The sequence below is a fragment of the Macaca mulatta genome, chromosome 11, assembly GCF_049350105.2.
Source record: "Macaca mulatta isolate MMU2019108-1 chromosome 11, T2T-MMU8v2.0, whole genome shotgun sequence".
Lineage (NCBI taxonomy): Eukaryota > Metazoa > Chordata > Mammalia > Primates > Cercopithecidae > Macaca > Macaca mulatta.
In genome coordinates this window covers 62,568,191-62,640,279 of record NC_133416.1, presented here as the reverse complement: position 1 = coordinate 62,640,279, position 72,089 = coordinate 62,568,191, and the positions used below count along the sequence as shown (strand labels likewise).

Below are 72,089 nucleotides of genomic sequence, written 5' to 3'. Positions count from 1 at the left end.
GGAGAATTGCACAAATTAATTGAGAAAAACTTTCCAAATCTTAGAAATAAAGCAGGAGAATGACATCTTATTTTTACAATGCTATTATTATGATTTTTTATTATACTTTAAGTTCTAGGGTACATGTGCACAACATGCAGGTTTTCTACATATGTATACATGTGCCATGTTGGTGTGCAGCACCCATTAACTCATCATTTACATTAGGTATATCTCCTAATGTTATCCCCCCCTCCTCCCCCAACCCCATGACAGGCTGTGGTGTGTGATGTGCCCCTTCCTGTGTCCAGGTGTTCTCATTGTTCAATTCCCACCTATGAGTGAGAGCATGTGGTGTTTGGTTTTTTGTCCTTGTGACAGTTTGTTGAGAATGATGGTTTCCAGCTTCATCCATGTCTCTACAAAGCACATGAACTCATCCTTTTTTAAGGCTGCATAGTATTCCATGGTGTATATGTGCCACATTTTCTTTTTTTTTAAATTAATTAATTTATTTTTTATTATTATTATACTTTAAGTTCTAGGGTACATGTGCATAACATGCAGGTTTGTTACATATGTATACTTGTGCCATGTTGCTGTGCTGCACCCATCAACTCGTCAGCACCCATCAACTCGTCATTTACATCAGGTATAACTCCCAATGCAATCCCTCCCCCCTCCCCCCTCCCCATGATAGGCCCCTGTGTATGATATTCCCCTTCCCGAGTCCAAGTGATCTCATTGTTCAGTTCCCACCTATGAGTGAGAATATGCGGTGTTTGGTTTTCTGTTCTTGTGATAGTTTACTAAGAATGATGGTTTCCAGCTGCATCCATGTCCCTACAAAGGGCACAAACTCATCCTTTTTTATGGCTTCATAGTGTTCCATGGTGTATATGTGCCACATTTTCTTAATCCAGTCTGTCACTGATGGACATTTGGGTTGATTCCAAGTCTTTGCTATTGTGAATAGTGCCGCAATAAACATACGTGTGCATGTGTCTTTATAGCAGCATGATTTATAATCCTTTGGGTATATACCCAGTAATGGGATGGCTGGGTCATATGGTACATCTAGTTCTAGATCCTTGAGGAATCGCCATACTGTTTTCCATAATGGTTGAACTAGTTTACAATCCCACCAACAGTGTAAAAGTGTTCCTATTTCTCCACATCCTCTCCAGCACCTGTTGTTTCCTGACTTTTTAATGATCGCCATTCTAACTGGTGTGAGATGGTATCTCATTGTGGTTTTGATTTGCATTTCTGTGATGGCCAGTGATGATGAGCATTTTTTCATGTGTCTGTTGGCTGTATGAATGTCTTCTTTTGAGAAATGTCTGTTCATATCCTTTGCCCACTTTTTGATGGGGTTGTTTGTTTTTTTCTTGTAAATTTGTTTGAGTTCTTTGTAGGTTCTGGATATTAGCCCTTTGTCAGATGAGTAGATTGCAAAAATTTTCTCCCATTCTGTAGGTTGCCTGTTCACTCTGATGGTAGTTTCTTTTGCTGTGCAGAAGCTCTTTAGTTTAATGAGATCCTATTTGTCAATTTTGGCTTTTGCTGCCGTTGCTTTTGGTGTTTTAGACATGAAGTCTTTGCCCATGCCTATGTCCTGAATGGTACTACCTAGGTTTTCCTCTAGGGTTTTTATGGTATTAGGTCTAACATTTAAGTCTCTAATCCACCTTGAATTAATTTTCGTATAAGGAGTAAGGAAAGGATCCAGTTTCAGCTTTCTACTTCTGGCTAGCCAATTTTCCCAGCACCATTTATTAAATAGGGAATCCTTTCCCCATTTCTTGTTTCTCTCAGGTTTGTCAAAGATCAGATGGCTGTAGATGTGTGGTATTATTTCTGAGGACTCTGTTCTGTTCCATTGGTGTATATCTCTGTTTTGGTACCAGTACCATGCTGTTTTGGTTACTGTAGCCTTGTAGTATAGTTTGAAGTCAGGTAGTGTGATGCCTCCAGCTTTGTTCTTTTGACTTAGGATTGTCTTGGAGATGCGGGCTCTTTTTTGGTTCCATATGAACTTTAAAGCAGTTTTTTCCAATTCTGTGAAGAAACTCATTGGTAGCTTGATGGGGATGGCATTGAATCTATAAATAACCTTGGGCAGTAAGGCCATTTTCATGATATTGATTCTTCCTATCCATGAGCATGGTATGTTCTTCCATTTGTTTGTGTCCTCTTTGATTTCACTGAGCAGTGGTTTGTAGTTCTCCTTGAAGAGGTCCTTTACATCCCTTGTAAGTTGGATTCCTAGGTATTTTATTCTCTTTGAAGCAATTGCGAATGGAAGTTCATTCATGATTTGGCTCTCTGTTTGTCTGTTACTGGTGTATAAGAATGCTTGTGATTTTTGCACATTGATTTTGTATCCTGAGACTTTGCTGAAGTTTCTTATCAGCTTAAGGAGATTTTGGGCTGAGACAATAGAGTTTTCTAAATATACAATCATGTCATCTGCAAACAGGGACAATTTGACTTCTTTTCCTAACTGAATACCCTTGATTTCTTTCTCTTGCCTGATTGCCCTAGCCAGAACTTCCAACACTATGTTGAATAGGAGTGGTGAGAGAGGGCATCCCTGTCTTGTGCCGGTTTTCAAAGGGAATTTTTCCAGTTTTTGCCCATTCAGGATGATATTGGCTGTGTGTTTGTCATAAATAGCTCTTATTATTTTGAGATACATTCCATCAATACCGAATTTGTTGAGCGTTTTTAGCATGAAGCGCTGTTGAATTTTGTCAAAAGCCTTTTCTGCATCTATTGAGATAATCATGTGGTTCTTGTCTTTGGTTCTGTTTATATGCTGGATTATGTTTATTGATTTGCGAATGTTGAACCAGCCTTGCATCCCAGGGATGAAGCCCACTTGATCATGGTGGATAAGCTTTTTGATGTACTGCTGAATCCGGTTTCCAGTATTTTATTGAGGATTTTTGCATCAATGTTCATCAGGCATATTGGTCTAAAATTCTCTTTTTTTGTTGTGTCTCTGCCAGGCTTTGGTATCAGGATGATGTTGGCCTCATAAAATGAGTTAGGGAGGATTCCCTCTTTTTCTATTGATTGGAATAGTTTCAGAAGGAATGGTACCAGCTCCTCCTTGTACCTCTGGTAGAATTCAGCTGTGAATCCATCTGGTCCTGGACTTTTTTTGGTTGGAAGGCTATTAATTATTGCCTCAATTTCAGAGCCTGCTATTGGTCTATTCAGGGATTCAACTTCTTCCTGGTTTAGTCTTGGAAGACTGTAAGTGTCCAGGAAATTATCCATTTCTTCTAGATTTTCCAGTTTCTTTGCGTAGAGGTGTTTATAGTATTCTCTGATGGTAGTTTGTATTTCTGTGGGGTCGGTGTTGATATCCCCTTTATCATTTTTTATTGTGTCTATTTGATTCTTCTCTCTTTTCTTCTTTATTAGTCTTGCTAGCAGTCTGTCAATTTTGTTGATCTTTTCAAAAAACCAACTCCTGGATTCATTGATTTTTTGGAGGGTTTTTTGTGTCTCCTTCTCCTTCAGTTCTGCTCTGATCTTAGTTATTTCTTGCCTTCTGCTAGCTTTTGAATGTGTTTGCTCTTGCTTCTCTAGTTCTTTTAATTGTGATGTTAGAGTGTCAATTTTAGATCTTTCCTGCTTTCTCTTGTGGGCATTTAGTGCTATAAATTTCCCTCTACACACTGCTTTAAATGTGTCCCAGAGATTCTGGTATGTTGTATCTTTGTTCTCATTGGTTTCAAAGAACATCTTTATTTCTGCCTTCATTTCGTTATGTACCCAGTAGTCATTCAGGAGCAGGTTGTTCAGTTTCCATGTAGTTGAGCGGTTTTGATTGAGTTTCTTAGTCCTGAGTTCTAGTTTGATTTCACTGTGGTCTGAGAGACAGTTTGTTATAATTTCTGTTCTTGTGCATTTGTTGAGGAGTGCTTTACTTCCAATTATGTGGTCAATTTTGGAATAAGTGCGATGTGGTGCTGAGAAGAATGTATATTCTGTTGATTTGGGGTGGAGAGTTCTCTAGATGTCTATTAGGTCTGCTTGCTGCAGAGATGAGTTCAATTCCTGGATATCCTTGTTAACTTTCTGTCTCGTTGATCTGTCTAATGTTGACAGTGGAGTGTTGAAGTCTCCCATTATTATTGTATGGGAGTCTAAGTCTCTCTGTAAGTCTCTAAGGACTTGCTTTATGAATCTGGGTGCTCCTGTATTGGGTGCATATATATTTAGGATAGTTAGCTCTTCCTGTTGAATTGATCCTTTTACCATTATGTAATGGCCTTCTTTGTCTCTTTTGATCTTTGATGGTTTAAAGTCTGTTGTATCAGAGACTAGTATTGCAACCCCTGCTTTTTTTTGTTCTCCATTTGCTTGGTAAATCTTCCTCCATCCCTTTATTTTGAGCCTATGTATGTCTCTGCGTGTGAGATGGGTCTCCTGAATACAGTAGACTGATGGGTCTTGACTCTTTATCCAGTTTGCCAGTCTGTGTCTTTTAATTGGAGCATTTAGTCCATTTACATTTAAGGTTAAGATTGTTATGTATGAACTTGATCCTGCCATTATGATATTAACTGGTTATTTTGCTCATTAGTTGATGCAGTTTCTTCCTAGCCTTGATGGTCTTTACATTTTGGCATGGTTTTGCAATGGCTGGTACCGGTTGTTCCTTTCCATGTTGAGTGCTTCCTTCAGGGTTTCTTGTAAGGCAGGCCTAGTGGTGAAAAATCTCTAAGCATTTGCTTATCTGTAAAGGATTTTATTTCTCCTTCACTTATGAAACTTAGTTTGGCTGGATATGAAATTCTGGGTTTAAAATTCTTTTCTTTAAGAATGTTGAATATTGCCCCCACTCTCTTCTGGCTTGTAGAGTTTCTGCCAAGAGATCTGCTGTTAGTCTGATGGGCTTCCCTTTGTGGGTAACCCGACCTTTCTCTCTGGCTGCCCTTAAGATTTTTTCCTTCATTTCAACTTTGGTGAATCTGGCAATTATGTGTCTTGGAGTTGCTCTTCTCGAGGAGTATCTTTGTGGCGTTCTCTGTATTTCCTGGATTTGAATGTTGGCCTGCCCTACTAGGTTGGGGAAGTTCTCCTGGATGATATCCTGAAGAGTGTTTTCCAACTTGGTTCCATTTTCCCCCTCACTTTCAGGCACCCCAATCAGACGTAGATTTGGTCTTTTTACATAATCCCATACTTCTTGCAGGCTTTGTTCATTTCTTTTTCTTCTTTTTTCTTTTAGTTTCTCTTCTGGCTTCATTTCGTTCATTTGATCTTCAATCGCTGATACTCTTTCTTCCAGTTGATCGAGTCGGTTACTGAAGCTTGTGCATTTGTCACGTATTTCTCGTGTCATGGTTTTCATCTCTTTCATTTCGTTTATGACCTTCTCTGCATTAATTACTCTAGCCATCAATTCTTCCACTTTTTTTTCAAGATTTTTAGTTTCTTTGCACTGGGTACGTAATTCCTCCTTTAGCTCTGAGAAGTTTGATGGACTGAAGCCTTCTTCTCTCATCTCGTCAAAGTCATTCTCCGTCAAGCTTTGATCCGTTGCTGGCGGTGAGCTGCGCTCCTTTGCCGGGGGAGATGCGCTCTTATTTTTTGAATTTCCAGCTTTTCTGCCCTGCTTTTTCCCCATCTTTGTGGTTTTATCTGCCTCTGGTCTTTGATGATGATGGTGACGTACTGATGGGGATTTGGTGTAGGTGTCCTTCCTGTTTGATAGTTTTCCTTCTAACAGTCAGGACCCTCAGCTGCAGGTCTGTTGGAGATTGCTTGAGGTCCACTCCAGACCCTGTTTGCCTGGGTGTCAGCAGCAGAGGCTGCAGAAGATAGAATATTGCTTAACAGTGAGTGTACCTGTCTGATTCTTGCTTTGGAGGCTTCCTCTCAGGGGTGTACTCCACCTTGTGAGGTGTGGGGTGTCAGACTGCCCCTAGTGGGGGATGTCTCCCAGTTAGGCTACTCAGGGGTCAGGGACCCACTTGAGCAGGCATTCTGTCCCTTCTCAGATCTCAACCTCTGTGTTGGGAGATCCACTCCTCTCTTCAAAGCTGTCAGACAGAGTCGTTTGTGTCTGCAGAGGTTTCTGCTGCTTTTGTGGTTGTTTACTGTGCCCTGTCCCCAGAGGTGGAGTCTACAGAGACAGGCAGGTTTCCTTGAGCTGCTGTGAGCTCCACCCAGTTCGAGCTTCCCAGCAGCTTTGTTTACCTACTTAAGCCTCAGCAATGGCAGGTGCCCCTCCCCCAGCCACGCTGCTGCCTTGCCGCGAGATCGCAGACTGCTGTGCTAGCAATGAGGGAGGCTCTGTGGGCGTGGGACCCTCCCAGCCAGGTGTGGGATATAATCTCCTGGTGTGCCTGTTTGCTTAAAGCGCAGTATTGGGGTGGGAGTTACCCAATTTTCCAGGTGTTGTGTGTCTCAGTTCCCCTTTCTAGGAAAAGGGATTCCCTTTCCCCTTGCGCTTCCCAGGTGAGGCGATGCCTCGCCCTGCTTCAGCTCTCGCTGGTCTGGTAGGGCTGCAGCAGCTGACCAGCACCGATTGTCCGGCACTCCCTAGTGAGATGAACCCAGTACCTCAGTTGAAAATGCAGAAATCACCGGTCTTCTGTGTCGCTCGCGCTGGGAGTTGGAGACTGGAGCTGTTCCTATTCGGCCATCTTGCTCTAGATCTGTGCCACATTTTCTTAGTCCAGTCTATTATTGATGGACATTTGGGTTGGTTCCAAGTCTTTGCTATTGTGAATAGTGCCACAATAAACATACGTGTGCATGTGTCTTTATAGCAGCATGATTTATAATCCTTTGGGAATATACCCTGTAATGGGATGGCTGGGTCAAATGGTATTTCTAGTTCTAGATCCTTGAGGAATTGCCACACAGTCTTCCACAATGGTTGAACTAGTTTACAGTCCCACCAACAGTGTAAAAGTGTTCCTATTTCTCCACATCCTCTCCAGCACCTGTTGTTTCTTAACTTTTTAATGATCGCCATTCTAACTGGTGTGAGATGGTATCTCATTTTGTTTTGATTTGCATTTCTCGAATGGTCAGTGATGATGAGCATTTTTTCATGTGTCTGTTGGCTGCATAAATGTCTTCTTTTGAGAAGTGTCTGTTCATATCCTTTGCCCAATTTTTGATGGGATTGTTTAGTTTTTTTCTTGTAAATTTGTTTGGGTTCTTTGTAGATTCTGGATATTAGCCCTTTGTCAGATGAGTAGATTGCCAAATTTTTCTCCCATTCTGTAGGTTGCCTGTTCACTCTGATGGTTGTTTCTTTTGCTGTGCAGAAGCTCTTTAGTTTAATTAGATCCCATTTGTCAATTTTGGCTTTGTTGCCATTGCTTTTGGTGTTTTAGACATGAAGTCCTTGCCCATGCCTATGTCCTGAAAGGTATTGCCTACGTTTTCTTCTAGGGGTTTTATGGTTTTAGATCTAACATTTAAGTTTTTAATCCATCTTGAATTAATTTTTGTATAAGGTTTAAGGAAGGGATCCAGTGTCAGCTTTCTACATGTGGCTAGCCAGTTTTCCCAGCACCATTTATTAAATAGGGAATCCTTTCCCATTTCTTGTTTTTGTTCACAAAGCAATTTTGACACTCCTTCCAAGAAGTGGAGTCTAAGTTTCCTTTCTTTGAATTTGGGTGAAAATAAGCTCAATCTACTAGAGTATGGAAGAAAAGATGTCTTGTGATTTCAAAGTTAGGTAATAAAGATGTTATAGCTGCTTTCTAGATCCCTATGTTTTGGGACACTTACCTTTGGAATTCAACCATCATGCTGTGAAAAAGCCCAAACCGGCTCTAAGGAGAGACCATGCAGAGAGGAGCATATGAAAAATAACTGAGGCCTCAAACAGCCGGATGCCAACTACCAAACGTGTGAGGGAAGGTGATTTCAGCTCTTCCTCATATGGAAGACTGGAACATTTTCTGCTTATTATCATGACTGGAGGAATAGCAGCTTAAAAAAAGTAACACTCTTAATATATGAAAATCAATGTCCAACTGAATGATGTACTTTGTTTTTCTCATAAGATTACAACTTACCAAGAAATTGTAATGACCATCTTCTTATTTGCATGCTTGCAAATATTTCCACAAATGATATCAATTTGCTTCAGTTTCTCACAAAATTCATTTTTGTTGCTTTGTTCAAAGTCTAGGTCCACTCATGGAACCGCATTGCATGTGGAAACACTATTGAGCACTTGGTATAGAATTCAGCATTAAATGTCTTGGGTATATTGAGTAATTTTAAAAAGGACACGATGTCAACTAAAGGGACTCCAGCTAAACAAATCTGGAAGAAATTTAGAGTCATATAATAAAGAAAGCAACACATTATAACTCATAGAATAAAATTAAAACCTATACTATATGTACTTATATAGAATAAATAAAGAAAAAAAAGCTCTTTCATATAGTCAAATGGTGAGTAAGAAGTATAGAAAAAAATTGAGTTATAAAATGTTAAAAGATGTCAAGATAGTCAGTGAGCATTTAATGAGAAAAGTATATATATATATTCTCAAGTTATTACTTAACTATAAAGGAAAAGAGTAACTTTACAGTGGCAAGACCTGACAGATACCTCCTGAATGAAGTAATCCAAATTAGCCTTAGCACTAAAATAATGACAAAATATTTAGTTAAATAAGTCAACAGAAACAAAACAAGAATGTATTTAATTAAAACTAAATTAGGTAAGAAAGGAAAGCAATGGAAAATAAAAGATGTGGGATAAATTTAAATGATGGTAGGAGAAAAGACATAAAGTAAACCACAGTAAATACAATACCAATAGACTTAATACCCAGTGAAAGATTTTCAGGTTACAAGGGAAAAATAGCTTATTTACATGCTGGTTAACAAAAACATACCTTAGGTACAAAGACACAAGTGGGTTCAAGGTTTTTAAAAGGATAGAAAAAGAAAGCCTGCACAAATTAATTTTTTTGTCCCTTCTACATGCACTCTACTATACTGTCCAACAGAGTCACTTAAAACTGTAATTTTGGTAATAATTTACTCTGCATTTTCTCTTGGCATACTTTTCTATGGAATTTAATTCTCTCTCAAAAGTCCAGTTTTGAAAGAATTGATTTACTGAAAAGTGTAACATTTTTCATTTCATTAAAATCCCCAGCTAGGGTTGTGGATTTGCATGTGCTTCTTCTTTTCCCTGTTGATCTTTGCCTAGTATCTGTTGGTGTTATCATTAGGAATATACGTGCATAAGATTTGTTTGTCAAAGTTTAATTGACCCTTTCATCATTATGAAATTTTACTTTTCATCTTCATCAATATTTTTTGCCTTAAAATTTCATTTGTTTGATATTAATATAGCCATACCACTTTGTTTGCCCTTTAAAATTTTATTTTAGTTTTCCCCTGAATACCTTTTAATTCCAGCTTCTCACTTTCAATTGCTCTGTGCCCTTATATTTGAAATTTTCTCTTGTAATAATAAAAATTTAAAATTGGTTCTGATAATGCTTATCTTTTCATTATAATGTTAAGTCTAGTAACTTTATATATATATGTATATATACATATATATATTATTATACTTTAAGTTCTAGGCTACATGCGCACAACATGCAGATTTGTTACATGGGTATACATGTGCCATGTAGGTTTGCTGCACCCATCAACTCATCATTTACATTAGGTATTTCTCTTAATGTTATTGCTACCCCAGCCCCCACCCCACAACAGGCCCTGGTGTGCAATGTTCCCTGCCCTGTATCCAAGTGTTCTCATTGTTCAATTCCTACCTATGAGTGGGAACATGCAGTGTTTGGTTTTCTGACCTTGTGATAGTTTGCGTTGAATGATGGTTTCCAGCTTCATCTATGTCCTTGCAAAGGACATGAACTCATCCTTTTTTATGGCTGCATATTATTCCATAGTGTATACGTGCCACATTTTCTTAATACAGTCTATCATTGATGGATGTTTGGGTTGGTACCAAGACTTTGCTATTATGAATAGTGCTGCAATAAACATATGTGTGCATGTGTCTTTATAGTAGCATGATTTGTAATCCTTTGGGTATATACCCAGTAATGGGATTGCTGGGTCAACCGGTATTTCTAGTTCTAGATCCTTGAGGAATTGCCACACTGTCTTCCACAATGGTTGAACTAATTTATACTCCCACCAACAGTGTAAAAGCATTCCTATTTCTCCACATTCTCTCCAGCATCTGCTGTTTTCTGACTTTTTAATGATCGCCATTCTCACTGGTGTGAGATGGTATCCTATTGTGGTTTTGATTAACATTTCTCTGATGACCAGTGGTGATGAGCATTTTTTATGTGTCTGTTGGCTGCATAAATGTCTTCTTTTGAGAAGTGTCTATTCATATCCTTTGACCATTTTTTTGATGAGGCTGTTTGTTTTTTTCTTGTAAATTTGTTTAAGTTCTCTGTAGATTCTGGATATTAGCCCTTTGTCAGATGGGTAGATGGCAAGAATTTTCTCCCATTCTGTAGGTAGCCTGTTCACTCTGATGGTAGTTTCTTTTGCCATGCAGAAGCTCTTTAGTTTAATTAGATCTCGTTTGTCTATTTTGGCTTTTGTTATCATTGCTTTTAGTGTTTTAAGTCATGAAGTCTTTGCCCATGCCTGTGTCCTGAATGGTATTGCCTAGGTTTTCTTCTAGGGTTTTTATGGTTTTAGGTCTAACATTTAAGTCTCTAATCTATCTTGAATTAATTTTTGTATAAGGTGTAAGGAAGGGATCCAGTTCCAGCTTTCTACATATGGCTAGCCAGTTTTCCCAGCACCATTTACTAAATAGAGAATCCTTTCCCCATTTCTTGTTTTCGTCAGGTCTGTCAAAGATTAGATTGTTGTAGATCTGTGGTGTTATTTCTGAGGCCACTGTTCTGTTCCATTGGTCTATATCTCTGTTTGGGTTACTGCAGCCTTGTAGTATAGTTTGAAGTCAGGTAGTGTGATGCCTCTAGCATTGTTCTTTTGGCTTAGGATTGTCTCAGCAATGCAGGCTCTTTTGTTGGTTCCATGTGAACTTTAAAGCAGTTTTTTCCAATTCTGAGAAGAAAGTCATTGGTAGTTTGATGGGGATGGCATTGAATCTATAAATTACCTCGGGCAGTATGGCCATTTTCATAATATTGATTCTTCCTATCCGTGAGCATGGAATGTCCTTCCATTTGTTTGTATCCTCTTTTATTTAATTGAGCAGTGGTTTTTAGTTCTCCTTGAAGAGGTCCTTTATATCCCTTGTAAGTTGGATTCCTAGGTATTTTATTTTCTTTGTAGCAATAGTGAATAGGAGTTCACTCATAATTTGACTCTGTATTTGTCTCTTATTGCTGTATAGGAATGCTTGTGATTTTTTGCACACTGATTTCGTACCTGAGACTTTGCTGAAGTTGTTTATCAGCATAAGGAGATTTTGGGCTGAGATGATGGGGTTTTCTAAATATACAATCATGTCATCTGCAAACAGGGACAGTTTGACTTCCTCTTTTCCTAATGGAATATCCTTTATTTCTTTCTCTTACCTGATTGCCCTGGCCAGAACTTCCAACACTATGTTGAATAAGAGTGGTGAGAGAGGGCATCCCTGTCTTGTGCCAGTTTTCAAAGGGAATTTTTCCATTTTTTGGCCATTCAGTATGATAATGGCTGTGGGTTTGTCATAAATAGCTCTTATTATTTTGAGATACGTCCCATCAACACCTAGTTTGTTGAGAGTTTTTAGCATGAAGAGCTGTTGAATTTTGTTAAAGGCCTTTTCTGCATTTATTGAGATAATCATGTGGTTTTTGTCTTTGGTTCTGTTTATGTGATGGATTATATTTATCAATTTGTGTATGTTGAACCAGGCTTGCATCCCAGGGAGGAAGCCCACTTGATCATGGTGGATAAGCTTTTTGTTGTGCTTCTGGATTCAGTTTGCCAGTATTTTACTAAGGATTTTCACATTGATGTTCATCAGGGATATTGGTCTAAAATTCTCTTTTTTTGTCGTGTCTGTCAGGCTTTGATATCAGGATGATGCTGGCCTCATAAAATGAGTTAGGGAGGATTCCCTTTGCCTATTGATTGGAGTAGTTTCAGAAGGAATGGTACCAGCTCCTCTTTGTACCTCTGGTACAATTTGGCTATAAATCTGTCTGTTCCTGGACTTTTTTTGGTTGGTAGGCTATTAATTATTGCCTCCATTTCAGAGCCTGTTATTTGTCTATTCAGAGATTCAACTTCTTGGTTTAGTCTTGGGAGGGTATATGTGTCCAGGAATTTATCCATTTCTTCTAGATTTTCTAGTTTATTTGCATAGAGTTGTTTATAGTATTCCCCGATGGTAGTTTGTATTTCCTTGGGATCAGTGATGATATCCCCTTTATCATTTTTAATTGCGTCTGTTTGATTCTTCTCTGTTTTCTTCTTTATTAGTCTTGCTAGCGGTCTATCAATTTTGTTGATCTTCTCAAAAAACCAGCTCCTGGATTCATTGATTTTTTTGAAGGGTTTTTTGTGTCTTTATCTCCTTCAGTTCTGCTCTGATCTTAGTTATTTCTTGCTTTCTGCTAGCTTTTGAATTTGTTTGCTCTTGCTTCTTTAGTTATTTTAATTTTGATGTTAGGGTGTCAATTTTAGATCTTTCCTACTTTCTCTTGAGGGCATTTAGTGCTATAAATTTCCCTCTACACAGCGCTTTAAATGTGTCTCAGAGATTCTGGTACATTGTGTCTTTATTCTCATTGGTTTCAAAGAACATCTTTATTTCTGCCTTCATTGCGTTGTTTACCCAGTAGTCATTCAGGAGTAAGTTGTTTAGTTTCCATGTAGTTGTGTGGTTTTGAGTGATTTTCTTAATCCTGAGTTCTAATTTGATTGCACTGTGTTCTGAGAGACATTCTGTTGTGATTTCTATTCTTTTACATTTGCTGAGGAGTGCTTTACTTCCAACTATGTGGTCAATTTTTGAATAAGTGCGATGTGGTGCTGAAAAAATGTATATTTTGTTGATTTGTGGTGCAGAGTTCTGTAGATGTCTATTAGGTCCACTTGGTGCAGAGCTGTGTTCAAGTCCTGGATATCCTTGTTAACCTTCTGTCTCATTGATCTGTCTAATATCGACAGTGGGGTGTTAAATTCTCCCATTATTATTGTGTGGGAGTCTAAGTCTCCTTGTAGGTCTCTAAAGGCTTGCTTTATGAATCTGGGTGCTCCTGTATTGGGTGCATATATATTTAGGATAATTAGCTCTTCTTGTTGTATTGATCCCTTTACCATTATGTAATGGCCTTCTTTGTGTCTTTTGATCTTTGATGGTTTAAAGTCTTTTTTTTTTTTAAATCAGAGACTAGGATTGCAACCCCCACTTATTTTGTTTTCCATTTACTTGGTACATCTTCCTCCATCCCTTTATTTTGAACCTATATGTGTCTCTGCATGTGAGATGGGTCTCCTGAATAGAGCTCACTGATGGGTCTTGACTCTTTATTCAATTTGCCAGTCTGTGTCTTTTAATTGGGGCATTTAGCCCATTTACATTTAAGGTTAATATTGTTATGTGTAAATTTGATCCTGTCATTATTATGTTAGTTGTTTATTTTGCCCGTTAATTGATGGAGTTTCTTCCTAGCATCGATGGTCTTTACAATTTGGCATGTTTTTGCAGTGGCTGGAACTGCTTGTTCCTTTCCATGTTTAGTGCTTCTTTCAGTAGCTCTTTTGAGACAGGCCTGGTGATGACAAACTCTCTCAGCATTTGCTTGTCTGTAAAGGATTTTATTTCTCCTTCACTTATGAAGCTTAGTTTGGCTGGATATGAAATTCTGGGTTGAAAATTCTTTTCTTTACGAACGTTGAATATGGGCCCTCACTCTCTTCTGCCTTTGTAGGGTTTCTGCCAAGAGATCTGCTGTTAGTCTGATGGGCTTCCCTTTGTGGGTAACAAAACCTTTCTCTCTGGCTGCCCTTAACAGTTTTTCCTTCATTTCAACCTTGTTGAATCTGACAATTATGTGTCTGGGGATTGCTTTTTTCTGGGAATATCTTTGTGGTATTCTCTGTATTCAAATTCAGGAAATTTGAAGTTGGCCTGCCTTGCTAGGTTAGGGGGAAGTTCTCCTGGATAATATCCTGAAAAGTGTTTTCCAACTTTGTTCCATTCTCTCTTTCCCTTTCAGGTACACCAAACAAATGTAGATATGGTCTTTTCATGTAGTCCCGTATGTGTTGTATGCTTTGTTCATGTCTTTTTATTCTTTTTCTCTAAACTTGTCTTCTCACTTTATTTCATTAATTTGATCATCAATCACTGATACCCTTTCTTCCACTTGCTCGAATCAGCTATTGAAGCTTGTGCATGTGTCAGGAAATTCTTGTGCCATGGTTTTCAGCTACATCAGGTCATTTAAGGTGTTCTCTACACTGTTTATTCTAGTTAGCCATTCATCTAATCTTTTTTCAAGGTTTTTAGCTTTCTTTAGATGGGTTAGAACATGCTTCTTTAGCTAGGAGAATTTTGTTATTATTGACCTTCTGAAGTCTACTTCTGTCAACTCTTCAAAGTCATTCTCTGTCCAGCTTTGTTCTATTGCTGGCGAGGAGCTGTGATCCTTTGGAGGAGAAGAGGTGCTCTGATTTTTAGAATTTTCAGCTTTTCTGCTCTAGTTTATCCCCATTTTGGGGTTTTATCTACATTTGGTCTTTGATGATTGTGACCTACCAATGGGGTTTTGGTGTGGATGTCGTTTTTGTTGATATTGATGCTATTCCCTTCTGTTTGTTAGTTTTCCTTTTAACAGTCAGGTCCCTCAGCTGCAGGTCTGTTGGTGTTTGCTGGAGGTACACTCCAGACCCTGTTTCCCTAGGTATCACCAGCAGAGGCTGCAGAACAGCAAATATTGCTGCCTGATTCTTCCTCTGAAAGCTTCATCCCAGAGGGGCACCTGCCTGTATGAGGTGTCTGTTGGCCCCTACTGGGAGGCGTCTCCCAGTTAGGCTACATGGGGGTCAGGGACCCACTTGAGGAGGTAGTCCGTCCGTTCTCAGAGCTCAAACACCTTGCTGGGAGAACCACTGCTCTCTTCAGAGCTGTCAGACAGGGACGTTTAAGTCTGCAGAAGTTTCTGCTGCCTTTTGTTCAGCTATGCTCTGCCCACACAGGTGGAGTCTATAGAGGCAGTAGACCTTGCTGAGCTGCAGTGGACTCCACCCAGTTTGAGCTTCCAGGTCAGTTTGTTTACCTACTCAAGCCTCTGCAATGGTGGATAACCCTCCCCAGCCCAGCTACAGCCTCGCAGGTCAATCCCAGACTGCTGCTCTAGCAGTGAGCAAGGCTCTGTGGGCATGGGGCCTACCAAGACAGGCACGGGAGAGAATCTCCTGGTCTGCTGGAAATTCTCCATGGGAAAAGCACAGGATTTGGGCAAGAATGTCATATTTTTCCAGGTACAGTCAGTCACGGCTTCCCTTGGCTGGGAAAGGAAAATCCCCTGAGCCCTTGTGCTTCCCAGGTGAGGCAATGCCCTGCCCTGCTTCAGCTCGCCCTCTGTGGACTGCACCCACTGCCCAACCTGTCCCAATAAGATGATCCAGGTACCTCTGTTGGAAATGCAGAAATCCCCCGTCTTCTGTGTCAATCATGCTGGGAGCTGCAGACCTAAGCTCTTCCTATTTGGCCATCTTGGAACGGACCTCACATTTTTATATTTATCAGCAATTACAAAGTATTTACTCTAACAATTATAATGAGTTTTATGTCTACTATCTTGCTAGTTTTTTTCTGTTCACCTCATGTTCTTCATTCTTATTAATACATTCATAAAATCATTTAGATTAAGCATTTTTTATTGTTCAATTTTTTTATCTATTAACTTTTTAGTTTTTTCATTTTGTAATATTCTTTTCATGATTTCAGTAATGAGTACAACATTTATTATTTGACTTTTTACTGCTTAGTTAGTATTTTTAACCACAACCTGAACAACATAAGATTTACAGGAACGACTTAAAATAGTCTATCTTTATGTAGATTTTTTTTGCACTTTGTGCAATTATTATCATGTTTCATACTTGTATGCATATTTTAAACTCAGCAAAACATATTTTAAAATTTTTGTTTTGTAGTCTTTTACATTTACCTTTTTTCACTCTTCATGTCTTTGTCAGTTGCATGCATCTTCTTTTTTTTTAACTGTAATGTTTGGTTTGTATTTTTCTGAAGGTTTGTTACATAGGTAAACATGTGTCATGGGTTGGGGGTTTGTTGTACATATTATTAATATTTCCTCACCCAGGTATTAAGCCCAGTACCCAATAGTTATCTTTTCTTCTCCTCTACCTCCACCCACCCTCCCTTCTCAAGTAGACTGCAGTGTCCGTTGTTTCCTTCTTTGTGTTCATAAGTTCTTATCATTTAGCTCCCACTTATGAGTGAGAACATCTGGTATTTGGGTTTTCTATTTGTCAGTTAGTTTGTTAAGGATAATAGCCTCCAGCTCCATCCATGTTCCCACAAAAGACATGATCTCATTCTTTTTTTATGGAAGTATAGTATTCCATGGTATATATATATTTTTTGTTTTGTTTTTATTTATTTATTTATTTATTTATTATTATTATTATACTTTAAGTTCTAGGGTACATGTGCATAACGTGCAGGTTTGTTACATATGTATACTTGTGCCATGTTGCTGTGCTGCACTCATCAACTCGTCAGCACCCATCAACTCGTCATTTACATCAGGTATAACTCCCAATGCAATCCCTCCCCCCTCCCCCCTCCCCATGATAGGCCCCGGTGTGTGATGTTCCCCTTCCTGAGTCCAGGTGATCACATTGTTCAGTTCCCACCTATGAGTGAGAACATGTGGTGTTTGGTTTTCTGTTCTTGTGATAGTTTGCTGAGAATGATGGTTTCCAGCTGCATCCATGTCCCTACAAAGGACACAAACTCATCCTTTTTTATGGCTGCATAGTATTCCATGGTGTATATGTGCCACATTTTCTTAATCCAGTCTGTCACTGATGGACATTTGGGTTGATTCCAAGTCTTTGCTATTGTGAATAGTGCCGCGAGAAACATATGTGTGCATGTGTCTTTATAGCAGCATGATTTATAATCCTTTGGGTATATACCCAGTAATGAGATGGCTGGGTCATATGGTACATCTAGTTCTAGATCCTTGAGGAATCGCCATATTGTTTTCCATAATGGTTGAACTAGTTTACAATCCCACCAGCAGTGTAAAAGTGTTCCTATTTCTCCACATCCTTTCTAGCACCTGTTGTTTCCTGACTTTTTAATGATCGCCATTCTAACTGGTGTGAGATGGTATCTCATTGTGGTTTTGATTTGCATTTCTGTGATGGCCAGTGATGATGAGCATTTTTTCATGTGTCTGTTGACTGTATTCCATGGTATATATGTACCACATTTTCTTTATGCAACCTGTTATTGATGAGCATTTAGGTTGATTCTATGTCTTTGCTATTGTGAATAGTGCCATGAACATTTGTGTGCATGTGTCTTTATGGTAGAATGATTTATATTCCTAAAATTATTTCTATTCCTCTGGATGTATACACAGTAATGGAATTGCTGGTTTGAATGATAGTTCTGCTTTTAGCTATTTGAGGAATTACCGCACTGCTTTCCACAATGGCTGAACTAATTTACACTTCCACCAACAGTGTATAAGTGTTCCATTTTCTATTTGGAATCATTTTCCGTCAACTATAACAACTTTCTGCAGTGTTTCTTACTATGAAGTTATGCTGCCAATAACATTTAACTGCTTTTGTTTACTTTGCCTTTATTTTCCTTAGTATACAGCTCTGAAATGGAAGCTTTTTTCTTCAGCACTTTGGAGGTACTATTCTGTTATCCTTTGGCTTCCACTTTCTACTAAAACCATTAATTGTTTGTCTGATTGTGCACAATAATGTGCCTGCTTTTTCTGAGGACTTTTAAAATTTCTGATTGAGCTTCTTATGGTTTGATATATGGTACACAGTTATGGTTTTCTTTGGCTCTTAGTGAGGTTTTCTGAGTTTCCCAAATCAGTTAATAGATATCTTTAGTAAGTTTTGGAAATTCTTTGGTCATTATGTCTTCAAACATTGATTCTGCCATGTTCTTTCTCACCATTTGTGGGACATAAACATATTTTGGAAATTTTGTTTGTTTCATATGTCTCTGAACTTCTGTTTGAGTCTTGTCTTTTCTGATGTCTCTGAATTTGAGAGTGTGGATATTTCTGACTGACTTGCCTTTGAGTACAACAAATTTATCATCTCCTGTTTCCCACTGTTTTACTCACCCCCAACTTTTAATTTCAAATATGACATTTTCTACTTTTAGAATTTTCATTTGATTTCTACATGTAGATTTCAGGCTCATTTTTAATTGTTCATGTTTTCTCTATTTTGTTTACCCTCTTACTACATCTTTCAAATATTTATAATAGTTATTTTAAAGTGTGTACCAACAGGCTTCAACATCTGAGTCACCTGTGGACTGTTTTCGCTGTTTTTGCACCCAACTTATGGTCACTTCTTTAATAATTTATTTAATTTTTCATTAGATGCCAGACATTGTGGTTAAAATGTAATAATCTTATAATGGTTACATTTCAGAACTCTCATGCATTAATGATATTTTCTCATTGTTTACTCAGAGTTTTTTTTTATTTTCTCTCTCTTTTTTTTTTATACTTTTAAGTTCTAGGGTACATGTGCACAATGTGCAGGTTTGTTGCATATGTATATTTGTGCCATGTTGGTGTGCTGCACCCATCAACTCGTCAGCACCCATCAACTCATCATTTACATCAGGTATAACTCCCAATGCAATCCCTCCCCCCTCCCCCGTCCCCATAATAGGCCCTGGTGTGTGATATTCCCCTTCCAGAGTCCGAGTGATCTCATTGTTCAATTCCCACCTATGAGCGAGAACATGCGGTGTTTGGTTTTCTGTTCTTGCGATAGTTTGCTGAGAATGATGGTTTCCAGCTGCATCCACGTCCCTACAAAGGACACGAACTCATCCTTTTTTATGGCTGCATAGTATTCCATGGTGTATATGTGCCACATTTTCTTAATCCAGTCTGTCACTGATGGACATTTGGGTTGATTCCAAGTCTTTGCTATTGTGAATAGTGCCGCGAGAAACATATGTGTGCATGTGTCTTTATAGCAGCATGATTTATAATCCTTTGGGTATATACCCAGTAATGGGATGGCTGGGTCATATGGTATTTCTAGTTCTAGATCCTTGAGGAATTGCCATACTGTTTTCCACCATGGTTGAACCAGATTACAATCCACCAACAGTGTAAATGTGTTCCTATTTCTCCACATCCTCTCTAGCACCTGTTGTTTCCTTTTTAATGATTGCTATTCTAATTGGTGTGAGATGGTATCTCATTGTGGTTTTGATTTGCATTTCTCTGATGGCCAGTGATGATGAGCATTTTCTCATGTGCCTGTTGGCTGTATGCATGTCTTCTTTTGAGAAATGTCTATTCATATCCTTTGCCCACTTTTTGATGGGGTTGTTTGTTTTTTCTCGTAAATTTGTTTGAGTTCTTTGTAGGTTCTGGATATTAGCCCTTTGTCAGATGAGTAGATTGCAAAAATTTTCTCCCATTCTGTAGGTTGCCTGTTCACTCTGACGGTAGTTTCTTTTGCTGTGCAGAAGCTCTTTAGTTTAATGAGATCCCATTTGTCAATTATGGCTTTTGTTGCCATTGCTTTTGGTATTTTAGACATGAAGTCCTTGCCTGTGCCTATGTCCTGAATGGTATTACCTAGGTTTTCTTCTAGGGTTTTTATGGTTCAGAGTGTTGTTTTTAGATTAAATGAATATTGAAACTGTAGGGCAGTCAATAACAAGGTACAAAATAGTATATCAATTTTAAATTATCTGCACTTTTAGTTCAGGGAGAAGACTAAAAGTGGATAGATCTATCATCTGTTCATTTTGTATCTAGTATGGGAATAATTGAAGTATCTTATTTAATAAATCTGTCAGAATAAACACAGTGCCTCATAAAAAATGACACATTAGTGGCCATATGGATTTTAAGCTTTCTAAATATTCCCTGGCAACAGGAAACCATTGTTTGCTCTGTTTTTTAGTTGATAATTCACAGTTTTCATCAGTGCAAAGAAATGCATAAGAAACTTAATCACAATTTCATTTGCCCCAAATTTTAGATAACTGTACCAATGTTTTTTTCCGGGATAATATTGCCTGAAAAATATTTATCTTAATGCTTTCTTTAGGCCACATGTGGTGGCTCACACCTGTAATCCCAGCACTTTAGGAGCTTGAGGTGGGCTGATTACTTGAGGCCAGAAGTTTGAGACCAGCCTGGCCAACATGGCAAAACCTATCTCTACGAAAAATACAAACAAGTTAGCTGGGCATGGTGGCACTCACCTGTAATGCCAGGTACTAGGGAGGCTGAGGCATGAGAATCCCTTGAATGTTAGAGGCAGAGGTTGCAGTAAGCTGAGATTGCACCACTGCACTCCAGCCTTGACTGAGAAAAATAAAAACAAAAAAACTTTCTTTAAAGAAAATTATGTTATAATTTTATAGTTGAATGTGAACATCTGAAGGTTTACAGAAAGTTTATAAGTACAAGGCAGCCCAATACTATGTGGATATATTAGGGTAAAAGAAGAACTGTTTTCTTTTTTTTTTTAATTAATTTATTATTATTATTATACTTTAAGTTCTAGGGTACATGTGCATAACGTGCAGGTTTGTTACATATGTATACTTGTGCCATGTTGCTGTGCTGCACCCATCAACTCATCAGCACCCATCAACTCGTCATTTACATCAGGTATAACTCCCAATGCAAACCCTCCCACCCGCCCATGATAGGCCCCGGTGTGTGATGTTCCCCTTCCCGAGTCCAAGTGATCTCATTGTTCAGTTCCCACCTATGAGTGAGAACATGCGGTGTTTGGTTTTCTGTTCTTGTGATAGTTTGCTAAGAATGATGGTTTCCAGCTGCATCCATGTCCCTACAAAGGACACAAACTCATCCTTTTTTATGGCTGCATAGTATTCCATGGTGTATATGTGCCACATTTTCTTAATCCAGTCTGTCACTGATGGACATTTGGGTTGATTCCAAGTCTTTGCTATTGTGAATAGTGCCGCAATAAACATACGTGTGCATGTGTCTTTATAGCAGCATGATTTATAATCCTTTGGGTATATACCCAGTAATGGGATGGCTGGGTCATATGGTACATCTAGTTCTAGATCCTTGAGGAATCGCCATACTGTTTTCCGTAATGGTTGAACTAGTTTACAATCCCACCAACAGTGTAAAAGTGATCCTATTTCTCCACATCCTCTCCAGCACCTGTTGTTTCCTGACTTTTTAATGATCGCCATTCTAACTGGTGTGAGATGGTATCTCATTGTGGTTTTGATTTGCATTTCTGTGATGGCCAGTGATGATGAGCATTTTTTCATGTGTCTGTTGGCTGTATGAATGTCAAGAAGAACTGTTTTCAAATGGTCAGTCTAAATAGGGGAGACTGGTCTAATTAAGTATTTTTAACAGAGGACTGGGGAATTATTGCCATGGTTAGGGAGATGTGAGCTGGGGTTCTAAAAATTTAACTACTTTTGTCACAGTTCCTTTACCACAGGGCCAGCTCCTTAGACCCTGTCACATGCTTGGACAAAATGATGATAGCATAGTTAGTGGCTTCCTCACTATCCAAGACTGCTTTCTATATGACATCACTCTTAACCTAGGTGAAGTGATTAGGTTCATGCACCTCAGAGGTTCTCTGTACCTCACAGTTTAATACTGCAGGCTAGAATTTCACTGACTTCATCTAGGTGTATTTGCATGTCCTTATTTATTTATTTATGACACAGAGTGTCATTCTCTCACTCAGCTGGAATGCAGTGGCACAATCATAGCTCGCTGTAGTCTTTAACTCCTGGGCTCAAGTGATCCTCCCGCTTCAGCCTCAAAAGTAGCTGGGTCTACAGGCATGAGCCATTGTGTCTGGCTGATTTTAAAAATATTTCTGGAGACAGGGTCTCTCTATGTTGTCCAAGGCTGGTCTCCAACTCCTGGGCTCAAATGATTCTCCCACCTGACTCTCCCAAAGTGTTGGGATTGTAGGTATGAGTCGCCACACTTGGCCTGTATTTGGATTTCTGTGTGCACCAAGATTCCTCTATCTTCTGCTTAGACTTTTAGGGAGCACCAAACAGATATCTGGAGTGGTGATCTTGTTTTACTAAAGCTCAGAACAGAGCTTTGGACTGAGCTAGAATATTGATCTACAGAGCGGTGATGTTCTATCTAAAATCCATTTTACCTGGAACACACTTATGTTAAGATTGAGCAGTGATTTGATTGGAAACCTTGGTTAAAAGCTTCTGAAATCAGATTTTTTTTTTAAAAAAATTAAAGACACGTGGGTTTAATAGGATGCCAATAATCAGAACATATAAATAATTTCAAAGCCGTGCTCCCAATTCTGAGAATTTACTTTAGGAGCCAGAATGTCAGAATATAAGCATGAGAGCTGATTAAATAAGTGCTATGGTATACATCAGTCTGATAAAATAAGCATATTTTAATCTTATTTGAAGCAACTGCTCAGTATCAGTGACTTTCATTCTTTCCTTTTAAACTATTGTATTTCTCACCTTATACTCACAAGGCCAAAGAATACTATTTTTCACTCTGAGTGAAATTTCAAAGCTTCTGATATGAATTACTAAATATCATTTTTTTCCTTAGTGAAGATTAACACTTAGGACTAACATCTAAAGAAGATGGGAACAATGCTACCTGGCTTAGTTTCTTTGCTTCTCCTCTATCTGTTTCAATTTGCGTATTGTTGTCCTGAATTGTTTTTGTTTTACCTAATATATTTTATAATACATTATCCAACAAAGCTGGAGGCATCACGCTACCTGACTTCAAACTATACTACAAGGCTACAGTAACCAAAACAGCATGGTACTGGTACCAAAACAGAGATATACACCAATGGAACAGAACAGAGCCCTCAGAAATAATACCACACATCTACAGCCATCTGATCTTTGACAAACCTGAGAAAAACAAGAAATGGGGAAAGGATTCCCTATTTAATAAATGGTGCTGGGAAAATTGGCTAGCCATAAGTAGAATGCTGAAACTGGATCCTTTCCTTACTCTTTATACGAAAATTAATTCAAGATGGATTAGAGACTTAAATATTAGACCTAAAACCATAAAAACCCTAGAAGAAAACCTAGGTAATACCATTCAGGACATAGGCACAGGCAAGGACTTCATGTCTAAAGCACCAAAAGCAACGGCAACAAAAGCCAAAATTGACAAATGGGATCTAATTAAACTAAAGAGCTTCTGCACAGCAAAAGAAACTACCATCAGAGTGAACAGGCAACCTACAGAATGGGAGAAAATTTTTGCAATCTACTCATCTGACAAAGTGCTAATATGCAGAACCTACAAAGAACTCAATCAAATTTACAAGAAAACAAACAACCCCATCAAAAAGTGGGCAAAGGATATGAACAGATACTTCTCAAAAGAAGACATGCATACAGCCAACAGACACATGAAGAAATGCTCATCATCACTGGCCATCAGAGAAATGCAAATCAAAACCACAATGAGATACCATCGCACACCAGTTAGAATAGCAATCATTAAAAAGTCAGGAAACAACAGGTGCTAGAGAGGATGTGGAGAAATAGGAACACATTTACACTGTTGGTGGGATTGTAAATTAGTTTGACCATTATGGAAAACAGTATGGCAATTCCTCAAGGATCTAGAACTAGAAATACCATAAGACCCAGCCATCCCATTACTGGGTATATACCCAAAGGATTATAAATCATGCTGCTATAAAGACACATGCACACATATGTTTCTTGCAGCACTATTCACAATAGCAAAGACTTGGAATCAACCCAAATGTCCATCAGTGACAGACTGGATTAAGAAAATATGGCACATACACACCATGGAATACTATGCAGCCATAAAAAAGGATGAGTTCGTGTCCTTTGTAGGGACGTGGATGCAGCTGGAAACCATCATTCTCAGCAAACTATCGCAAGAACAGAAAACCAAACACCGCATGTTCTCGCTCATAGGTGGGAATTGAACAATGAGATCACTCGGACTCTGGAAGGGGAATATCGCACTCTGGGGCCTATTATGGGAAGGAGGGAGGGGGGAGGGATTGCATTGGGAGTTATACCTGATGTAAATGACGAGTTGATGGGTGCTGATGAGTTGATGGGTGCAGCACACCAACATGGCACAAGTATACATATGTAACAAACCTGCACGTTATGCACATGTACCCTAGAACTTAAAGTATAATTAAAAAAAAGAGTTAATTTAAAAAATCTAGTCCTGCTTTGCAAATATATAATATATAATAGTTACATTCACTTTGGTTTAGATTATGAATATTTTAGAGAGTCTTTTGTGCAGGTTTCTTAATTTAGATATTTCTTATGTAATACAATATGTAAGAAATGAGATACATAAGATATTTCAGTACACCAGAGCTCTGAGGTGAATGCTTCCTGAAGTCATGTTGATAATAAATATGCTTCAATATTGGCAGGGAGATGATTGCTTCAATTTTATGCCATCTACTTTCTCCTTATCAAAACATAAAATCTTACTTAAACTAGAATAGGACAGATTATGGTATATAAAATCTGTCTGTAATTGTAAAATCCATAAATTGTAAAATTTTAATTTTTTTCTTTAAAGTCAATAAAGCCATTTAAAAAATAGAAGTAGACACATTGATAAACTAACATTGTAATTTTATATAAAGAAAGAGCAAGGGAGAGAGAGAAAGAGAGCTGTGTGAGCTCATATACTTCCAGTTAGAGCATCTTTTCTCATTCTGCTCCCACCTCAAAGGAAAAGTCATACAGTGGATTGAACACGATTTTAAATCAGAAATCAGGCTCCATCATTTCCTACCTATGATATATTGGCCAGTATACACAATCTTTTTATTTCTATATTTTGATGCACTTAAAATGTATTTACAAGATGTGTAAAGACATTAATTATGACATTTACAAAGAGTTTGACATGGTTCAAAAGTGGCAGTTATTTTCAAAATTATGTCAATAGAAATAATTTGAAGAAATGTTTTATTGCTATGTCAAAGCCCACTTTTGATATTTAAAATAAATAATCACTGAGTTTATAATTCAATATGAGGTATTTTTTTCAACTTTCTTATAATAATTTAATCTTCATCCTTTTCAGCCTGTGGAAGTAATTATTTCTTTCAGCTCTAACCATTTTAACTTTTGAATATTTTCCTCTATTTTCCGCTTGATCATAATTCTATTTTTTTTTTTTACATTTTTAGTTTCTTCTTTTTTCTGTATAAAAAAGAATATTGGTTGGATATTCTCCATATCTTCTTAACCCTTTAATTACCTTTATGTTGTGGTAAATAGTTATCTTGTTTAATAAGCACTTAAATTTCAGTGTTTCAATTTGCTCTTATGCATTCATTCTGATTTTGTAACCCAAAATAAGTGATTTTATGTTTACATTTGTTTTAAATTAAATGTATGCTTTTTGCATGAGTTTCCTCTCATGTAATATAAAGCAATAGCTAATACGTCTTACCAGAGATTTTGAAGGTGTTTCCATTTCTTCAAATCGGATTAATTTTAACTCCTGTTGATGTCTTCTTTCCTGGTTATCCTAATAGGGCTGGAATACCTTATTTGATTTAATTTATTTTTAATATATGTCTCTTGTTGTTTTCTATTTTTTGTTTTGATTCTTGGATTTATAATATTTTGATAATTTTGTATTAGAGAAAGAATTTTTTATTACTACATAAATTAACTTGTAGATAATGTATACACTGATAATTATTCTTTATTTTCTCTTCCCTAGAGGAATGAAGAAAAGACTAGATCAGAAGTGGAAGAAACCTTGATTTTTGGAAAAGTAATTTTTAGTTTCACAATGAGGGAAAATACAATTTATGACCTTGGTTTGAAATAATAAGGATTTTGATAAAGATGGGATTAGGATACAATATTAAATGTCATTGAGAAGGTTCACATGACTAAACTGTAGTCAGGAAGCAATGAAATAAGTTAAAAGCCATAGGATGACATTTAGGGAGCATTCTTCGTCCACTTTACACTAATTCATCACAACTTCTACTTCTTTGAGAGAAATGTAATCCTCTTTACAGAGTCACTGAAAGCTTGTTTCACTTGCTCGTTCCTCAAGGTGTAAATGAAGGGGTTCAACAAGGGTGCAACAGAAGTAGTAAGAACTGAAACTCCTTTATTTATGGCCACTTCATCTTTTGCAGAGGGCTTGATATAGACGAAGATGCAGCTTCCATAGGCAATGGAAACCACAATCATGTGGGATGAACAGGTAGAAAAGGCCTTTTTCCTTTGCTGAACAGAAGGGAACCTCAGAATTGTTCTGACTATGTGCAAGTAGGACAGAATCACACAAACTAGGGTGATAATGAGTGCAAATACAGCCATAAGTATAACTATCTGTTCTATTACCCATGTATCTGAGCATGAGATCTTTAGGAGAGGACCTGCATCACAGCTAAAATGATCAATGGCATTGGAACCACAGAATTCGAGCTGGAGGCCTAAGCTCAGTGGTGGAACAATGATCATCAAGCCAGCCACCCAACTGCAGAGGACTAATAAGGTACACACCCTGTTGTTCATGATGACCATATAATGAAGGGGTTTACAGATGGCCACATAGCGGTCATAAGACATGGCTGCCAGGAGAAAAAATTGTGTTGCTCCAAAGAGAATAACAAAGAATATTTGACTGGCACAAGCATTGTAGGTAATGGTATTGTCCCCCATTGATATACTGTACAAGAATCTAGGAATACAGACTGTAGTAAATGAGACTTCTAAGAAGGAAAAATTTCTGAGAAAGAAGTACATAGGAGTTTGAAGGTGGTGGTCCACCAATGTGAGGGTGATAATAGTCAGGTTCCCTGTTACACTCAACATGTAGGTGAGAAATAGAAAGATAAAAAGCAAAACTTGCAGGTGTGGGTCATCTGTCAGTCCCAGCAGGATAAAAGTTCTTATTACTGTGCAGTTTTTCATCACTGTTCTTTGATATCTACCCAATCCTTGTTTAAAAATCACGATTTATGAGGAAGTAGATATTTGAATTCTATAGCAAAAGGCTATGCATCTAGAAGCCAAGTCGACCAGCCTACGTTTATTTTCTCCCTTTATAGAATAATCAGTGTTGCCACTGTTTCAACAACCTTCCTAAACTTCACATATATGAGCAGTGGATATTTCCTTAAGAAATCAAGTTTTGTAAAAGAGTCCAAATTTTCCTTGATCATCCTTATCCATCAGAATGTACAAATGCAGTTGATTGTAGTTTGTTACATGGAATGGATTTACAAATGGGTTAGAAAGAAATGATGCCATTTTATAGGTACTTAAAAATTCTTTGTCCAGGACAAACTCTGGATATAAGATACATCCAGGTAATTAATAACATTAATTCTCTTCAGTTGTTATTATCTGAGGATTGTATTAAGATTAAGATGCATTTCTCCTGAAAAGCAAACAAACAAGCACACAACAATGACAACAAAATACAATCGTTGTCCCTGAGCCTTTCCCTGGTCTTTTATTCTTCTCTGCTGGCATTCCTTATTCTCAACCGTCTATTACCTGTAGATGGGTTGATGTAAAATTATTTTATCTATAATGTGAGAAAAAGTTGTGTTCAAGGTTTTTACAAAATGAATATTCTCATATGCTTTCATCTGATATTCAGTTAATTGTGATTCTTTTCCCCTCAAAGCTCCAGAAGCAAATCTACATTTAACACCACTAAATATAGTCTTCTAGGCTGTGTCTTTTTCAATATATTTTTAGGTCCTTTAAAAAGACATCATGTATTCTCACTTATTCTGAAATCAAATCAGTTGAACTCATAGACATAGAGAGTAGAAGGATGGTTACCAGAGGCTGGGAAGTATAGTGGGGGGCTTGGGGGTAGGTGGGAATGGTTAACGGGTACAAAAAACCAGAAAGAATAAATAAGAATTACTGTTTGATAACACAATAGGGTGACTGTAGTCAATAATAACTTAATTGTATATTTTTAAATAACAAATGATATAATTGGATTATTTGTAACTCAAAGGATGAATGCTTTAGGGAATGGATAACTCATTCTCCATCATGTCCGATTTCATATTACATCCCTGTATCTAAATATTTCATGTAGCCTATAAATATATATACTTGCTATGTACCCATAAAATTAAAAAAAATTAAAAAGACATTAATGTCTCCTCCTCTCACCCTTACTCACTTTATACTTTAACCCTCTGTGTTCTCACTTTCACCTCCACCCTCTGAAGAATCTGCAAAGACTTCGTTACTGTTGAAGCTAAGGGCACATTTAGGTTTTTAATCTTGCCTGGAATTGCTATAATATTTTTGTTTTAAAGTTCAATAATTCTTTAAATATGCTTCATGTCTAATTCTGATATTCTTTCGATATCTGTCTTTTTAGGGTTTCTCTTTTTAGTCTCCTCTTTCTCCCTTCATCTGTGAAATACTGGTATTGTCAATAATCTTCAGACCTCCTGCTTCTTGTTTTCTGTTTGTTATTCTTCTTACCCTCTACTCTTCAAGGATGATTTTGCCCAGTCCAGTTGATTTGATGATCATGTATAAGATGTAGCCAAAGACCAGGTAAAAAGCATTGCTAAGTATACATCACAAGTTGGATGTTCCACAGATACCTCACTTACAACATGCTCTAAGTCATGTCATGCTCCTTCTTTGAGTCTTCTGTTCTACTGGTATTACCTATTGCTTGTTACAGGTTAATTACTTTCGTGTGGACTGCCAGGCTCTTCATGGGCAGGACCTTCCTTAATTTTCAGATCTCATCACTTACCATCTTCTTACCTTTCTTCTTCATGGCTCAAGTTGCCTTAGCATTGACTACTTGCAACTCTTCAATTTTCTACATGCTCTTGTCTGCACAGGCTTATCTTTTGACTGACTAGTGCATATCAGTCTTTAGGATTCTACTTAGGGATTGATTCTTTTTTTTTTTTTTTTTTTTTTTTTGAGACGGAGTCTCGCTCTGTCACCCAGGCTGGAGTGCAGTGGCCGGATCTCAGCTCACTGCAAGCTCCGCCTCCCGGGTTTACGCCATTCTCCGGCCTCAGCCTCCCGAGTAGCTGGGACTACAGGCGCCCGCCACCTCGCCCGGCTAGTTTTTTGTATTTTTTAGTAGAGACGGGGTTTCACTGTGTTAGCCAGGATGGTCTCGATCTCCTGACCTCGTGATCCGCCCGTCTCAGCCTCCCAAAGTGCTGGGATTGATTCTTCAAGGAAATGTTCATTTACCCACACAGCAAATGTGAAATTATGCTTCTGTGTTTTTTCCAAGTACTTATGTACTTGGTCTTGGATTATATCACACTGTATTATACTCTTCATCATACTTGTATTTCTCCTGTATGTTTCTGTAAACTTCTTTAGAGACAATATTTTATATACTCTGATTTTCTCTTATATCTGGCCTATGTAGGGTTCTCAGTAAATTTAGTGAAGAAATAAAACAGATTTGTCTACATAGTGACAGTAAGCTATATTTTTAATGCTTATTCCTGTCAGCTGGTTCAACGTTCTTATTTACATACCTGTTTCAAACTGCACTGTCATTTTCAGTACATTCTTAAACAAAAGGCCAGACTGTTTTCAATTCAAAGTTCTGCAAATGCTATTTCGCTAGTACCTTTTCCAGAGTTTTTCTTTCCTCTCTGAACTACTTCTTACTTTACCTTGATATTATAATTCCTTATATGCTATTGTTATTTGCTTGGTTGTTTCTAGTAATCTCTCTCCTGACCTCTTCTTAGGAACTTAGGATTTTTTTTTCCTTTTTTCCAGAATTTGATTCTCATATATCATTTTCTAGAGACTACAATTGTTTTACTTTCTGTTTTCCTTTCTTTTTCAAGGCTGAAACCACCTACTATGTGTCTGAAGATTCATTTCTTTTCTAAGAGAGACTTTGGATTATCTTACAGAAAAATCACGTGGAATTCATATAGATTATATGCATGGATGTATCCAAGAAGTTCAAAGATATCCTAATACTCTTAGGATCGGTGGATCTTTAGGGTCACTCAAAAGTAAACACTATGAATAGGAGCTTTGTTCTTTCTCTGTTATATCTTTTACTGCTGTGGAGACTCTGCTTGACACATAGCATGTGTTCAACAATTTTTCAATGAGTTAATGTACCTTTTATACAACATTATCTGTATTTTTATCTCTTAAAAATCAGAGTTTTAAAAGTTTCTTTGAAAAACCAACTTTTAAAAGTATTTTAAAGTTTAGACAATATTAAGCTAAAAGGCTCATACTGCAGTGTCAAGAAGATTAGAATTGCTGCTATACTTATAATTATTACCAAGGTAAAATTTTCTTCTTTGTTCAAATAATTTGCTGTCTTATTTATATCCTAAAGTCTGTTTCTTTCATACCAACACTCTTAGTGCATTTGCTAATTAATATAACCTGAATGTATTGGTGAAATAGCCTTTTTATTTGCATAATTCTAGTTCCACCTGTATCTTTCTACACATATTAGAAGGTTCATTTAGTTGCCCAATTTTCTGCACTATAATAGAACCAACCTCAGTGAGGAGTGTTTTTTAGAGAAACAAAAATACTTAGCATAAAGAGATATGAACAAACCTACTTCTTTTAATAGAAAAATAATGTCATTACATTTCTATAGCCTGGAATAATCATGGAGTTTAAAACACTGTATTATTCAGCTTTTCTTTGTCTGGTCAGAACTCCTCCCCTTTTTCCAGTACATCAGTCCACCTAAAATACCACAGCATTCTAAATTTCTTATGACCCAACACTTTTGAGTTAAGGAAAACAACCCTACAATAGCAGTGTATTTCTTTTGTTTTCTTTTTCTTCTTCTTCTTCTTTTTTTTTTTTTTGCATGTGCAGTTTTTAATATAGATTATACCTCAATAAAACGTATATACGTTAAAACGTATATAGTGAGGACCATGAGACTATCTAAATGAATCATAACTTCTGTAAGTATTAACAGGCTGCAGCACATTCTGCAAAATAGCATTCAGCCCTAGACTCACAGTTCTTTGTTCCTTGTGAATAGGCTAGGCTATTGGTGAATCGCATCTACAGGTGTAAGTTCAACAATATGGTTTGGGGAGGAGATAGAATACTCATTCTGACGGTCTTAAAGACCACATTTACCTATTTAATTATTGGACCTACGGTTTGCCCTTTTCTACTTTTCACCTTCTCACACAATCCTTTACCTAAACTTTGAGTTTAACCAGCCTCTCATCTCTTTTTCTCTTCATAAATACAATGGCACTTTTAATTCATTTTTTCAGTCTTTACATTGTATTGATTAAGAGTGAATATATCTTCCTCTTTTTTAGAAGACAAGTTGTGACAAGTGTATTTTGCCTCCACAGCTTTTGTTCTCCATACTCAGCTTTCTAAATTCCCAACCTCTTTTCCCTTGATTCCCTGAGGTACACTGACTGTGTGTGCATTTACTGCATGGAGTTCTCCACTCTTCTCAAGGAATTAAGCAGCTCTGGATCCATCTCTCTCTTTGCCCTCCTGTTAGAGCACATCCACTTAATTCTGTGTTAGGATATGCTTCCACCTAGCTGTTGGAAAATATGATGCAAGCCAGGCACAAGGCATGGCTCTATGTTTTGAAAGTCATTTAATTTATACTGAAGTTACCACTGGCCAGGTGCCATGGCTCATGCCTGTAATCCCAGCACTTTGGGAGGCCGAGGCGGGCATTTGAGATCAGCTTGACCAATATGGAGAAGCCCCATCTCTACTAAAAATATAAAGTTAGCCAGGTGTGGTGGTACATGACTGTAATCTCAGCTACTCAGGAGGCTGAGGCAGGAGAATCGCTTGAACCAGCCCGGGCAACAAGAGCGAAACTCCGTCTCATGAAAAAAAAAAAAGAAAGAAAGAAAATTACCGCTGTGGTATTTATCCAATGCTTTACTTTATTCTTCCAGAAATACTTGCATTTGACTAGGTTATTTGGTGTGTATTTCTCTGAATTATAAATATCAAAGATATTTGTCACAAGTATAGACTTCTGGGATGCAGAGCTAATACGTTTTAGCCAGGAAATAGGCAAATGAGGTTAGGCTGTAGTGAAGAAATTAGAAATTAGAATAGTTGTGGTATAATTACCAAGAGTTTCATATGCACATCAATGTCTGAGAACCACTTAGGCAATTAAGGAAGTTTGTTGACAGCCCTTGACATCATCGTCTAAATCACCTATCAGTGTTGTCCCTTATGTCATCAGTGATCACCTAATTTATATATTTATAATTTCAGACACAAATGAAGGATGACTAAAATACTAACTGGCTTCTTTAATTTGCATTATGGGTCTTATTTTGTTAATGTCATCCCTGACCATTATGGCATTCTTCAGCAAGAGGAAATGACTTTATTTCTGTTCATGGAGCAATAACTGCTCCCAGTTCTTAGCCTGCATTAATTATTTATAATGGTAGCTACAAACATAAGTCTTATCTGACAACACAGTCTCTACGGTTCTTGCTATTTCTCCATCACTGAATGAAATTGCATCTCCTCATAAGATACCAATTAGTTTGTTATATGAATGCTTTTTCACCTGCTTTGCATATAAAAAATCACTGCAAATATCATGAGTCTTCTGGGTCTGGGAAAATGAATTCCTTACTCTCATGGACATGTGCTTTATAAAATCCCATAAGGTACATATGGCAAGGCCCATCTTGCTTTAAAATTACCGCTATAGGAAAATACACACTTATGCAGAAAACCTAATACAAATCTGTTAAGAGAGATGGTACGAGTCTGGCATAATGAGAATGAAGATGCTAACAGAGCATACTGGCCAGTAAGACACAGTCAGTCTGTCACATATGCTTACTTCTTAGTAAAACTCCCAAGGTGTTTCGAGAAATCCATAAAACTAAAACTGTTGCCTTGATTACCTTACTGCCCTCAAAACTGGTCTCTCTGCAAGCCTCTCACACTATTCATCATTTTATTCCAGGAAAGAAAAACAGAGTTCCTTGTTTTCAGATATTCTGAGGTTTCTTATGTTGCCTCAATCCTCTTTCTTTCATGCAAATCCCTTTTGACTTTGTTAGATAAAGTCAATTTATTGGAAGTTTTGATTTTATACAAGCAGTGTACTAATAATTTACTATACCTTTTCCTTGATTTTGGCTTAAGAACTAATTTTCTCCCAACTACTTCGGGGTCATGAAAATTGCAATAAGCAGCATAAACTATGAAGTAACTGAGAATTGACATCCTTTCTGTCATGTTTGTTTTCATGCCTCTCCCTTTGAATACACAGTAGGCAAAAGCTTTCTTGGTGAAATAGTCTTCTACGCCTTGATCATCTTGTGCGGTGCAGTGCATCATGAGCAGCAACACAAAGGCCTCTCAGTCTTAGTGTCACTTAGACATTAAAGGAGCATTTTTGTTGAACTAATAAATATGAGGGATTGAATTATTTCTGGCTAGACATTTAACCATAAGAGAATATTTACAATTTAGAAAAAAGCTAACATTATAAGCAATGTAATATGCTTTTTTTGTATATATTCCAAGGATTTGGAAGGCATATTCCTGTGTGTCTTTTATATTTTATGAGTGACCACAAACTACTGCATGTGTGACTATGTAGGAATGCATAAATATGCCCTAGCTATGATGTTTAGTCTTGTCAAAGATCTGTTAATAGTTTAAAAACATGTTCACTATAGTTTTCCATATTAAAAATTTGAAACAAGCTTAACAAAATTACAGAAGAGTACTCCAGCAAAAATTTCTTTCTCTTATCTCTCATATGAGAAAGGAATTGTCATACCTACATTAAAATACTTACTCTTTTGATCATTTTTCACGTTTCAGGTGGCAGCTCCCTAGTGGGTTGAACTGTGTTGTGTTAAGGAAGATGTAACTTTGTACTGGTTTAACTTGATCATCAATCTTCAGGTATCTCCTGAAGGATCTTGAGGTCTCCTAGTTTTGCATGTTCACATTACAATAAACACTCTTTTTAGAAACTCTCTTATTTTACACTTGGAAAATATTTTCCTTGGACTCTGTCATAATGGTAAGAAAATGTGATGTAAGGGAGGAAGGCAACAGAGTTTCTTCTGATTTCAGAAGAGCAGAGAGTTAGCTTTTCTATTCCCAAAATATTTATTTTTTCTGCTCCATCTCTTGGAAGTGCACTGGGATCATATGAATAAATAAAGCATCCTTAGTGGCCAGATTCAAACATCACTAATGAAGCTTCTATGTAATTCACTTTGGTAAAGCAACTAAAATAGACAGCAACAGAGACACCTTCCTTTGAGACAGTAGGCAGAACAGTAGCATCAGATAGAAGACTGGTGCACGTGCTAATGAGAAAAATAATGCACAAGTCTGATTCTATTTCCTGATACACTTTCTAAGGATATGAGTATGTCTGCTTTTTAATAATCAAAATATTTTGCTTAATCTAATCCCCCATAATATAATTTTGCAAAGTCTCTACTATATATGAAAATCAGTATGGATAAAAGTTACTATGTATACAGAGACATTGTAAAATCAGTTCATATTGTGTTAATCACAGGATAATTTATTTACATTTGAAAAACAGAAGAAATCACATAGGTCAGATATATTATTTATTCTGTCTACAATGTCCTGTAAGACCATCACTACATGGATGACCTTCAAAAACAGTTTCATTAAGAACCACTGTTTCAATGCATTCCAGCTTTGTAATGTTTGTCTCTGGGATTTTTAAATAAGTGTATTTAAAAGCAACATCTCAAACTGACTGTGAATGCTTTAAAAGTACACAAAATTAGGGTTGGAGGGCTGGCCAGAAGTATTGCTTTAGGTTAAATAACAAAGAGATATGGAAGTCCTAGCCTCCATGTAAATTTTTATCAATAAGATTTTATTGTTTCTTTTGTGTATGTTATGCTTCCTTCATTAGATTCATTGTCAAGTATTTGTGTAGTTCTATGTTGCTTTCAATTTTATATAATATAGAGGTAGATAATATTTACATATTATTTATACATAGCATAGTTTTGATATAATGATATTAGAAATTCATTTAATTTTACAGATTACCATTGCTCCATCAACATTGTTAAACTTAGTTATATAATTAAAATTGTCTATAGAATATGTTGAATGTTTTACGTACACTTGGTAGATTTTTTAATGACTATTCACGGCCCCTCCATTTAAGAGAAATTTATTTCTTGACCTGTAGACTTCCTTTGAAGTAAAAATATAGCAGCAACAGCTTAGGTTATGCTGCAGTAGTGAAAATTTCGGTAAAGTTGTCACCTGAGATAATCTGAAAGGTAAATAAGATACCAAAAGTGTCTGTAGCTTTATGAATGGGAATTTGGAATTAATCTGTTTGCTATGACCTATAATAAAGAAACTGATAAATGAATTGGCCTATTTGGTGTTTGGTGTGGATGGGAATAGAGAAAATCCACAAACAAATGGGAATTAGAGTTGAAGATGCAACCACATCTCATCTCCCCTAAGTTAAAAATACAGTTTAGTCATTCTTTGAGGTATATGAAAACCATTTCGCAGCAAGAACCTGCCAGTGATGTTGCTACCATATCATTTGTTTCAACATCTGAAACTATTAACTCAATATCTTAACATTAAGTATGTAATTTCTGTTGGGTGTAGGACTTTTTCAGAAGGACATAGCTCTGCCTTAAAAATCTCTTAAGTTTAAAGTATCTGTAAGTAAGTGTAAATAAGTACTTAAAAATAATAGTGAGTAAGACTATTGACATCATACAAGAAAGAATCTAGCATGTTAAAAGAGGATCATGTTTTTAAGTAGTTAGCCTGGGTAGGAGAGATTGAATGTAAATCAGTTTTCTGCTCCCACAGTCTATAGACAAAAAAAAAAAAAAAAAAGAAAAAAAAAAAAAAAGAAAAAGAAAAAAGAAGGCTGAGAAATAAACTTAGTCCCAAGGAAGTTTTATTTTTTTAATGTTCTTTAAAACTTCTTTAGAACATTTTTGGATATGGCAAAGTAAAATAATAGAAAAGCAGAGACCTCTTAGATTATGACTCAAGAGCCACGAAATAAAAGTGGCTGGGTCTTATTCTCAAGAAACATAACTGGGAGCCAGTTAAGAGGGTTTCCAGAGCTACAGAGTGAGGGGCCCCTGCATTGCTTATCAAGTTCTATTTTAGACTTGATATTGACAGTGTTTGCTGTGTATTCCCAATTCCTATCCTTTCTGAATGATAGTGTTTTTTATATTGTTTTTTCCCTGTTTCTCTAGTAATTGTAAGGTGTGTACATTAGACAAATCAACTGTCTGAATTTAGAGAAGGCAGTTGTGACTCTAAAGTATAGAAATTGTCATCGCATCCTGGAAGTTGAGCACAATGGCTGACTTCATGTGGCCTTTGGCCTGTCTCCCTGAGAGAGGGGTAAATATGTCTTGTACGCAGCAAAGAGGGAAGTGAATATTTGTGATCGACAGAGTCAAATGCGGTAGAATGTCTCATCATTCTTAAATATTCACTGTTCTTCCCTGTGAGAATTCAATTTCCTCAAATCATTGTCATTAGCTTTTGTAATGTGACTTCACTGTATCCAAGAATCACCAGGTGGTTTTGCCCATACTGTCTCCACTCTGTGATGGAAAGGGCGTGTCCGAGATAAGGGTTTCTTTTACACCTGGGCCCTAGGAGGAAAAACATATGGAGAAGAGTACAACCAACATGTAAAATGAGTGTAAATAAGCTTTTAATAATTTATAAAATTTATTTTAATTTTAAATATTTTTACACTTCTCCAGATATTATACTTAATATGATAATCAATATTCATTTTGATTTACCAACATATGAATCCTTATTTCTTCAATTCCTCAGTTCTTCCTTCATCTTTTAATTCTCATCTCTTTTCTTGTGGTTCAGTTGATAAAGAATTCTCTTGGATTTTGCTGATCTGAAGTGCTTCATTTAATTTTACTTCTCTTTTATTTTTTTCAATAAATCTGTTGAACTTATTTCTCCTATCTAACTTAAATTGTATACCTTCTAACCAAAATCTCTTCAGACTCCTCATTTTTTCCAAGTCCTAGTAAATGCCATTGTACTCTGTATTTCCATTAGCTCAATGTTTTAATATTCCACATATTGGTAAAATTATGCCATATTTTTCTTTCTGTGCTTGGGTTATTTCACTTAGCCTAATGTCCTCCAGGTTTACCTACGTTGTTACAAATGACAGCATTTTCAAATTCTTTTTCAAGGATAATTAGTATTTCACTGTGTGTGTATATATATGTATATATATACACACACTATATATATACACACATATATACATACACATATATATATACTATATATATATACAGTCTATTGCTCCTAGGCTACAAACCTGTGTAGCATGCTACTGTATGGCAATTATGACACAGTGGTGTTTGTGTGTGTGTGTGTGTGTGTATATATATATATACACACACACCATGTTTTCTTTATCTAATCATTTGTTGATAGACACTTATGTTGATTCCATATTTTGGCTATTGTGAATAATGCTACAATGAACATTTGAATTACAAAATATTTGGGAGATTTTTTTTTTTGATACTCTGTGAGTATGCTATATCAGTTTAAACTTTCACCCATTCACTTTTTTTTTTTTTTTTTTTTTGAGACGGAGTCTCGCTCTGTTGCCCAGGCTGGAGTGCAGTGGATCTCAGCTCACTGCAAGCTCCGCCTCCCGGGTTCACGCCATTCTCCTGCCTCAGCCTCCCGAGTAGCTGGGATTACAGGCGCCCGCCACGTCGCCCGGCTAGTTTTTTTGTATTTTGTAGTAGAGACGGGGTTTCACCGTGTTAGCCAGGATGGTCTCGATATCCTGACCTCGTGATCCGCCCGTCTCGGCCTCCCAAAGTGCTGGAATTACAGGCTTGAGCCACCGCGCCCGGCCTACCCATTCACTTTAACATTCGTTGGTAAATCTTATGTGGAGCAATGATTATGGTGGTGTGCTAATGGTGATTTATCATTTTCCTCATTCTTTCTACATTTATTAATGGAAATTCTTCTGTGAGAAGAGCTTGCCACTTCTTCCTAATTGACTATTTACTTACTTGCTTATGTTAATATAGACTCATCAATATTCATTTTATTCTGGGGATTATAATCCAATCCAATCAAGATGTTTAACTCTGGGAGCATTTTTAGGTGGAGTGCTGTGACCTTTCAATATGCTGTCATCTTTTGGAATTTTTAGACCTTCCTTATTTTCTGAAACCAAAAGTTGCTTCAGACTTACCTTGAATTCTATCTACCTCATTCCTAAAATATACCAGTTTTACAAGGAGAAGTAATTCCATTTATTAGAAAAGGATATTGAAAACCCAATACTTGAGTGCTAGGTGGGTCCATTGCCACTGAGGTGTCACTGCTTTTTCCCTTTCAAGGTAGTTAGAGACAGGAGGTATATATATTTAATATATATAGTCATACACTGCTTAACAAAGGAGATACACTGAGAAATGCTTCATTAGGTGGTTTTGCTGTTGTGCACACATCATGGAGTATACTTACACAAACTTAGATGGTATAGGCTACTTCACAGCTAGGCTACATGGCATAGCCTATTGCTTCTAGGCTACAAACCTGTATAGCATGCTACTGTATGGTAATTATAACACAGTGGTTTTTGTGTATCTAAACACAGAAAAAGTATCGTGAAAATGCGGTATAAAAGATAAATATGGTACACCTGTATAGGGCATTTACCACGAATGGAGCTTGCAGGATTGGAAGTCATCCTGGGTGAGTCAGTGAGTGGGTGGTGAGTGAATGTGAAGGCCTAGGACTTTACTGTACACTACTGTAGACTTTATAAATGCCTCCACTTAGGGCACAGCACATTTATTTTACTTTTTTTCTTTCCTCAATAATCAATTAAGCTTAACTTACTGTAACTTTTTAACCATATAACTTTTTAATTTTTTAAAACTTTTTGACTCTCTTGTAATAACACTTAGCTTAAAACACATACACAATGTATAGATGTACAAAAATATTGTCTTTATATCATGATTCTATAAGCTTTTTTCTATTTTAAAAATTTTTATCTTTTTTTTACTTTTTAAGTTTTTTTGTTAAAAACTCAGACACAAACACACACCTTAGCCTGGGTGTACACAGGGTCAGAATGATCAGTTTCACTGTTTTCCAGCTCCGTATCTTGTCCCAGTGGGAGGTTTTCAGGAGCAAAAACATGCCTAGGAGTTGTCGTCTCTTAGGGTAACAATGCCTTCTTCTGAAATACCTTCTGAAGGATCTGCCTGAGGCTGCTTTGTAATTAACTTTTTTAATAAATAGAGACAGTATATTCTAAAATAACAATAAAATTATAATATAGTAAATGCATAAACCAGTAACATAGCCGATTATTATTATTTTAAAATACTATGTACTATAGATAATCGTACGTGCTACACTTTTATAAGACTGGCAGCATAATAGGTTTGTTTACACCAGCAACACCACAAACAAACGAGTAATGTGTTGTGCTATGACATTATGACAGTTATGATGTCAACAGGTGATAGGAATTTTTCTGTTCCATTAAAATTGTATGGGACCGCTGTCATATATGTGGTCCATTGCTGACTGTATCATCGTTGTGTAGCACATGATTGTGTACTAATTCATGCGTAAAGACACATCTATATTTGTTCCCATATTTACTGATTATAAATTAAAACAGGTGAAACAAATCAAGAGTCCATCATGATACCTCTGACTACAATCACAGAATTTATTGTAATTATTATCTTTCTTTAATTGTAACTTCTTTCTTCAACATAGAAATACTGACTTCTATTATGACAATATATCTAAATACTTATTTAAATCTTGTACAACAATTAGTTTCATAATTCTTAACCCATGTTACAAGTCTACAAACTACATTGCTTACAGTTATTTTTGTAAAAAATAAATCTGCTCAAACCCTGTTTTCCAATTCATTATTGTTGAATGAATCATTTGTTGTTGTTGCTGAGTAATATGTCAATATATGTATGTACCACAGTTTGTTTATCCATTCCTCAGTTGAAGAACATATATATTGTTTCAATTTTGCTGATTATAAATAAAGCTGCCTTAAAAATTCACATACATGTTTCTGAGGGTATCAAGAGCCCTGCTGAGCTGGAGAGAGAGTTGAGCTGCTGGATATTGGAGTGGTTGGTGAAAGCAACCAGCCTAAATGGAAAGTAACAGTCAAGTTTGAAATCAATTACTGCATTAGTATAGGAAAGGCTAAAATCAGAGGAAGTGTGGACTCCTGCCTGTTCCATTTTCTACCATGAAAGGACACAGCATTGAGTGTCAGGTAGAATAACACAGACATGGGGGTCCCCTTACTACCATGGGATCACCCAACAAAAATCTCTTGCAGTTGTATGGAGGCAAGGGGCCATGGGAAGGAGAGAGTGTCAGGGCTAGGAATGTAAAAGTGCTGAGTACTGGATCCGAGTGGAGAAAAGTGTCTTCAAGTTTTCCCAAGAAGGAGGCCTGCAAGTGGAGGCACCTGGGCTAGAATTAAAGATAAATGTAACAGCATATTTGGCCTGGATGATCTGAGTCCTTTACTATCATTTCCTTCAGAGACTATGATGCATGAACAGTGTACCATCTGATATGGGAAGGGCAGCTTGCTCCTGTGAACCCTGCTAGGGAAAGCCTTTGTAATTTCCTATAGTAGAGGCCAATAAATCACACATTGTTTTTTTGTACAGCATCAAGATCAAGAGCCAGACTCCTGAGAATTAACATAAGTTTTCATTTCTTTTGGATGGGAGTAGAATTGCTAGTTCATATGATATGTGTAAATTTAACTTTCTGTAAGTTTCCCAAATGGCTTCCCAAGTGGTTGTACCGTTTTGTATTCTCACTAGAAAAGTATGAGACTCCCAGTAGCTCTATATCTTTGTAAACATTGGATATTGCCAGTAATTTTGTTGTGAATATTCAAATAGATATGCAGGTTTTAATTGCGTTTCACTAATAATTCATGATGTAGAGCATCTTTTCATATACATATTTGCAATCTATAAATCCTCTATGATGAAATTTCTATGCAAATATTATGCACAGGTTTTATCGTGTTGCTCTTTTTTTATTCTAAGGGTAGAGTGTTCTTTACACATTCTAGAGACAAGTGTGCTCTCGGGAGTGTGATTTGAAAACATTTACTCCCAGTCTTTAATCATTTCATTCTTAACAGTGTTGTTTTAAGAACTTTAAAACAATGAATAAAACGAATTTCAACTTACCAGACTTTCTTGTGGATTATGACTTTGGTCAAGCACAAAATCTTCTTGAAAAACCAAGGTCATTCAGATTGTTTCCTATGTTTTCTTCTAGGGTATTACAGTTTTACATTTTACCTTTGGCTCTCTATTTTACTTAGGAGTCACATTTTACATAAGGCATGGGGTAAATGTTGAGATTTATTTCTTTACATATGGAGATACAATTGTTATAGAACTATTCATTAAAAAATCCTTCCTGGTTAAATTGCCTTTGTATGTTTGTTAGACATTACTTCATGTATGTCTATTCTTTTTAAATTGATATATGCCTTTTTTTTTTTTTACTAGTACTGCACTATCTTGGTTATTGCAGCTTTATAGCAGATTTTGAAATGAAGTATTGTGAGTACTCATATTTTATTCTTTTTCAAAATTGTTTTGACTAACATATTTCTGTTGCCTTTAGACATCAAATTTAGGTTTAAGATTTAATAACTATAAATATACTAAGATTTTGGTTGGGATCACAAGAATCTATAGATTAAGATAGGAACAATTGGCATATTAAAATAGTCTTCTATTCAGAAACATAGTATATCTCTTCATTTTTCAAAGGCCATATGATTTTGTTCATCAATGGTTGTGTTTTTAAGCCCATGCATTCCACACAAATTTTCTTAGATTTATACCTAAGTATTTCATTTTTGAGGACAGTAAATGGTACTGTTTATTTTGGGTTTCAACTACTTATTGCTACTATAAATATACACATTTAGTTTTATAAATTAACTTTCTGTCTTACAAAATTGCTAATTTCATTTATTAGAAATGAATGTTTCTAGAAAATGTTTGAAGATTCTGCCTTTCCAGCAGGTAAGTTTCCACCTTAGAAATACTCTCATTGAATTTGGACTATCAAAAAAAGGAGAAGCCAGTGTTATTTGGCAGCAGTTTCTGGCAGCAAGTAAGAGTCAACAGTGACTCAATATGCGATTTGCCCAGTGGCTTCTGGGCACCCTGAGAATTGTGAGCCTCATTGCTGACGATACCCATGATCATTGAACTTGGGTAAGACCTTGGGAGAGATCAATGCTCATGGCTATTTGCTGTCTTTATAACATAATCTCATTGGTGCAGAGATCAATAAGATGACGTGAGAAACATGTGAAGGTAGAATAAATGAACTTTAATGAAAATTTGAAGTAAGAAAAGGAAAAGAAGTAGTAAGAGATGAACCCTGGGCTTATGGTTTGGCAAATTAGGTAACTCCACAAATAAATGATCAGAAGGAAAGCAAGTTTGACTGTAAGAAAAAGACAAATCTTTCAGTTTTTGATACTTGATTTTTATGAGCAGTCAGATATCCACAGAGAAATGTAGCTGGGGCACAGGCAAAAAAACAAAAATAGACAAATGGAACTTAATTCAACCCCCCCAAAAATTCTGCACAGCAAAGAGATAATCAACAGAGTGAAAAGACAACCTGCAGAATGGGAGAAAATATTTGCAAACTATGCGTCTGACAAAGGACAAATATCCAGATTTTATAAGGAACTCAAAACAACTCAATGATAACAACAACAATACATGTAATTCCATTAAAAGTGGAAAAGGACATGAATAGGTATTTTTCAAAAGAAACCATATGAATGGCCAACAGGTATGTGAAAAAATGCTTAACATTACTAATCATCAGAGAAATGCAAATTAAAACTGCAATGAGATATCATCTTATACCAGTGAGAATGGCTATTACTAAGATGATAAAAAATAACATGTGCTGGCAAGGATGTAGAGAAAAGAGAACTCTTACAAAGACTGATGGGAATGTAAATTAGTACAGCCTCTATGGAAAATCCTATTAAGATCTCTCAAAGAACAAAAATAGAACTACCCTTTGACCCAGCAACACCCTACTAGTGAAGAGGAAAGAAAGAAAAGAACTCATTGAATTGGAAAGAAGGAAAATAAATCATTAATAATTCAAATAAATCATTAAAAACATTAATCACTTAAATCATTAATTATTTAAATGTCATTAAAGAAATTATTTAAATAAATAATTAAATAAAACGATACCTGCCTGTACTCATATGCTCATCGCAGTGCTATTCACAAAAGCAGAGGTATAAAATTAAACAAAACCACAATGAGATACCATCTCACATCAGTTAGAATGGTGATCATTAAAAAGTCAGGAAACAACAGGTGCTGGAGAGGATGTGGAGAAATAGGAACACATTTACACTGTTGGTGGGATTGTAAACTGGTTCAACCATTGTGGAAAACAGTATGGCGATTCCTCCAGGATCTAGAACTAGAAATACCATATGACCCAGCCATCCCATTACTGGGTATATACCCAAAGGATTATAAATCATGCTGCTATAAAGACACATGCACACGTATGTTTATTGCGGCACTATTCACAATAGCAAAGACTTGGAATCAATCCAAATGTCCATCAGTGACAGACTGGATTAAGAAAATGTGGCACATATACACCATGGAATACTATGCAGCCATCAAAAAGGATGAGTTTGTGTCCTTTGTAGGGACATGGATGCAGCTGGAAACCATCATTCTCAGCAAAGTATCGCAAGAACAGAAAACCAAACACCACATGTTCTCACTCATAGGTGGGAACTGAACAATGAGATCACTTGGACACTGGAAGGGGAACATCACACACCGGGGCCTATTATGGGGAGGGGAGAAGGGAGAGGGATGGCATTGGGAGTTATACCTGTTGTAAATGACGAGTTGATGGGTGCTGACAAGTTGATGGGTGCAGCACACCAACATGGCACAAGTATACATATGTAACAAACCTGCATGGTGTGCACATGTACCCTAGAACTTAAAATATAATAAAAAAAATAAAAAATAAAATTAAACAAGATAGATGGAACTGGAGGCCATCACTTAAGTGAAACAAGTCAGAGAGCGAAAGACAAGTACTGTATGTTCTCACTTATAGATAGGAACCAAATAATGTGCAAGCATGCATGTAGAGTGTGGAATAATAGACAATGGTGACTTGGAAGGCTGAGGAGGTGGGAGGGGTAGATGATGAGAAGTTACTTAGTGGGTACAATGTATATTATTTGAGTGATACCCTAAGAGCCCTGACTTCACCATTACACAATCTACACACGTAACAAAATTACACTTATGCCCTATAAACTTATACAAACAAAAAAAGAATAAAATAAAATAAAAGTCCATGGAATATTTGCATTGGCAGTTCTAGATATGCTATAAAGAAGGGACAGCTTGTAGGGCAATCTCCATAAATGATATTATGACTAAGATAATGTCATTTTATGTGATATTGTTTAGCAAGGATGGAGTTTTGTTGTTATTGTTGTTTTAGAGAGTGTAGGCTTATTTGAGGTTATTTTGGGGTTAAGATCCAGAAGAAAAAAAAAGACTTTGGTTATGATACCCACTATCCAAGCCACTTCTTCGTGATGAAAATTAGAAAATCAGATAGTTAGGCCTTGGGCATATGATAAAAGTAGGTTAGACTTAAATTTAAAAGCCATTGTCTCAGAATATAGTATTAAACTCTGAGACACAATTTTAAAAGGCAGGGCATATACAGAATGACAATAAACATACTGTCAATGGCTTAGTTACAGAAGACAAATACGCAATGGGTAAACTGGGGAAAGAATGTCGTAAACAAAACGAGTAGAAATGTGCAATTTTTTAAAATCCAGGGTTGAAGAATGCATGAAAAAAGGGAGATTATATAGTAAAATAATAACAAATATCTATCGAGTTCCTGAAACAAACAGTTTAAATGACTTAATTTACTCTCAATGAATTTTAAAAATTCTGTGAGTGATGGAGTGTTAACCCAATTTGACAGTTAATAAAGCCAAGTAACTGAGAGGTTAAACTTGCTGCACATCAATTAAGGAGAGTTAGCTACTTCGTTAATACAAAATAAATCCTCCAAATCAGAATTTAGCAGTATTAAAGTGCAATCCAGTAAGAAAAACATTTGGTTTGGGTTGTGTGGACATCACAGGTGCTTTCGTGGAGAGGAATGATTTGTCATGTATTTTCACATCTAGTTAAAAAAAGCAAGCAAACACAATGAAAAATGAACGATGATAATTATTTCCTACATCATCTTACTGTCCAAAGAATCTTAGCTGCTCTAGTATGCAGATGCCAAGAATGTGGCTTTCTACATAGGGAACATGAAAACTCCAGCCACTAGTAACCATTTTTAAGTTATAATGTTTACTTACACATAAAGCATAATGGAAATGAACATTATGCTTTCTATATTTAACTCTCTTTTGACTGTAATTGGTAGGAATCCAAGATAAAATATGACACTTGGACAAGGCATAAGGTCAATCCTTTACTATCATAAATTTACTCAGGGGATGCCAGTTTTTGAAGAGTTTTGAATGCATTATCATTTGCCCCTTACCTTGTAAGTATCTGTATCTACAGGTAGCCATGCTTTCGACACAGCCAAATTGACCAAATAGATTTGGCTGATTTAGGTTTGAATGGCATTTTGTTTACTCAAGAATTATTTTTCTCTTACTTTCAAGCAAGAATAACTACCAGCCCCCAACTCCACCTCTCAAAGAACAATGTGACCCAGGTAGGCCATGTAAATAACAGTAACTACAATAACAATGACAATAATAATATAATTAACATTACTAAGCATTTTAAGGATGGCCAGCAAAGTCTCAAGCTTGCAAACCACAGAGTCAGACTTACAAACCCAAACAGCCTAACTCTACCATGCATACACTAACCAACACACTATGGCCGAGAATCATATAACTGATCCTCTTGGATCAAAGAAATGTCGATGACTAACACCTACTCAAAGATGGGTCAATCAACTCTTTTCAACTGACACTTCTGTTGGAGTTGGTCCTAGGGAGTCTGTTTTCATTGTTTCATGAATTGAAAAGAATAAATGGGAGAGTGCAAAGTCTATTTATAACGTGACAAAAGAGTATCTGTAGTAAGGAAGAAGAAAATAAACATAAACAATAAAGATATGACATATAAAAACAGGAAGACACAGAGGCATACAAAGGTGAGATTGAGCAAGATGGTGTCATGGCACATGTGAATCCTTTTTTCTGACTCCTGAGCTAAACAGAATAATTCAGAACTTTTAAGTCTTCCTAAGATTATCAATCCAATAAATCTTTTTTTTTTTTTTTTGCTGAAACATGTTTTATTTTGATATTTATTTGGCAACTAATATAATCACACATAATACAGTGGGCAAATTGTATCAAAACTAGTCTGAAACAACAGATAAAGGACAGAAAACAATACCATAAGCTACTATATTGCATGGTTATTGAGTTGTAAATAACAATCTTGGATAAAAATCCTCAGAGAGCATTATTCCCAAGCCAGATGTTGCTAGTTCTCTGTAGAAATGTTTTATAGAAATGTGGCTAAATGCTATCACACTTTTCTTAAGTAATAACTATAATTAGAAAATTTCTACACTCAGGAAATTATCCTTAATGACACGGTTTGTTATATTAATTGATTTTGTTATTTAAGCATTCACAATAAATTGATCTAAAAACAAAAGAAAAACTAATAAAGGTTATTCTAATTCATAATTTGCTGTCATAATGACAAACATGTAATTTATTTTTTGTATTTTATATAGGATATAAGTTAAGCATAAGTTAAATATTATCACGATAAAAATTAATTCCCCTATTTAAATTATTAAATTCTTAGAGTTTGTTCATATACCAGTTATTACTATATCCCATAAGTTTCATTTAAGTTTCATTTTAAAGAAAAAAAAACTGAAAGAGTGAATATATTAGTCACTCTTCATATAGTCACATATATGAATGTACACACATATATAGTATATTATAAATATGTACTATTTATAATATGTAAAGATATTATATACAAATATAATATCTTTAGAATATATGTATATATGTGTGCATATTCATATATGTGAATTATGAACATGCAATGTGTACATGTATGTATATTCATATATGCAAATATATGAATATATGAATTTATACATATATACACAAACATTGACACAGAAACAAACACACATGTATATCAGACTACATACATGTGCATGTACATTCATATATTCACCTATGTGACTTAACATAGATGATACATTATCATATTCTGTTGAAATAAGCTTGGCAGTGATAAATATAATTACAATTGTATTATTTTAAGTATATAGATTAATATAGGAAATGGCTTTAGTTCCTTCTTTGAGTTGTACCATGGGAATGTGCATCAGATCATTTAATAATGACTTTTCTATATAAATTCATATAAGGACTTGTAAGAACATTAAATACATTAGTATTTAATTTAACATTAAATAAAATAGTAGAAACAGTTGTGTTTCTGAAAAGATATACAAATAAAAAGACAGAAAGGAACTAAAACTGAAATCTTTATTCATTCTTTGGTAAAAAATATGTGTGTATTTCATTAATAAATTGCATTCAAATCAATGCTTTTTTTGGAAAATCTTCCTCAGAACATCCTTAAATGCTTGTTTCACCTGCTGGTTTCTTAGAGTGTAAATAAATGGATTCAGCATAGGAGCGACAGAGGTATTGAGTATAGCTACTCCTTTTGTCAAAGCAACTCCTTCCTTTGCTGATGTTTTCACATACATGAAGATGCAGCTTCCATAAGAGATAGAGACAACAATCATATGTGAGGAGCAGGTTGAAAAGGCTTTTTTTCTTTGCTGTACTGAGGGGATTCTCAGAATAGTTCTGATGATGTAAGTATAGGACAAAACTACTAATATCAAAGTGGATATAAGAGTAAACAGAGCTAAAATAAAGCTCATGAGCTCTAGAGTACTTGTGTCTGTGCAAGAGATTTGCAGCAAAGGAGCAGAGTCACAGGTAAAGTGGTCAATGATATTGGAGTCACAGAAATCCAGCTGTAAGCCCATGGCCAGCGGTGGAAAAATTACCAAGAAACCAGCCAGCCAAGAGCTGATTATAAGCTGATAACAGATCCTGTCACTCATGATGGTTGTATAATGCAGAGGCTTACATATAGCCACAAAGCGATCATAGGACATAGAGGCTAGGAGGAAAAACTCCGTTGAACCAAGAAAGATAAAGAAAAATAGCTGAGCTGCACAAGCATTATAAGATATGGATTTGTCCCCTGTTAGAATGCTGATCAGAAATCTAGGATTACAGACAGAAGTAAATGAAATTTCCAAGAAGGAGAAATTCCTGAGGAAGAAATACATGGGAGTCTTCAGATGGGAATCCAGCAGGGTAAGGGAGATGATAGTTAGATTTCCAGTAACACTCAGTACATATGTAAGAAATAGAGAGGAGAAAATCACAACCTGTAGTTGTGGATGATCTGTCAGACCCAGGAGGATGAAATCTGTCACTGATGTTCTATTTTTCATTTCTGATGATTGATTCCTGTCAGAGATTACTGATAAAATCAACATCAAAAACAACAAAACAATGAGTCCAAAGACAAGTATAAATATTTGCACATTTTTCTTTTCAAATACTATTGAATTGTGACTAGAAGCACGTGGGACTTATAAAATAGTGTATGTATACACATTTATAGTTCTCATTTTCCATAATTCTGCTTTTAAAGATGTATCTTCCGTATTTAATATCAGTCTCTGCTACATATTTATTCTGTCTCCATAGTTTACATTTATTTTGGGGAAATTTATTAATAAAACATAAACTTTTCTAATGCTTTACTATTTAGCTAAAATGTCGGGGGCATTATGCTTTGCTTACTGTATCTTTTATAGGAATAAAAATTCTGACTGATGATGTAAATCAGTGATCAACCCAATTTTTTGGTGAAAATTCTAAATATCTTTTTTAGGATGTAGACATTACTACCTCTGTTAATTTATCTTTTACTCCTTTACTTGTAAAACAAAATAATAATTCAGTGGGTAAGTCATTCTAAAGTGTTTTGAACATTTAAACAATGGCTTTATATAGATAGTATCCAATATTTTTTCAATCCATCACACATCCTATTTTCAGGTAATACAGGAGCCTCCGAAACCCCTATCTTTATACTTGATTTTATACTCTCTTTAAGCCTTTTCATTAAAATCCAATTAATGTAGTGTTTTTCAGCTGAATGTTTCAAAATTTCTAGTAAAATGTTTTAAATGTAGTCAGGCACCCAAGAGCATGTTCAGAAAATATTTTAATGAAGTACACAACTACTTCATATATGTAAATCAGATATAAAATGCACAAATACTTCACATGTGTTGTCTACTAACTGTCTTGGACACCCGCATCTGTAATATGCACCAGCTCTTTCTAAGTGTAAATGTATAAATATTAAGAAAATCATGCTGTGTTCCACCTATTTAATTGCTAGAAATTACCATTTAAAAGATTTTTATATCTCCATTAATTTATTGAACTATTAAATATGCATATACATAAGAGACAGAAAGGGAAATAAATATATCTTAGGAGATTAATCAATGCTACAGAATAGAATGAATAGAAGCTAAATCACAAAAAATAAATTCAGAATACTTACGTATTATGAAAATTTGGATGGTGAGAGTTAAATACTGAACACAAAATAATGTGCTCAATTCTCTTAAATCAAAAGTCATGTAGTGGGTCAATTTTACATGAAGAAATAGCTGTTTTTTTCTCTCCTCCTACAAAGTTACAGATTTCTTCAAAAAGATCTTCGTGTTTCATCTTAAAACATTCAGTAAAATAGTCTCCTCATGTTTCCACCCAACATTGTCCAAAATCTGGAAGCCTGAAATATTCCACCAACCATTTTAACAATAAATCCTTAAAAGTTTTGCTGACATAAATGAAAAAACTTACAGAATTATTTATGATAGGCTATTCTGCTACTTCACAGAGGGCCATTTCTATTAATTTTCCCTAGGAAAAAAGTAAACAATACCTTTAATATGTCTCCTTTACATAATTTCAGAAATATGCTTTAAGGCAGACAAATGCTTAATGACATTTGGGATAAACAATAATAGGGCCCTAGTGAATCCATGTACAAGATCGACTCCAGCAATCAGATTTTAATTGGTTGATTTTGGGACCTGTGTCCCAGGAGAAGACTGAGAAAATTATCAAGCAGGATGTCAGCCGTGTGTCTGGGGAGGAGTGAGGTCTAGCAAAAATAAACCAACAACATGCAATGTTCATTGTCATGTATCATCCTTAAGGCTACGGGAAAAAGCGATTTAAAATATGACGGGAAAAAGCAATTTAAAATATGACAAGCAAAATAAGACAGGGGTCTATGAAAGAAAAAGTATCTGGTATAATAATCTTTGAAACAATGTTGAAATCACTGAACAATAATATACACTCTCACTGGTGAAACTTACACAGGGAGTGTAACTCCTTTCATCAATTGAGCTGACTAACTAGTATTTATCTAAAATTAGAAGCAACTCAAATTTCGTCTATACATTTCTGTATTATTTTCCACATATATATAAAACAACAAATTCTTTTAATACTTTATGCAAAATATATTTTTACATATGAGCACAATAAATTGAGATCCTTCTCAATGCAGTAATTCAATACAGTGCTAAAAATACGATTAAAAATAGTAACTTCTTCTTTTTTAAAAGAAATAATTACATGTTTTTTAAGAGAGGAGGTCTCACTATGTTGCCCAAGCTGAAGTACAGTGGCTATTCATAGGCAGGATTGCAGCCTTGAACTCCTGACCTCAAATGAACTTCCTGCCTCAAGCTCCTGAGTAGCTGGAGCTGCAGGTGTGCACCATTGTTCCTGGCTTGAAAAACAGTATCTTCCTGTTGAATATGTTGTAGAAGTGGAAACCAGGATATTTAAATTACATTTGCATAAACAGTAATGGTACTTCAGTAATAAAAACTCAGTCATTGACTTATTAAAGACTTTATCACAACTGTAGAGACAAATATAATTTAAGAAAAAAATCACAACATGAATCTTTTTATTTGAAGAAGATGCCTTCATGTGATGTTAACATATATTCAAATGTTTATGTGCAGAGCTAACCACTGTTACCAATTTGATGTATACTACTCCACATACATTTTAATTGTGGACACCTGCTGTTATCAGTCCATTTTCATACTGCTATGAAGAAATACCTGAGACTGCGTAATTTATAAGGAAAAAGAGGTTTAACAGACTCACAGTTCCACATGGCGGGGGAGGCCTCAGAATCATGGCAGAAGGTGAAGGAGGAGCAAAGGATATCTTACATGGTGGCAGGCAAGAGAGTGTGTGCAGGGGAACTGCCCTTTATAAAATCATCAGATCTGATGAGATGCATTCACTATCATGGGCATGGGAAAAACCTGCCTCCATGATTCAATTACCTCCCACCAGGTCCCTCCCATGACCCACGGGGATTATGGGAACTACAATTCAAGATGAGATTTGGGTGAGGACACAGCCAAACGATATCACCTGTCTTTGACACTTAGTAATATATTTTTAAGCATTCATACCTAAATAGAAAATCTTCCATTTTTCTCTAAGCAATAGTTAACTATTTAATATTAGCTTAAACATTTACAACATCCATTTTAATGACTAAATATGGTTTCATTGTATGGATATGCCATAATGAATAAAATTATTCTTTGCTGAACATACCAATCTTTGAATATATCCCTTATTATAAATGATATGAGAATGCATAGACACACAAATGCATCTTGGCATTATTGTTCTATTATCTCTTGATTGTAAGTTTTCTCAAATGAGTTACTGAGTCACAACTTTGCACACTTAAAATGTTCATAAATATTTCCATGTTTCCCTAGAGAACTGTTTGTTTGCATTACATGTATCTATAAAAAATGATTATTTTAATATAAATTCAAAATATAAAAGATTAATACCTTTAATCCTTCCTAGTGTAACAGAGAACAAAACAGGGATTATGTGCCTATTTCTGGGATATTGATTCTATTTTGATAATGTCTTACTGATCTCAGAATGTTTATTGTGATTTTTATCCTTCAATTTGATACCTGGTAGTGTAAGTATTTCCCTTCTTCCCTATTATTTATCAATATCTTGGTAAATTTTCCATTTTTTAAAATTGTTAAATATGTTTCTAAGAAATAAGTATGATGGTTTTTATTTGTATTATGCAAATAGACACATATAAAAAAGATGGGCCGGGCACAGCAGCTCACACCTGTAATTCCAGCACTTTGGGAGGCCGAGGCAGGTGGATTACCTGAGGTCAGGAGTTCAGGACCAGCCTGGCCAACACGGTGAAACCCCGTCTCTACTAAAAAATACAAAAATTAGCCAGGTATGGTGGTGGATGCCTGTAGTCCCAGCTAATAGGGAGGCTGAGACAGGAGAATTGCTTGAACCCAGGAGGCAGAGGTTGCAGTGAGCTGATATCATGCCATTGCATTCCAGCCTGGGTGACAAGAGCGAAACTCTATCTCAAAAAGAAAAAAAAAAAGATGTACTGTCCATTTTAAATATTTGATCAAAATACATTGTTTTTAATTTTACAATAGAGCATAGTATCTCCTAGAAGATTTAGAATGAATGTCCTGTTTCTTGATTCTAGAAAAATTTTACACATAAGTATAAAACATTAAGGTACTATTTTTTCAGAACTTCAGCACTGATTTAAAATCATGAAATACTTGCATAATTTTCATATTATTAAGAAAATATTGAATGATTTCAGTTTGTTAGACATGGGCAAGTTTAAGACATTTCTTGACTGGTAAGCCTATACTCAAAAGAAGGCCATTATGTTAGGAAATACAATAGAATTTATAAGGAAAAGTACACAGGGAAAGAAAGAAATCGGTATAGAGGTAAATCTACTACACAGTAAAGTAGACGTAAGTTTGCTGTGAGTTTCACTGGAATTACTGTTTTATATTTGGTGGTGGCCTTGCTGCAGTGGAAACTTTTAAAAAGATCTATAGTTTACTGTGATGTGCACTTTTGCCTTTGTACCAGAGTAAATTGTGATTATAATCCTTTCTTTCTATTTTCTTTTCAATATACATTTATAATAAGTACATCTAATTTTCTGTTTGATGCTCAGTGATTAAAATGTTGGACTATAAAAGTCAAGTCCTTAGTATTCCATTTGGTATCTTTTTGTAGTCCATATCAAGAACACAACAAATCCCTCATCCACATAAGTGATAATGTGTGAGTAAATGGAGAACAGTCAGCCAAGCTTCACATGTTACACTCAAATTCCGAGAGTTATTGGTAATTTCCTTATCTAAATAAGTAATAATTTACTTGAAATAATAGGTAAAAACTCATTATGTCACCTCATAATATTAAATATATGTGTTTTTTATCATCCTCAATTGTCAATCCCTTAATAAGAACCTAAAATAGCCCATCTTCATGAATGTCGTGGGATCTAAGTCATTAGTTAGTATGAGTTAATGTGTTCAATATAAATATGTGTGTCTGCACCTATCAGAAAAAAAGTAGAGACATTAGAGAAAAGACATTTGTATTAGTCAGGCCTCTCTAGAGAAACAGAACAAATAGGATGGATGGATGAGTAGATAGATAGATAGATAGGTAGATAGACAGATGACAGATAGAAAAATAGATAGATTTATTTATTTATTATAAGAAATGTGTTCACACATTCTTGCTAAAAAGTTCTAAGAGCTACAGTTGATGAGCTGGAGACCCAGGAGAGCTAATGGTATACTTCCAGTCCAAGTCCAAAGGCCTGAGAACAAGGAAAACTAATGCATCTGGAAGAGTCTGAGGCAGAAAAACAAACAAACAAGCAATGTTCCAGCTCAAAGGAAGCCACGTATTAAGAGTCCCTCTTACTTGCAAGAAGGTCAGCCTTTTTAATCAACTCAGGTATTCAACTGATGAATGAGGCCCATCACATTAGGAAGGGCAATCTACTTTCTTTAGTCTACTGATTCAAATGCTGATCTTACCCTGCGTGTGTCTGTGAGGGTGTTTTTCATTAATTTTTTATCTGTAAGAAACACTGCCACAGACACACTCAGAATAATGTTTGGCAAAATGTCTTGGCACTCCATGGACCAGTCAAGTTGACACACAAAATTATCCATCACAATGGTGGAAATAGGAAGTGCCAGGAATTCATCTTTTCATTTAGACAAGAATTGTACTGGCAGAAAATGTCTGAAGTGGCTACTTTGGAAATCTGGAGTCTATTTGATTGCTTGTAGTTTCTAGTGGAAAGATTGTCTGATAAATGTGGCTAATATTGGTTGATTTTAGCCTTTAGTGTAGTAGCAGCTACCCACTCATCACTCCAAGGTGGAGCTGTAGGGATAAAAATCCACATTACTGGTGTGGTTTTCTGGATCCAGGATTGGAATTAAGGAGTTTGTCCTCCGAATACTGGGATTCTGTCTTCTGATTGCTACTAGCTGCTTCTCATTGCCAAGATGTAGGCAAAGAAGCTGTGTGCCATTGTTTTAGAAAGAGAAGATTTAGAAAAGACCGGAGAAAACCTTAAATTTTCACCTCAGGCTGAATTATAAAAGAAAAAAAGAAAAGCACAAAAGCAAACCCTGTGGAAGAGACTCTCATTTTCATAGTTTAACTATTTTCATAGTTTCCACATTAAAAGATTCCAGTGTCCTGTTTTGTAACAACAAAAATAATCACAAAGCATACAGATAAGCAGTAAAGTATCTATTAAGATGAACATAATAAATAAACAGAAAACCTATCTAAGGGTGTTCCAGATGTTGGATTTACTAAACAAAGGCTTTAAAACAGCTCCCAATCCATTTCCAGGGAAGTGGGACCAAGAAGGTGGAGTAGAAGCAGCTCTCATGTACCATTCTCAGGGAGAGGAAACATAATACCTTTGTATTGAACACTGACCCTGCAGGCCGATTGTCTGAAAAAACATGTTAGAATACATCAAGGCCACAGGGGTATACAGAGAACACAGAGGAATGAAGCTGGGCACCAGTCTGTCTGGGCTCACTCACCTGGGAAAGGGTGAATGAGAGAGAGCCCTCAGGGGGGCCCACGCTCTCCATAGAGACCTATTCAATACTGAGAATGTGAGAATCACCCTGCCCACCTCCCTGCGCCACCCTCCCCACCATGCTTCTAGATTGAGGCAAAGAGCCACCCAGACATTTTGGAAAAGCAGCTCTTGAATCCAAGGGGACTGCTACAAGCCTTGGGCCTCAGAGCAGAACAGCGTCCCCACCATAGGCCCAATAGAAGCCGCAGTTGTGGTACTTGGGAGCAGTAAGATTGCCAGACTTCCATTGTCAGATGGGGCTTGGTGCCAGCTTCCAGCCCAGTGGTCTTGCTTTGGCCTGAACTGGGCTAGCCATCCTACCCACCCCCACCACTGGTAGCCAGGCAGGCAATGCTTGCTAGAGCTTCCAGCCGAGCAGTTCCATGTTTGTGTAAACTCAGCTGAAGGGCACAACCTCCTGTTGTCCTGGGAAACACCCAAACACCATAGCAAATGACTTCACCTGCCCAGGCCACGTGGTAGCTAGGCAGACAATGTTTGCAAGAGTTTCTGGGCCAGTGGCTCCACTTCTGTGTGAACTCAGTTGGAGGGCACAGCTTCCTATTGCTTGGGAAAACAGCTGGATGGCTGAGTGAGGTAATCCTACCACTGGTAACCAGGTGGACAGTGCCTACTAGTTTCTGGCCCAGTGGCCCTGCCTCTGTGTGAACTCAACTACAGAGCACACCTTGTTGTCCTAGGAAACAGCCAGATGGCAGAGTGTGAGACCCCATCTGCCACTACTACTGGTGGGCAGGTTGGCAACATCTACTAGAGCTTCCAGCCCAGCAGCCCTGCTTCTGTGTGAACTCACCTAGAGGTTGCGGTTTTCTGTTTTCCTGGGAAACACTGGATAGCAAGGTAAGCAGCCCCATGCTAGGGCTGGGCCAGAAGCTTTGGCAGCCGTGACTCACCTCACTGGTAACCAGGCAAACCATGCCTGCTAGAGCTACCAGCCCAGCAGTCCTACTTCTGCCTGAATTTGCAGAAGGGCATAGCTTATTGTTGCTGTGCAAACACTCAAGTGGCAGGGTGGGCAACTTCACCCTCCTCTTCCTCTTCTAGCCAGATAGACCACACCCACTAGAACTTCCAACCCAGTGGTCCCATTTCCCCCAAACTCTGCAGGCAGGCCCAACACCATGTTTCCCTGGGAAATATATGGACAACAGATTAGGGCCACACTGGCAAGGACATGGCTTGTATTTTTATATGGTTAGGCCTTGTGTTCCCACCCAAATCTCATCTTAAATTATAATCTCCATAGTCCCCATAACCCCCACATGTCAAGGGAGAAAACAGGTGGAGGTAATTGGATCATTTGAGTGGTTTCCCCCATGCTGTTCTCATGATAGCAAATGAGTTCTACCTTATAAAACCATCAGTTTAAAACCAAGGTTTTATAAGGTAGTTTTCCCTGCTCTTGTTTGCAACTCTCTCATTTTCCACCATGTAAGACATGCTTCTCTCTCACCTTCCACTATGATTGTAAGTGTCCTGAGGCTTCCCCAGCCATGTGGAACTGTGACTTAATTAAACTTCTTTTTTTTTTTTTTAAAAAAAATAAATTACCCAGTCTCAGGTATGTCTTTATAGCAGTGTGAGAATGGACTAATACATATGCCAACTGCAGGTGCTGCCTGAGTGAGTACTGTTGACTGGAACACCCAACAAAATGAATGTGAGCATAGAGACAGTAATCAGAGGCTGAGTGGTAACAGGTAATCCTACCACCGGTAACCAGTTGGGCAGTGCCTACTAGTTTCTGGCCCAGTGGCCCTGCCTCTGTGTGAACTCAACTACAGAGCACACCTTCCCACAACCCAGGAGCAGACTAGAATCAAAACCAGTCAATCGAGTTCACCTTATACCATAATCAAACTCCCAAGGGCATCAAAAGTAAAAAAAGCAAAGCAAACCATCCAAAGGATACTAACTTCAAAGACTGAAGAAACTTCAGCCCACACAAATGACAAAGAACCAGCACAAAAACTGTGGCAACTCAAAAAGCCAGAGTATCATCTTACCTCCAAACAACCATAATAATATTTCCAGTAATGGTTCTTAACCAGGATGAAATGGCTGAAATATCAGAAATAAAATTCAGACTATGGAAAGGAATGAAGATCTTTTAAATACAGGAGATACTTGAAACCCAATCCAAGATATCCAAGGATTACAAGGAAACAATACAAGATGTGATAGCCAAAATGGACATTATAAGAAAGAATCAAACTTATCTGATAGAACTGAAAAACACACTAGAAGAATTTCATAATGCAATTGCAAGTATTAACAGGAAAACTGAACAAACTGAGTGAAGACTATCAGAGCTTGAAGGCTGGCTCTCCAAAATAACTAAGTCAGAGCAAAATAAAGGAAAAACAATAAAGAAGAATAAACAAAACCTATGAGAAATATGGGATTATGTAAAGAGACCAAATCTATAACTCATTGGCATCTGTGAAAGAGAGGGAGAGAAACCTAGCAACTTGGAAAACATATTTCAGAATATTATCCATGAAAATTTCCCCAAAGTCACTATAGAGGCCAACATTCAAATTCAGGAAATGCAGAAAAACTCTGTGATATACTACACAAGAAGATAACCCCAAGACACATAGTTATTAGATTCTTCAAGGTCAAAATAAGAGAAAAATGTTAAAGGCAGCTAGGAAGAGGCAGGTAATATACAGAGGGAATTATATCAGGCTAACAGCAGACCTGTCAGCAGAAACTCTACAAGCCAGAAGAGATTAGAGGCCTACATTCAGAGCCCTTAAAGAAAAGAATTTACAAACAAGAATTTCATGTCCAGCCAAACTAACCTTAATAAGTGAAAGAGAAATAAGGCCCTTTCAAACAAGCAAATGCAGAGGGAATTCATCAACATCAGACCTGCCTTGGAAGAAGTCCCGAAGGGAGTGATAACTACGGAAAAGACCATTACCGGCAACTACAAAAGAAAGACCATTACTGGTATCACACTTAAGTACCTAGACCAGTGACACTATAATGCAGCCACACAAACAATGCTGCATAATAACCAGCTAACAACATGATGATGGGATAAAATCTGCATGTATCAATACTATCCTTGAATGTAAATGGGCTAAATGCCTCAATTAAAACCCAATGGTTTGCGATCTTCAAGATACCCATCACACATGCAATGACACCCATAGACTCAAAATAAACGGATGAAGAAAAATCTAACAAGCAAATGGAAGACATAAAAAGGCAAAGGATGCTATTCTAATTTCAGACAAAACAGACTTTAAATCAAGATAAAAAAATTAAAAGAAGGGCATTACACAATGGTAAAGAGCTCAATTCAACAAGACAACATAACGATCATGAATATATACACACCCAACACAGGAGCACCCAGATTCATAAAGCAAGTTGTTAGAGACCCATGAAGAGACTTAGGTAACCAACCAATAATGGTGGGAGACTTTAACACCCCACTGATAGTATTAAATCATGAGGCAGAAAATTAACAAAGATATTCAGGAGCTGAACTCAACATTTGATCAAATGGATCTGATAAACATCTACAGAACTCACTATCCCAAAAGAACAGAATATACATTCTTCTCACCTGTAGATGGCACATACTCCAAAAATGACCACACATTGGGTCTAAAACAATCCTCAATAAATTAAAAAAAAATCATACCAACCATGATTTCAGACCACAGTGCAGTGAAATAGAAATAAATACTAAGAAAATCACTCAAAACCATAAAATTATGTGGAAATTAAACAACCTGCTCCTAAGTGACTTCTGGGTAAATAATGAAATTAAGGCAGAAATCAAGAAATTCTGTGGAAATAATGAGAAAAAAGATACAACATACCAGAATCTTTGGGACACAGTCAAAGCAATGTTAATAGGGAAGTTTATAGCACTGAATGACCACATCAAAAAGTTAGAAAGATTTCAAATTAACAACCTAACCATCACAAATAGAGAAACTAGAGAAAGAACAAACCAACCCTAATCCCAACGCTAGCAGAAAAAACATAACTAAACCCATTGCTAAACTGAAGGAAATTGAGACATGAAAATCCATACAAAAGATCAATGACTCCAGGAGCTGGTTCTTTGAACGAATTAATAAGATAGACCACTAGCTACAGTAATGAATAAACGAGAGAAGATCCAAAGAAACAGAATCAGAAATGACAAAAGGGACACTACTACTTACCCTACATAAATACAAAAACCCATCAGAGACTATTATGAACATCTCTATGTGCGCAAGCTTGAAAAGCTAGAAGAACTGGATAAATTCCTGGACACATACAACCTGCAAAGACTGAACCCAGAAGAAATTAAATCCCTGAAGAGAACAACAATGAGCTCTGAATTCGAATCAGTAATAAAAAGACTACCAACCAGAAAAAGCCCAGGAACAGACAGATTCACAGTTGAATTTTACCAAATGTGTAAGAAAGAGCTGTTACTATTCCTGCTGAAACTATTCCAAATAATTGAGTGGGAAGGACTCCTCTCTAACTTATTCTATGAGGCCAGCATCATCCTGATACCAAAACCTACCAGAGACAACAAAAAAAAGAAAACTTCAGGTCAATATCCTTGATCAACATAGATGGATAAATACAAAACAAAATACTAGTAAACCAGATCCAGCAGCATATCAAAAAACTAATCCACCACGATCAAGTAGGCTTTATTCCTGGGATGCAACATTGGTTTGACATACACAAATCAATTAATGTGATTCACCACATGAGCAGAACTAAAAACAAAAACTACATTATCATCTCAATAGATGCTGAAAAGGCTTTTGATAAAAATCAACTTCTCTTTACAATCCCTCAACAAACTAAGCAAAGAACACACGTACTTCAAAATAACAACGGCCCTCTATGAAAAACCAACAGCCAATATTATGCTAAATGGGCAAAAGCTGGAAGCATTCCCTTGAAAATAGGAACAAGATAAGGATGCCTTCTTTCACCACTTCTATTCCACATAGTAATGGAAGACCTAGCCAGAGCAATCAGGCAGGGAAAGAAATAAAAGACATCCAAATAGGAAGAGAGGAAGTCAAACTATCTCTGTTTGTAAATGGTATGATTCCATACATAGGAAATGCCATAATCTCTTCCCAAAAGTTCCTTCAGCTGATAACGTGAGCAAAGTTTCAAGATACAAATGCAATATGCAAAAATCAGTAGCATTTCTATAAACCAATAATATTCAAGCTGAGAGCAAAAATAAAAACACAATCCCATTCAAAATAGCCACAAAAAGAATAAAGTACCTAGGAATATAGCCCACCAAGGAGGTGAAAGACCTCTACAATGAGAATTACAAACCACTGCTCAAAGAAATCAGAGATGACACAAATAAATGGGAAACCATTCCATATTAATGGATAGAAAGAATCAATATTTTTTAAATGACCACACTTCTGAAAGCAATTTATAGATTCAATGCTCTTACTGTCAAACTACAAATGACATTCTTCACAGAATTACAACAAATCTATTTTAAAATTCACATGGAACCAAAAAAGAGTCTGAATAACCCAGGCAATCCTAAGCAAAAAGAATAAATATGGAGGCATCCCATTATCTGACTTCAAACTATACTCCAAGGCTAGAGTAACCAAAATAGCACGGTACTGGTACAAAAACAGATACACAGACCAATGAAACAAAATAGACAGCCCAGAAATAAGCCTGCATAGCTGCAACCATCTGACACATTCAACATAATCGACAAACATACGCAATGGGAAAAGAACTCAATATTTAATAAATGGTGCTGGGATAACTGGCTAGCCATATGTAGAAGATTGAAACTAGCCCTCTTCCTTATACCATATACAAAAATCAACCCAAGACAGAGTAAAGACTTAAATATAATACCTAAAACTATAAAAACCCTGGAAAATCTAGGAAATATCATTCTGGATATAGGACTTAGCAAAGATTTCATGACAAAGATGCCAAAAGATATTGCAACAAAAGTAAAAACTGACAAATAGGACCTAATTAAACCACTGAACTTCTGCATAGCAAAAGAAACTATCAGTAGAGTTAACAGACAGCCTATAGAATGGGAGAAAATTCTCACAAACTAAGCAGCTGACGAAGGTCTAATATCCAGCATCTGTAAGGAACTTGAACAAACTTACTACTAAAAAACAAACAACCCCATTAAAAAGTGGGCAAAGGACATGAACAGATACTTTCCAAAAGAAGACATACATGTGGCCAACAAGCATATGAAAAAATGCTCAACATCAAATGCAATTCCATACCACAGTGAGATATCATCTCACACCAGTCAGAATGATTACTATTAAAATGTTAGAAAATAACAGATGGCTGGTGGGACTGTGGAGAAAAGGAAACACTTAAACCTGGTTGGTGGGAATGTTAATTAGTTCAAGCATTGTGGAAAGCAGTTTGGCAATTTCTAAAAGAACTTAGAATTACCATTAGACCCAGCGCTCCCATTATTGGATATATATTCAAAGGAATATAAATCATTCTACCATAAAGACACATGCATGCATATGTTCATTGAAGCACTATTCATAGTAGCATAGACCTCTACATTGTTTAGGTTGCAGAAAAGCAAATAATGTGTGATCTCACTTATAAGTGTGAGCTAAATTTCGAGTACATATGGACACAAAGAAGAAAACAACAGCCACTGACCCTACTTGAGGGTGGAAGGTTGAAGGAGAATGAGGATTAAAAAAAAGTACTTATCAGGTACCATGCTTATTACCTGGATGATGAAATAATCTACACCAGGCCCCCATAACATTCAATTTACCTGTATAATGAACCTGTACATGTACCCCTGAACCTAAAAGTTAAAATCCTATATTTATCTAAATGAAATAATAAAGCCAGGGAACCAAATAAATATATTTTATCTTACAAAAAAAGAAGAAAAACAATACAAAATAAGATTATAAGGGGATCAGAACATGCTATCCCCACATATGCCACTTTAGCATATTGATTATTTTGAGCTAAAGGCAATTGAGAAAATAGTAGATGCAGGAATAGCTCTTTGACCCTCCACTTTCTACCTAAAAGTAGGGTATAAATTTCCTCTGAGAAAGATGATCTTCCTGTACCAGGAGAGGAGAACGCTCTTATCACTAGAGATGGGGAGGTAACACTGAGATTAATGTGTAAGACAAATTTTATTAAATTGACCCCTGTCTTTTCATTAGTTTCCCCTATACATTTCCTAATCACATTCCCACAATTTATTGCCCCCAGCCTATACTCCTTTTTCTATTTTTTGTCACAACTCCACAATTTATCTCTTTTTATTATAATGGTATATAGGCTTCAAGTCTTATTTTTTTCTATTAAGACCTTTATGCACATTTAAAAATTAAAATTTTAACATCAAATAAAATTTGCATACTTTTCTTATGTTAAAAAATAAATTAATTAGACAACTCCCCTGAAGATGTTCCAAAAACTGAAGACAGACATGGATGAAGACAAGAAAACAATACGTGAACAAAATAAAATACATAACCAAAGAAATTGAAATTGTAAAAGAAACCAAATCAAAATTCTGGAGCCATAAATTACAACAGAAATACAAACAACTTGGACGGAATCAAAAGCAAATTTGTGCAAGCAGACAAACGAATCAGAGAACCTAAAAGTAGAACAATTGAAATTAGGAAGTACGAGGAAAAGAGTGAAGTCAGTGAACAGATACTAAAGAATCTGTGAGGCACAATCAAGCAGGTCAACAGGAGCATTGTGTTTATCCCACATGGAGAGCTGGGAAAAGATGGGGAAGAAATAACATTAAAAAAAATAATGACTAGAAATTTCCCAAGGTTAAGTCATGAACCTACAAATCCAAGAAGCTATATAAACTCTAAGTTGGATAATCTCTAAGAGACCCACATCAAGACATGTTTTTAATAAAACAATTGAAAGCCAAAAATGAGAAAATCTTGAGACCAGCAAGAGATAAATGTCTCATCACATACAAGGTACCCTCAATTAGACTACCACTCCATTTCTTATTAGAACCCATGAAGGCAATAGGGAGTAGGTTGATGTACAGTCATACACCATATAACATTTTGATAAATGGCAGACTGCATAAATGACGATTGTCCCATAAGATTAGAATGGAGCTGAGACATTCCTATTGCCTAGCGAACATTGTAGCAATGTTGTAGCACAATGCTCTACCTTTTAGATGTTTAAATATACAAACACCATTGTGTTATGACTGCCCATGGTACAGTAACATACTGTTCAGCACAGTAACATACTGTACAGGTTTGTAGCCTAGGAACAATAGGCTATATCATATAGATAGCCTAGGTATGTAGTAGGCTATATCATCTAAGTTTGTGTAAAAATACTTGATAATGTTTGCACAATGGCAAAATAACCTAATGTCACATTTCCCAGAATCTATCCTCATCATTAAGTCACACATGACTATGTTCAAAGTGTTGAAAGGAAAAAAAGTATTGGCAATTATAAATCCTATATCTGGCTCAACTGTTCTTCAAAAATTAGGGAGACATTAAGATTTTTCCCAGATAAAAGCTAGGGAAGGTCGTTACTACTAGAACTTACCTTTAATAAATATTACAGTAAGTTCTTCAGGTAGAAATGAAAGGACACTGGACAGTAACAGCACTCCATATGAAGAAATAAAGATCTCTGATAAAGGTAACTACACGGACAACTATAAAAGTTACTATTATTTAAATTTGTTTTATAACTCCAATTTTAATTATAAAAGAACTAAAATAAAATGCGTAAAACTACTATTGTTCTATGATATTTGGCACACAATGCACAGCAATGAAATCTGTGATATCAATTACCAAAAGGGGAAAGGGAGATTTATAGAAACAGACTCTTTTATGGCATTAAAGTTAAATGTGAATAAATTTAAATTTGGTTCTAGTAATTTTAGGGTGTTAAATATAATTCCTATGATGAACACCAAGAAAATGTCTATATAATATACACAGAAGGGAATAAAATGTGAAAATATGTCATTACAAAAAATCAACTAAGCACAAAAAAAGACAGTGATGGTGGAAATGAAGGGCCAACTATAGGCGATATAAACACCAAATGGCAAAATAGCAAGAAGCAGAAGCATGTCTCTTATAATAATTTCTTTAAATTCCAAACTGATTAAACTCTCCAATCAAAAGAAATAATTGCAGAAAGGATTTTAAAAGATCCAACTATGTGCTGTCTTCCTGAGACTCTCTTTAGATTCAATGACATGAATATGTTGAAAGTGAATGTATGGAAAAGATGTTCCATTCAAATAGTAACCAAAAGGGACTGGATTACCTGTAATATTAGATGAAATACTGTTTAAATGTAATGATATTAGAAGAGATAAAGTGCATTATATATTAGTAAAAGTTTTCATCTCGAAGAAGATTGAAAAATTACAAACATTTACTCACTTAATAATGCATTCAATATATATGAAGCAAAGATTTACAAAATTGAGAGGGAGAACACACAGTTCAAAAAATAATAGTTGTAGACATCAATTCTCCACTTTCAATAATGGATATAACAACTAGAGAGAAGATAAGGAAAGAGAGGACTTGAACAATAAAATAATAAGCTAGACTGAACAGAGATATACAGAATATTTGACCCAACAACATCAGAATACATATTCTTCTCAAGTTCACAGGATATTCTACAGGATAGAACACAGGTAAGGCCACGAAATAGTCTCAGTAGTTTTTTTTTTTTTTCCCAAGAAGTATACATATATAATTCAGCTTTCCCATAATGACATAAAATTAAAAATCAGTAACAGAGTGATGACTAAAAAAATTTCTGCACAAATATACAGAAACTAAGCAACACATTTTTAAATGACCAAGAGTCCAAAAAAAGAACCACAGGGAAATTAGAAAATATTTTGAGAAAATGAGTATAAAAACATAACATATCACTTTGGGAGGCTGAGGTGGGCAACTAACCTGAGGTCAGGAGTTTGTGACAAACCTGGCCAAAATGACAAAACGCTGTCTCTGCTAAAAATACAAAAATTCACCAGGCATGGTAATGCACACCTGTAGTCCCAGCTACGAGGGAGGCTGAGGCAGGAGAATCGCTTGAACCCAGGAGGTGGAGGTTGCAGTGAGCCGAGACTGTGCCACCGCACTCCAACCTGGGTGACAGAGTGAGACTCCATCTCAAAACAAACAAACAAACAACAAAAAACCAACAAAAACCAATAACATATCAAAGCTTATGAATATAGTGTAAGCAATGCTAAGATATAAATTTGTAGGTGCAAACAAATTAAATAACCTGGATGAATGGACAAGTTCCTAGAAAGATACAAGCCACCAAGACTGAATCAATGAAGAAATAGAAAATCTGAACAGACCTGTAACTAGTAAGGAGATTGACTCTGTAATTGAAAACCTCCCAGCAAAAAAGAATCAAAGACCTGCTGGCTTCACCTGTGAATTCTGGCAACTTTTAAGGAATTAAAACCAATCCTTCTCATACTTTTCCAAAAAAAGGAAGAAAAAGAAGCGACAACTCCTAATCCATTTTATGACACCAGCATTAGTAAGTATGAAAATATCAAACTTGTGCAAAACATCTTTTCTAATCACTATGGAATAATACTTGAAATCCATATGAGGAAAAAAACTGAAAAATTTGCAAATATATAGAAATTAAACAGCATACTCTTAAACAACCAACGGGTCAAAGGAGAAATCACAAATAAAAATGAAAACACATCATTTCATGACCTATTGAATTCAGACAAAGCATTGTGAACATAATTTCATCCATGCTTTCACGAATGGCAGGGATTTCTTCTTTACGACTGAATAATATTCCTTTATGCATGTGTGTGTGTTGTGTGTGTAAACGTATATGTATGCATATATATATTACATTTTCTTTATCTATTCATCTGTCACTTATCACTTAGATTATTATCTTCATATCTTGCCTTGGTGAACAATGCTGCAATGAATATGGGCATATAGATATCTCTTCAATGCTGATTTCATTTCCTATGAATATATACTCATAAATGGGATTGATGAACTGTGTGGTAATTCTATTTTTAATATTTTGAGAAACCTACAAACTGTTTTCCATGTGACTGTACCAATTTACATATGGCTGTTCCCTTTTCTCTAGCCCCTTACTCAACACTTAATGTCTTATCTTTTTGAGGATACCCACTCTAACAGGTGTGAGGTGATATTTTATTGTGATTTTTATTTGCATTTCCCTGATGATTAGTGACGTTGAGAATGTTTTCATATGCCTTTTGACCATTTGTATGTCTTCTCTGGAAAAAAGATGTTTATTTAGGTTTTTTGCCCTTTTTTAAAATTGGTTTTTTTTTCTATTGAGTTATATTTGTTACTTAAATATTTTGGATTGTTAACCTTTTAACAGAATTGTTTTTTTTTTCCCAGCTCATAGGTTTTCTTTTTATTTTGTTGATTGTTTCATTCTACTACAGAAACTTTTTAGTTTGGTGTAGTCCCACTTGTTTAATTTTGTTTTTGTTGCCTGAGCTTTGGGTGTCATATCCAAAAAATCATTGCAAAGACTAATGTCAAGAAACTTTGTCCCTATGTTTTCTTCTAGGAGTTTTATGATTTTAGGTACTGCATTTAAGTCTTTAATCCATTTTGGATTAAGTTTTGTATATAGTATGAGGTAAGGGTCCAATTTCACTCTTTTGCATGTGGATATTCCATTTCCCCAATACCATTTATCAAAGAGACTATCCTTTCCATATTTTTATTCTTGGAACTTTATTAAATGTGATTTATTTTCTGGGCTTTCTAATTTGTCACATTGTTCTATGTGTCTGTTTTATATTCCAGTGCCATACTGTTTTGATTGTTATGACTGTGTGATATAGTTTGAAATCATAAAGTGTGGTGCCTCCAGCTTTGTTTTTTCTTTCTCATGGTTGGTTTAGCTATTTGGGGTTTTTTGTGGTTCTTTATTAATTATAGGATTTTTTTTTCTATTTCTATGGAAATGCCATTAGAATTTTGATAGGGATTATAATGAATTTGTCATTCACTTGCATAGTATAGACATTTTAACAATATTAATTTTTTGAAACCATGAACACATGATATCTTTCCATTTATTTTTTACTTCTTCAAATTTTTCTGATTAGTTTCTAGTAATTTTAAAACTTTTCTGGGAAAATTTGTAAAAAAAATCTGAAAAAATGTTATATCTGTCTTCCCATTTTGAATATTATGAATTTTGCTTCTGCTTTGTATGTTTTAGCATTGGTTAAATGCATCTAGGACAAACATCTCTATAATACAAAGTGGGGGGTGTGCATTATTATATTGTTTTCGTGAATACAAATGATACTAGTTTCACCTTTGAGTAAAAGTTTAAAACAGCTAAGAAACAATAATCTTGAGTAAAAAACAATAAATGAGTAAAAATTGCTCATTTACTATGTGTTTTCCTTATGGCTTTAACATAATTATTTTCATATCTGTATCAACTAAGAGATTTAAAAAATTTTGTTGATGGTTTATGGGTAAATAGTAGTATAATTTAAGATCTGATAAATTTTTTTTTCATTGGGCCTATTTAAAAGATAAAGTGATACATTCTATCCCAAATTTTCCTAATCAGGTTTCCTTATGTTTCTTATCTTATACTAGTATCTTTTTTATAGTATTGATCCATTATAGCAGTATTTTATACAGGGAACATGCATATATGTTATGGATATTTTGTATATTACTAAGTGAATCTTTTTTTCAACCATTTTATAGTCTACAACTATTTACAAGAATATATACTTTAAATGAATATTTTAGGCTTCTAAAATTTAGAATAAAATAATATTAAAATCTTGGAAATGTTTCAGAGGCATAGCTCTTAGAATTTTGTATCTTTTAGTAATTTCTTTCATAGTTAAAATGCATATTCAGTTTATTTGCTGCTTTATATATATTTCCTAGTTAACACTTTTCCTTAAAAGTAATGTTTTTATGTAATTGCACATAGTATAATTATTACCTTAGTATCACATAATTACACAATTTTATGGCTTTATTAGTATTAAGAATATTATAACACAAATTTTAAGGTCTAGTCTCAGATCTTATATAAGATTAGAATTTATAAGTAATTAGTTTATGTATCAATCTTACTATTTTATATTAATTTATAAAATTAAATATGTATGTATTTGATTTTCCTCAAATTAAATTTTTAATTTTCAAGGCTCTGAATTTCATATTTATTTAAAATATTTTTATTCCTATGAATTAAATTGTGTGCACTATTTATGGTGACTATTTGGAAACTGCATAGGTGTATGATTTGTCTTTGAACTGTTCTTATTTATTTGGTTATCAATAAAATTATGTTCTCTGATCATTATGTGCATGCTAAAGAGGTGTGTATCAAACTTGCATTAATTTTCAGTGACTTCATGGATTGCATTTTTATGACCTCCTACCTTCATCTATTTGATGGTGAATTTGATATTATGATAATATATCACAAAATGGAAAGTCACTGCATTTAGTGTAAAAGCAGTCATTTCTAATATCTCTGCTTGCAGCACTTTATTGGAGATTATTCTCCCCAACAACTCCAGTCTCTCACACTTCCTTTTTTGCTTAACAGAACATGTGTAATCTGGAAAGACACAGATAAATATTCCTGATGAAGCAGAGTTGGCGAAACTTGGATAGCTTGAAATAGCCCATTTTCACAGAAGATTATTGTTTCTCAGCTGTTTTTCCATGTACAGATTCTGAATATAGGGTTCAATAGAATAAGTGACTACAAAGCACAGTTTTCTCAATGTTGAAATTAGATGCTAATCCATTCATTAATTGTGGGTTGCTGCTAATTTTTTATAAAATGATTTATTTTCAGGTAGGATTGGAATAGGCTATTTAGAGCTTGCTATATATCTTTTTAAAGCAAAGACCAATATTTACTTAATAGTCACACCTCACAATCTTGATATGCTTGATATATATAAAATAGATATAAGGTGGAAAAATTACAGAAAAAAAGGAAAAAATTAAGAATACAGAAAAATGTGCTTGAATATAGGAAAAAAAATAAAAGAAGCTTTAAGATGACCATGAAATCTTTGACCAAGCTATTTAATTTGAATTCTACCCACCATATTACTTTCTATACTACATTTCTTCTACTTTTTAAAAATAGCATTTGTCCCTTAAATTTCTATTATATTGATTGTTTCATATGTGTGTTTTATCACTAGAGGTAAGCTCTACAATGATGTGAATCTTTGTATGCGTGTTCCTTTGCATATATCTATTATGTAGAAAGATGATCTGTGTTTTTATTGGTTTATTTGTGGTTTCAGCCACAGATTTAGTTATGATTGTTGCTTGTTCAATGATAATTTTTTTTGGTGAATTCCCTAAGGGCCTGTTTTACCCGCTGGTTTCTTAAGGTGTAAATAAAGGGATTCAGCATGGGAGCAATAGAGGTATTAAGTACTGCTACACCTTTGCTCAAAACCACACCTTCTTTTGCAGACGTTTTTACATACATAAAAATGCCCATAAGAAATAGAAACCACAATCGAATGGGAGGAACAAGTTGAAAAAACCTTTTTCCTTTGCTGGGCAGAGGGGATCTTCAAAATTGTTTTAAGGATGAGTGTGTAGGAGAGAAACACCAAGGCCAAAGTTACAATGAGTGTGAATACTGCTAACCAAAATGCCAGAAGCTCTAGAAACTGTGTGTCTGTGCAAGCAATCAGCAGCATAGGGGAAGAGTCACAGATGAAATGGTCAATAGTGTTGGAGTCACAAAAATCCAGTTGGAGGCCCATAATTACTGAGGGAAAAATAATGAGAAAACCAGCCAGCCAGCAGCTGATTACGAGCCAATTACAGACTTTGTTACTCATGATGGTTGTGTAATGTAGAGGTTTGCAGATAGCCACATAGCAATCATAAGACATGACAGCCAGAAGAAAAAATTCTGTTGATCCCAGAAGAATTTAAAAAAATACTGGGCCATGCAAGCATTATAGGAAATGGTTGTGTCTCCTGTTGCAATGTTGATCAGAAATCTAGGAATGCAGACTGTTGTAAATGAAATTTCTAAGAAAGAGAAATTCCTGAGGAAGAAGTACCTGGGAGTTTTCAAATGAATATTTGACAGTGTGACAGTGTAAACATAATGATGGCCATGTTTTCACTTACACTCAATAAGTGTGTGATCAACAGAAAGAAGAATATTGCAACTTGTAACTCTGGGTCATCTGTAAGTCCCAGAAGAATGAATTCTCTAATTGATGCCATATTTGGCATGGCTTAGTTCTGAATTCTGATAGGTCTGTAGATAAAAAGAAGAGTGAATGTCAATACATGATTTGATTTCAGATACACTAGGATTGCTCTTACTCAGCGTCAAGAACTTTAATAGACCCATTCAACAAGAAGTGGCAGAATATCCATTAGAATACAAGTTCATGTCAGAATTTATTTAGTAGTGAAAATATTAATTTGTGTTTTATTACTTTAAAAAACATTTAAATTTTATCTTTGATAATTCCCTGCTGTATAGTTTTGATTACTTAATGTACAGAAAGGTTTTTTATAGTTATAAAATAGGAAATAATAAATATTTTGCTTGCTTTGTTCTGTTTGTGGAATATTGAACAAGTTATCAAAATACATAGTAATTTTGAAAACTTAAAGGCCATAAAACACAAATGTTAATATTGTCTTTAGAAAACAGACTTTTGGCTGGGCGTGGTGGCTCACGCCTGTAATCCCAGCACTTTGGGAGGCTGAGGTGGGTGGATCACGAGGTCAGGAGTTCGAGACCAGCCTGACCAACACAGTGAAACCCCGTCTCTACTGGAAAAAAAAAAACACACACACACACACAGAAAAATTAGCCAGGCGTGGTGGTGTGTGCCTGTAATCCCAGCTACTCGGGAGGCTCAGGCAGGAGAATGGCATGAACCCAGGAGGCAGAGTTTACAGTGAGCCGAGATCTCACCACTGCACTCCAGCCTGGGTGATAGAGCCGTCTTAAAGAAAAAAAAAAAGAAAAGAAAAGAAAATATTTTGAGTTGTAATTCAATTTAAAAAATGAGCCTTGGCCGGGCGCGGTGGCTCAAGCCTGTAATCCCAGCACTTTGGGAGGCCGAGGTGGGCGGATCGCAAGGTCAGGAGATCGAGACCATCCTGGCTAACCTGGTGAAACCCCGTCTCTACTAAAAAAAAATACAAAACACTAGCCGGGCGAGGTGGCAGGCGCCTGTAGTCCCAGCTACTTGGGAGGCTGAGGCAGGAGAATGGCGTGAACCCGGGAGGCGGACCTTGCAGTGAGCTGAGATCCGGCCATTGCACTCCAGCTTGGGCGACAGAGCAAGACTCCGTCTCAAAAAAAAAAAAAAAAAAAAAAAAAAAAATGAGCCTTGATTTCTTTTCACAGCAAAAA

The 72,089-nt window shown here is 36.0% G+C and overlaps 3 protein-coding genes across 3 annotated transcripts in view; all 3 read right to left on the bottom strand.

Annotated features, from left to right (window-relative positions):
* Window positions 1-26,028: 26,028 nt before the first annotated feature.
* Window positions 26,029-34,108, bottom strand: LOC706443 (olfactory receptor 6C2). The gene is made up of 2 exons (XM_015151946.3): window positions 34,026-34,108; window positions 26,029-28,050 (listed from the first exon to the last, which is right to left on the bottom strand). Exon 2 carries the CDS (start codon window positions 27,160-27,162, stop codon window positions 26,224-26,226), a length of 939 nt encoding a protein of 312 aa, XP_015007432.3. The 5' UTR covers window positions 27,163-28,050; window positions 34,026-34,108; the 3' UTR covers window positions 26,029-26,223.
* Window positions 34,109-48,021: 13,913 nt separating this feature from the next.
* LOC100425420 (olfactory receptor 6C76) lies at window positions 48,022-48,957 on the bottom strand. Its single transcript, XM_015151912.3, has one exon. The coding sequence runs from the start codon at window positions 48,955-48,957 to the stop codon at window positions 48,022-48,024; it is 936 nt and encodes a 311-aa protein (XP_015007398.3).
* Window positions 48,958-70,019: 21,062 nt separating this feature from the next.
* The window catches only part of LOC100424863 (olfactory receptor 6C65-like), an 11,000-nt gene continuing 8,930 nt past the window's right edge, over window positions 70,020-72,089 (bottom strand). The window contains 3 exon segments of the mRNA XM_015151910.3: window positions 70,020-70,188; window positions 70,190-70,637; window positions 70,640-70,770. Coding sequence (XP_015007396.2) covers window positions 70,020-70,188; window positions 70,190-70,637; window positions 70,640-70,770 — 748 coding nt within the window.

Coding starts and splice junctions, on each gene's coding strand:
- LOC706443 (XM_015151946.3), bottom strand. CDS start 27,162: ATGAAAAACTGCACAGTAATAAGAACTTTTATCCTGCTGGGACTGACA.
- LOC100425420 (XM_015151912.3), bottom strand. CDS start 48,957: ATGAAAAATAGAACATCAGTGACAGATTTCATCCTCCTGGGTCTGACA.